Here is a 72,089-nt window from a genome sequence, read left to right on the forward strand (position 1 = left end):
CCCCTGAAATGACGAAAAGTCATGAAATTTCAAGTTTCAGATATGCAGGGAAAATTTTTTACAGGGACTCAAACTTGGCTCCGGGTCACATACGACCCGAACAGAACAGCAGTAAATAAGATAAAATAAATAAACTCTGGCAAGGAAGGCCATAAAATGGGGAAAAACTCATTTAATGACTGTCACTCTTATCAACAGAGGCCTCAATTGTGATTGTAAATCAAGGACTACCTCTACAGTCACCTTATTAAAAGTAATAGTTTTAATAAAGTTTCTGATTATTTATAAAAGTACTAGCATTAAAATGAATATCCAAAGGGAGAGAAAAGACCTATGTATCATAATTTGCCATACCTAAACTCAGTTCATAAAGTTTCATTGTTTAAATGTCTATCACAGTTTGAAAATGATATAATGAAGCATTATTGTTCAACCAGGAGGCCTAGATTTTTCTTAATACATAGTTTGAACTATATATTCAAGCTTATAATATTGATTTTCTGTATTTTTACTACACTATTTGAACTAAAAATATAATGAAAATGCATTTTTCAATGTGTTAGTAATTATGAGATTTAGCCTGAAGATTTGCTGTACCTTTTACTTAAGGAGTATAGCATTTAAGACTACAGTGTTGTATTTGGCCTTGTAGAGATTGGGTGTGATTGAAAAGTACATACCAAAGTTGTCACTAATGGCAAATTTTAATTTGACAAGTGGGAAGAATTATTAGTACATTAGATTAGTACGTTATATTAGAAAATCAACTTTTCTCCTGGATTCTCTGATTTGGGAATAGTTCTCCAGCACCCCACTTAAAGACACAGGTACTGCTCCAGAAAAAAAAAATTGTTAATTCTGACTTCCAGCTATCTTTCCAGAATAAAAAATAAATAAACAGTAGAGTTTTAGAAAGATAAGTTGACAGCCAAATTTCTAGGCATAGAAGCAGTCAGAGAAATAAAAATTAAATATCTGGGATTTGTTGTCATTCAAACACTAAATAATATTGGAATAAGTATTTCATTTTGCATTCCTTTGGGAACGACAAGTAACTCAAAAATATGAGTTTTGCATTCTGAAATGATCTTTATAAAAAATACCAGAAAGGATGAAATGTGCCTTGCAATTCAAGGCACCTGTTCATTATTTTCTTTTATTTTCCAGGCAATTTGTAATCGTGTCTTTTCAGTTTTTCTCTGTGAGGGAGCTCCCTGTTTGCCTTTGATTATTAATTAGATGTTCTGCAGGGTAAAAGATTTCATGGAATATAACAAGTTAAGGTTCCTTAATGTCTGCTGTGATGTTGGCACTCTATGTGCTTTAAAAATATGTAAATCTGAAACCGATTCATTTACACCAGAGGTCTTCAAACTTGGCAACTTTAAGACTTGTGGACTTCAACTCCCAGAATTCTCCAGCCAGCTGGCTGGAGAATTCTGGGAGTTGAAGTCCACAAGTCTTAAAGTTGCCAAGTTTGGGGACCTCTGATTTACACCATGGTTCTACTGAAAAAACTACCAAAGCAGAGGATACTCCTAATATGTTCCCATATGCACATGTAAAATATAAGTTGATACACTTTACATATAGTGAAATATTAAAATTACACAATTAAATTTGGAATTTACCTCAGAGATCTTTTAGGTCAGTCTGTTGTTTGGTAGCTGCAACACAGAAGTAGCTATAATATCCCTAACTGAAGGATATTCTGCTTAAATAACTTACAGATTATAGGTAGTCCTTGACTTATCAACATAACTGAGCCCAGAATTTATGTTGCTGAATGAAATATTTGTTTAGTGAGTTTTGTCCTATTTTATGACTTTTATTGCCATATTTCTTAAGCAAATAACTGCAGTTGTTAAATTAATAACACAGTTGTTAAGTGAATCTGGCTTCTACATTGACTTTGCTTGTCAGGAGGTCACAGAAGATGATCATGTCATTTATTTATTTATTATTTATTTATTAGATTTCTATGATGCCCTTCTCAAGGCGACTCAGGGCGGTGTACAACATTAATATAACACTGCAATTGTTATAAATATGAACCAAGCATCTGTGACCATGGGGATGCTGCAATGGTCATAAGTGTGAAAAATGATCATAAGTCATTTTTTTCCATTGCCGTTGTAACTTTGAACTCACTAAATGATCTGTTGTAAGTAGGTCCCACAGAGTTGGCTTCTCCGGGTCCCATCAACTAAACAATGTCAGCTGGCGGGACCCAGGGGAAGAGCCTTCTCTGTATCGGCCCCGACCCTCTGGAACCAGCTCCCCCCCAGAGATTAGGATTGCCCCCACCATCCTTGCCTTTTGTAAACTTCTTAAAACCCATCTCTGCTGTCAGGACCGGGGGAACTGAGACATCTCTCCTTGTCTATGTAGTTTTATGTATGGTATGTTTGTGTGTATGCTTTTTAAATAATGGGGGTTTTAGGCTTTTAATGTTAAATTGTTATTTAGACTTTTAATATTAGATTTGTTATTGTATATTGTTTCATCATTGTTGTGAGCCACCCTGAGTCTTCGGAGAGGGATGGCATACAAATCTAATTAATAATAATAATAATAATAATAATAATAATAATAATAATAATAATAATAATAATAGTAATAAAAGGCCCCTATCTTTTCATTTGGCATTATTGTTGTTAAACTGTGGCAATATTATCACTTGAAAGGATTTTAGTATTATTTATTTATTTAGTTAGTTATTAGATTTGTATGCCGCCCTTCTCCGAAAACTCTGAATATATGTTATCAAATAATGATCACAAAGTGCCTCTTTCTAAGGATTTAGTAGGGATTCAGTACTCCTACTCAAGCATTAACTGTAAAAATAAGAGTGGATACTAGTTCTCAAACACAGACATGTATCTAAGCATTGTGTATTCAGGCTTTCTCCTTGTTAACAATAAGATCTCCAAAAATTCATCTTGATTACAGCCATGCCAGTGATGGTGGTAAAGGAAGTCGGGAGGCAAGATTTAATGGAAATGTTCCAGGGATAATAATACTTGCCGGTGTCTTCATCCCCGGCGCGTTTTGCAGGGGACACGGCCCTCGGCGCAGCCGCCATCTTGGAAAAGGCTGAGATCTCGCGAGATTTCGCGAGATCTCGGCTAACTTCAGGAGGCTTTGGCCTGCCTGATGACGTGTCCAGAGCGGAGCCTGCCATCCCTATAAAAGGGCTGGGCAGGCTCGAAAACCTCCTTTTCGCCCTGGACTCATCAAGCGAACACCCACCCGCCCTCCCTATCTTTCAGTGTGCCACTGAGGGTCGCCCTAGGGGGCCGAATAGGAATTTTTGGCGGTCGTGGCATTTGCTACGACCGTTTTTTCGCCTATTCCACACTGCGGCAACGGATAGGTGGTTAGGGGGTGCTTCACCCCTGTTTAGGCTAATTGGCTTACCTTTGGTCATTTCGGTAGGCAGGTTAGGGGCGGAAAACTGGGTGGTGGTTTAGCAACTGTGTGTTCTCCGTTGGGCATCTTTGGGGATGATTGACAGGTTCTCTCCAAAGACTTGTGGTTTGAGCGACCTGAGCAATTGGGGGGAACCTGTCTTTGGGTCCCGCCCATTTACTTCCCCTTGTAGGGGTTAGCAGGTGGGACCTCCCACATGCAAGTGCATGGCAGTGACTCAGCATGGAGCTACGCCCATAAGTTGCCCCGGAGGTTTTTCTGAAGTCATTTTCCGCCCTGGAAGCAATTGTTTGGCCCTGCCGGTCCTTGTTAGGGTTATAGTTAATTATGCTAATTTATGCTAATTTATTTAATTAAATTATGCAAATTTAATTAATAAAAATGACCCAGTTTAAATCCAGCTCTTGTGTCTGTGTCGTTACTCCGCCTCTTCTGCAATATCCATACAAGGTTAATGAGTTATCTACACAGCATAAATCGTGAATGAAGGATCCACACTTGTCTGTAGAGGAGAATTATCCTGATTTCAAAAGGTCCCTATTACACTTTGCAAATCCTGGCTCTGATAGTACTTTCTGAAATCTGTTTGGGTACAATTATTCAGGATGGGTATAGCTGTAATACTGAAAAAGATGTACCGTATTTTTCGCTCCATAAGACGCAGTTTTTTTCCTCCCAAAGTAGGATGAAAAATCAGCCACGTCTTATGGAGCGAAGATGCAGGCAGGGAGGGGGGGGAGGCGCTGGAGCAGAGGGGGGGTGCGGCGATATACTCATCTGGAGACCGCCGCCTCTGTCGCCGCCTCTCCTCTTCCCAACCCCGAAGAGAGCCGTGCCTTTCGGCCTCCGGAAGTGCTGGGCCGGGGGACGCCTCCACCGCGCAGGTTTAGGAGGCGGAGCGGCACCGGAGGAGCATTGGCGGTTCCGAGCCTTTGGGAAGGCTACGGGAATCGCTTCAGGAGGCGGGGAGGTCTCGAAGCACCGTTCACCGTGTCTTCGCCTCCGAGCGCCGCCTCCGCCCGGCTGAAAACAAAACGGCTCCAAAAGTCAGCCGGGCTCCCGGGAGGCGGTGCGCGACTGTTTCCTCTTCGCTGCAGAGCCACACGGAGGCAAAGACACGGTGCCCGGCCACGCTCCGCCTCCCGGGAGCCCAGCCGATTTTTGGAGCCGTTTTGTTTTCAGCTGGGCTCCCGGGAGGCGGAGCGTGGCCGGGCACCGTGTCTTCGCCTCCGCGCGCCGCCTCCGCCCAGCCGAAAACAAAACGGCTCCAAAAGTCGGCCGGGCTCCCGGGAGGCGGTGCGCGACTGTTTCCTCTTCGCTGCAGAGCTGCTGGGCAGAGGCGAAGACAACGGCACCCTCCACTCTCTCTCCCTCTCTCTCTCTCTCTTTTTCTCTCTGTTGCCGGCATGGTGAATGAGAGAGAAAGAGAGAGAGAAAGAAAGGAGGGGAGAAAGAATGAGAAAGAAAGCGAGAAAGTAAGCAAGAGAGAAAGACAGGGAAAGAAAGCAAGAGAAAGAGAAAGAGAGGGGGGAAGAAGGGGGAGGGAAAGACATAGAGGGAGGGAAGGAGGGAGAGAGAAAGAACAAAAAAGAGGGAGGAAGGAAGAGAGAAAGGAAGAGGGATGGAGAGAAAGGGAATGAAAGATGAAGGAAGGGAGAGAGAAAGGGGGAGGGAGAGATAGAAAGGAGGGAGAAGGGGGTAGTTAGGGAGAGGGAAAAGGAAGGGCTTGGAGAAAGGCAGGGGGAAAGAAAGATAGAAAGGAAAGAGGGAGGGAGGGAGAGATAGAAAGGAAAAAGGGAGGGAGGAAAGAGGGAGGGAGAGATAGAAAGGAAAGAGGGAGGGAGAGATAGAAAGGAAAGAGGGAGGGAAAGATAGAAAGAAAAGAGGGAGGGAGAGATAGAAAGGAAAGTGGGAGGGAGGAAAGAGGGAGGAAGACATAGAAAGGATAGAATTATGGATGCAAGAACTTGCTCATGTGTGATAGCTACTTTTTGGCTCAAAATATTTTTGTTCTATTTTCCTCCTCTAAAATCTAGGTGCGTCTTATCAGCGGGTGCGTCTTATAGAGCGAAAAATACGCTACTTTACATCTGGGGCAATCTTGTGTAATTGCACCAAAATATTTTTGTTGTTATTGTTATTTGTTATGCTGGTTTGTCATATTTTTTATTCTGCTGTTCTGAAATAATTGAATTCACTCACCTCTTCACTTCCCATTCTGAAAATCATTTTCAACAATGTGTGCAGAATTCAAAATCATTGATAATAATTTTAAAGGAAAAAAAATGACATGTGTTTTTGACAAATGAAAATAACCTGATGGTCACAGCTAAATGCGTGCATTATATCTGACCATGCTTCCCCATAAAAGGACCTTTCTCTACCTTCCCTTGATGAAGGTGAAATTGATATGGAAAAGCAAGAACAGATACAGAAACAGTCAATTCTTGAAAGCACAGAATTTAGAAACAGAGATGAGTCAGTATACTTCGATGTCCATTAATTAATTTAGGAAAAATTAAGGATTTTGAAGAATTTTCTCCATGTGTTGTGTTTGCATCTGCCATATCTTCTACTCAATTTCCTAGAATATCAATACAGGGAACTGTGGAGTTGCAAAATAAGGATGAGTCTTCCAGTAAAGCTGCTACTTGAAGGAAGGAGAAGAGGGGAAGAATATGGAAAGAGACACTCCGGGGACAAAAGAAACACATCTAATTACAGTGAATCTTTTTGCCATACAAATTACTTTAGAGTTTGTCCAATATTCTATTTTCTGCAATATCCTCTCTCCCATCAAGAGTTATGGACCAAAAATACACAGTAAAAGAAAGCCATTAGCCTGTTAATGGAAGGCAATGAAATTGAAGGTTACTAAATTTAACAGATATCTTTTTTTTAGCTCTCCAGCTTTCTTTCTTTTTTCTTACATTAACAATATTGCAGTGAGATCAAAGCAGTCTTTATTCCTTTAATGTTCATATGTTTCAGAAGGAACAGATTAAAACTGAAAACAGAATCAGATTTAAACTGTACAAAGACAGACAATTTTGTTTTGGTACTCGGACAAGAACATTGACAGTGGTTTTGGTTTTCGTTTTTTACAATTTCTTTTGTGGCACATGGATCCATTAATGTTGACTCTTGAATATACTGAAACTAAGTGCAGTAACATTTCTGTCCAAAATGAGAAGAATTGCTTAATGATACACAATTAGCGATTGGCATGCAAGGTTATTTGGGTTATAAGAGCAAATGCATACTTGCTTTTCAATAAAAGGTACTTACACACTACCTAGATGACAACCTGAAATAAATATATTGATGTCAAACGTTTGCAATTGTATTTCATTGGATCAATACGTTTCCTTTCGTTATATTACTTTCATTCTGTAAAAAACCCCTCAAATCCCTTAATTTATGTATACGGTATATACATATCCTCTATAATTTTACTTGAAATATGAACATTCCTTTTTTTTAAAAAAAAAAATAGTTTTCGACTCTTCTGCTACAAAATCTGTTTGCTAAACAATCCCCACCATTTCTTTCAAAGAAAATCTTAATAAATATGAAAAAACATCATGAAAACACTGCTCAGACCAATGCAAATTGAAATTAAATTGGTCCAATCAATAGGGTCATAGATGCTGCAGCCAGATTGTCCTCACATTCTGTTAACATACAATTGAACAAACTACAACTAAACTTATCCCATTCGTGTGAATTTTTAAAATATGGAAATAAACTCATGAATCGTATATATCACAACTTTTTATGGTAAATGTTAAGACTTTGGAAATTTAATCAAGGATAATTATGTATTTTTATTAATTGAATATTTAAATTATTAAATTGATGTTTTCTATTTTTTCCCAATTTTGTTTTTTTCCCATTAAGATAATCAGAAATAGTGCAATGATATTAACAAAATGATTTTTGAATCAGTGGAATTCCTTGTTTGCAATAAAAAAGATAAATAAATAAATAAATAATCCCACTGATTCAAAAATCAATTGCTTTTAATTTCTTTCACTGGTTAGGATTATATTATATTAACCAAAAAAAAAGTATTAAAATGGAAAACCTCATATTCTCCCTGAGATTTGTATATTAATTATTTGAAAATTTGTCCCCAATTTTCTTCAATTGATTATTTGCCACTGAGAGACATTTATTTAAAATGGGCGGTCATTTATTTTTTTTTTCTAAATAAATAAAATATCATGTTCTGAAATCTCACAGAAAAAAATGGAATTGGAAATTCAAATTCTCAAAAATGGTAAATTGAGTGCTATTTCTATGTTCCTAGACAAGAAGAAACAAATAAGGCATAATTCTATAGCATTATAAATATTTTCAGACTTTACACTGCTAGACAATGTGCACTGGAGAACTTTGACATAAAATCTTGGCTGCTGGTTATCTACTCACATGTGACTGTTGAATTATTTAGCTTCAATTACAACATTTTTGCAAATAGAAATATTAAATGTCAAATCAGTCAATATAGTTTACAAATCTTACAATTACACAAAGACTGAACAAAATAAATCTTTTCCACATGTATTAGAATTGAAAGTATAATGAACTTTTTAATAAAAAGCTAATGGGAAACTGTTATACCTGATTTTCGCCATAGAAAAATAAGACCAATCCATTTAGAATGAATGACTAACTACAGGTAAAATTTGGGATTAATGATTAAGATTAGGATTAAATAATCCCATTATGATTATTTTATCACATTATAGAACCTAATTTTATAACTGTATAAAAATATAGTGGCTAAATACAAATTATATGAATTCACAAATTTATAGATAAATTTTGATCATTTTGGAAAAAAATAAATATTATTTATTTATCATATTATATATTATAGCAACACTATATTTCTGGCAGAGGATTACATATCATTAAACCATTAATTATAAGTAATGATAATTAAGTTAAGTAATTTAACCAACTAATATTAAGTTAAATAATAATGAAGCCTGTAATTACCATGGACATAACGTATCTTTATGACCAATTTTTATTGCCCTGCAGGTTAATTCCCATGTTGGAAGGTCATTGACCATGCACATAGCAGCAGGCATCCATTCATTGGTTTGCATGAATGATTTTCTAGATATCAAATTACAAAATCAGTGCTGAGTTATGTATCTTAGAATCAAAATGAGAGTCCAGGGACCTCTGTCTATGAATAATTAAAATAGATATTCTTTGGGTGGAAGGGATTCCTCAAAATTGTTTCTTGATTGTATTTCAGTGTGTGATGAAATAGTTAAAGGTGTAATACATCTAATAATAAAACTACTTCCCTAAAAAAGTCATCGAGGAATAGAATCATAAATAAAATCAATTAAAATCATTACCAATCATTAGATCACCATAACAAACCAGTTATCTTGCATTTTTGCCAAACATACAATACATGTATAACTTCAATTGCAGTTGTTATCAATAAAATGTTATATTTTTCCCTAATATAATATAACCTCAGTCTAAGTCCCAGCATAGCAAGGCTATTTTATTTCAATCTACTTTGTGAAGAAGAATGATGATAACAGGTTCTTATGAGAAAATTAACAACAACATCAACTTCTTACAATTAATTCTGGGGAAAAGGCACTCTGAAAGTATTATAATTGTATGGAATATTTATTGCTTAAAGTAATATTTGATTACCTAATGAAAGATGGAACAAAATAGCTACATTAGTTATTACTTAATAAAGAATTAAGCAATATGCATCCTAGGCAAAAATTCATACCATAACTAAAATCTGTTTTTATTTGTTAAAAATGAAACAAATGATAACATTAAATTGGAGAACCTGTGAAACCCTCATTTTTTGAAATTACAGAGTCTTCGGAGAGGGGCGGCATACAAATCTAATAAATTGAATTGAATTGAATAATTGTTAATTTATTAACATTGAAATGGAAATGTCCAATTATGCTACAATAGTTGATGAAAGATCAGAATAAACAACCCTGAAGATGTTGTTAGATTCTGACTATCAATAATGGTAGAGATCAGAAACCACTACAGTACTTTACAGTGGTCAGTAAAGAATCCTGAAGGCTCTTCTGCATATAAAATGCCATGGAATGAAGCTGATTTATAGATCTGAAGAAAATGATTAAGAGTTTTTTAGATTCTGACATCCATGAGATCCTATCAACAATCCTAAAGATCAGAAAGTTATTGTCCAATTAGAGGGTCTTGCATTCCTCATGCCTTATCACAATATAGATATGCAGTTTATTACAGATGCACAGATAGACACTGTTGTGAGCGTTCCTCATCCACCTCTGGCAATATCAGAGGATGAGCCAAGTCCCTCTGGATAACCTGGGCCTATGGGGTTACCAGCTGATGCAGAGAGTGAGAGTGAGGAAGAAATAGACCTGGATGAACCTGAGGAACCACCACAGGGAGCAGATATGGTCAATGGGGGATTGGTTTTAGTCAGATGATGAAGAAGACATTAGAGTGGATAAGCAAATATTAGATGCTAGATTCAGGAGGTTACAAAGCAGACAACAACATTTGTATGGTAAAAGAAAATAATTTTGTAACCTTAACTCTAGGGGGTTTGCTGACCACTCCCAGCAGGCATAAAAGGAAAGATCTTGGGAAATTCTGGGTAGGGTTTCAATGTTGATTCATGGACGCTGTATTAGAGCTGGGGTGCTCAAAAATGATTTCTGCTTTGCAAAAGTTCTTTATTAGACGCTGCATGCCTGTTAGGAATTAGTGAGCTGAATTTTATCCTCTATGATTCATTCCCTTTCTTATCTCGCTGGAATGCAATTAGGCTGAAGCCTAGCGCCTTTCCAAGAGGCTTATCTGATAACTTCGCAGCAGAGAAAAATATTACCTGAACATTTTAAAAAACTGCTTTCTGCCCATAATGCTGCTTTTTCAAATAAAGAGTGTAATTCAAAGCTAAAATAGTGTGTTTTAGCCATTTGCTTTAATCTGAAAAGCCCGGGATAGAACAGAAACTTGACTCCAATCTAAATATTGTCTGCTTTGATCTTAATTGTACAACAAAAACACTTTACTGTGTGAAAATTATAAGTCTGAAGGAATCCAGTGACTTCACAAAAACCCTGGAGAATCTTGCAGGATTTTACTTTATATTGGTCAGTAAAGAATCCTGAATGTTTTTCAGCATATAGAATTTCATGGCATGAAGATTCATAGATTTGAAAAAAATGGTTCAGCCAATATACAATGGAGAATAAGTTCTTGCTTCCTACCGTGCTATAATGAAAGGAGCAAAAATCAGAAACTCTCTCTCTCTCTCATTGTCTCTCTCTCTCTCTCTCTCTCTGTGTAACGGATACCAAGTAGGCATGTTTGTCATCTCATTTTATTAAACACATATGAAGCAGTATGGAAGATGAATTCATATATTATACTTGGACCTTAGCAGTAAAGATAACTAGCCAAATAAAGATGTTGCTTCTCCTCCTGTTGTAACAATTTAGATTGATATGCCAACAAGAAAGTTACCTTATTTTCTTAAAACTGACAGACATTATCATCAGGGAATCCCTTATCCATCTACAGATGTTCTCAGCATACGATTAAATGATGACAGTAATATACTGCAGCAAACAATCCTATTATAAAACTTTCCCCCATAAATCTCCAGGAATCAAGTAGTAAATGGCATAGAGGTTCAGGATTTATAACATGGAATGAGAGTTAGAAACCAAATTCACGTTACCACTTTCTACACTGAGATCTTTCTACTGAGTAAGAACAATTTTATGGTTGGAACATTAGCACAGGGTTTTCCATTCAGCCATGTCAGATAGACAATTCTATCCTTGAACTGCATTCTGAATGGGGGCATGTTTATTTTCTTTTCAGAAGAATATTATGTTATTATATCTGAGCAAAGGTAATTTTGGAAACAGATAAATTTGCAACAGGTTTGAAGGATCAATGCAAAAATAAAATGATTGAAACCAAATGGTTTTTTTAAATGTAGTGTAGAAACAGCAATACAAATTAACTGAAAATTATTGTGCCGTTCTCTTGTTTAACAGTTTCAAAAGAAAATAATAATGACATGGAAGTATTCTCATAGAAAGGGTAGCTTATGCTGACCTCAAATTAATAAGTAAGTACTTATGAATAAATAAGTACTTTATTAAAAAGTTCAAAATCTATCAGTTAAAATATACTTGACAACTGTACTTGTATGGCATATCAAGTAATTCAATTATAATAATATGTCAACTAAATGGGAGGGAGGGAGGAACAAAGGAAGGAAGGAGTCCTTGTTATAGGATTGTCAGAGAGTGTTGTATTAGATCCATATATAGTTATCTCTAAATCATTACAGAACAATTCAATACCGTTCATTTCTTTTTGTAAATGAAGATATTATTTGATATCAGAAAGATCTATGAGGAAAATATAAATATATTTACATAGAACCTTATGCTTGGCTGTTCATTCCTTACAATTTATTTTCTGAGAAGGGATAAACTTTTTCAATGCTTGAGGTGGATTTAAATAGGGGAAATCAGGGATGCAAGAGTTTTTGAGCAATGACGTTTGCAAAAGATGTAAAATCAGGAAGGCTGAAGTGTTGACTGATGCGTTGAGGACAAAAACATGGCAATTTTAATGAAAGTTAATTCTGGGTGGGTGTGGGTGTCACATTAATATGTAAAAGTATAGTATTCATTTGGGGGGGGTCTGTGTGTGTGTGTGAGAGAGAGAGAGAGAGACAGGGGGAAGAGACAGGGAGAGAGAAAGAGATGCAACCTCAGATAATAAATATCATAATTATGATTCTAAATTATCAGAGTGCATATTTTTTTAATCAAAGGTGATATTTTTTTTATTCACACCACTTTTTTAATTTTAAAAAAAGACCTAGCATAAATCTATCTTCCTCCCTCTCTCCTATTCTATTTATATATCTATTTATATATAAATTATATATATATATTTATATATCTATTTATAGATAAATTATATATATATCAATAAAATTAACTGCCTTGGAAATGACCCTGGGTTGGGCCGAGAGGCAAATAAGGAGCTGTGATGTTCCTTCAACACACCAGGGTGATTCGACACAAAAATATGTAACCCTTCCCTGGTGCAGAGCTGAAGGGATTGGATACTGTAGCCTAGAGGATAATTCTCTGCCTTACAAGGCAAAGGTTGCAGGTTCAAGTCCCAGTGGGTCTGGCTAGCTGATGAGGCCAAAATAAGGCCAAAATAGATCTATCCTAGTCTCCCGTTAATTTTCAAATTCAGCAAAAAAACTGTTATATATATATACATATATACATACATACATACATACATACATACATACACACACACATACACACACACACACACACACACACACACACACACACACACACATATATATATATATATATATATATATATATATATATATACACACACACACACACACAAAGAAAAAAAGAATGGAGAAAACTATTGCCATTACCTATACCTGTTGCCCTGTATACATGTATCCATACTTTCTATTCCCCATTTTTACCTAAGGGACCATATTCTTTTGATTATAATTCTAAGATCCAACTATTTCTTCCTCCCTTCCAAGCCCAATCATAAATGCACGAAAAAACAAAAAAATCAAGATAGAAATTTATGCTTGAACTGCTATATCTTAAAATAAGAATTACATATTTTGGAATATTTGTACAATGGTTGCTAGTTTTAAATAGAGTTATACAGAACAGTGATAAAGGGTCTTTTTTTAGATGTGGCAATTTTATTTCATAAATTTGTGCAAAAAAAAGAAAAAAGAATGAACTTGTCCAGCCTTTTTTAATGTGAATCCATGGGCACAAGCAGCACACTGGGTACATGTGGAATACCAGTAAGTGAAGAGGATTTAGCATCAGTAGAATTCCACTTTTAAGCTCTACCCGACATAACTCACAAAAGAGGAAAGAAAAGAATCAACACAAGTCTGAGTAATATATCCTTTCATTTTACATTGCTCAGTCTGAATGTTTTCTTATTATTATTCTCAAAATGTGTTAATAAATTCCCAATGTTTTTTCTGGTTTAAGCAATCCAGTTACTGGAAAGAACTGTCTACCGTTGTTCCGATTCACTTGATGCTGGTTTCAGACTTAAACACTTTTTTCCATACATTGTTTTTAACATAAATACTTTCATAAACAAATACAATGAGCGCATAGAACAGTCTGTGTGGAACCTGTGCAAACGTTTTGATCCAGTTCTGAGCACTGACAAAGGAGTCCTGTACAACATTTCTGTATACACCTCTTGAAGCTGTCAGTCAGGGCTTCAGGACCGGACAGAACACAATGTTCACAATGACTCTTATTGTGAAGAAGATTACATTCTAGACTGCCCGCAGTCTGTATTTAGCCAGTGTACTGCAGACTCACATTAATGCAAAACACTTTAGGTATTTTTTTTTTACAGTCAGAAAACCATAGCAGTATGGAAACAATTTAGGCGAAATGTGATACATCTTCCTCTCTTGTGGGATGTCATTGTAGCACACAATTGAGAAAGACCAATAGGAAAAGACTAGACCTGTTCTCCAATGGACACATGCAGATTGCAGCATATATTACCTCACACAAGGGGGATCTTCTCAACCACTGAGATGCTGGGCCATGAAAGCTTCTATAGCTTTGACTGAAAATAGTGAAGCAGTGTAGTTAATACTTGAAATCCACATAATATCCCCATTTTGATGTGTGAAAATGCTTTAGTGTGTAAGGGGGATGAGCATCACTTTAAAAATATGAGCAGAGTCCTGGCCCAATAATAGTACCTCCCTTATATTTGCACATAACGAAAACAGTACCTCAAACTATAGAATTTATGGATCAGATACCCTGATTCTCATCCAACAGGTTGATGTGCAATTAAGCCTGACCTCATATGGCCATGCCTTAAGAAGAATAGTTATGTGCATTTAGAATAGATCATGTAGTTTATGTAATCACATTTTAGCAGGTGTCAATATGCTGTCACATATCAAAAGTGTCACTAGGTTGTCCAGTGTTTTTACATTTCAAAGGGATGGTGGATATGTAAGCACCATCCTTTACAATAATCCATGCCAAATCCGTATTTAAATAAAGACAAGCTCATGTCTTTGCGGATATGGTTGGATATATTTCATGAAGCTGAAGGAGATCTTGTAGTAGGCTATATTGTATATCAGAATTAAAAGGCATCCAACTTTTATTTGAAATTAATTACCTAAATTGCTGAACACTTAACAGGCAGGCTTTTCAATATATTGTCAGCTGATGATCCCAGAAATGCCCACCTCTCATTCCTCAGCTTTTGTCCACCAGCATTATGCTACATTTAAAAAAAATAGTTCTTGCCTCTTCATTCGTTCCCTTGCAAAAAATGTCGACTTTGTGATTCACTTGTGAGACCTGATGAATTTATTGAGCCTCTTTTCAGCATCTTATTTATTATGTCTTTCCACGTTTTCTTGTACTGGTGTCGTAACAAAGAATAAACAAAGGGATCTGAAACAGCTTTGCTATAGGCCAGACATTTGGAAATAACTCCCCAATGAGCATTGATGGGAACTATTGATGACAATTCTACTAATCTGCGAAGAAAAAAGAGAGAGAGAAAAAATAGTATCAGATAAACATATCAAGCATTTGAATGATATATATTAAAATATAATTCAATAACTCCATCTCTACCAAATTTATAATCACTGGGAAAAGTATGCATAAGAAAGTAACAAATTATTACTGGACATAGATAAAACTATTGCTTGGTTTATGCATGTTTTCCAGTAAATATCTAAGAAATACCTAAGAAATACACCATATATATTTTTTATCAAAATGAAGTTGCATACCTCATTCTTGAAATTATATTAAATTCATTGGATTTATGCAATTACTGGAGACACTTTCAACTGATCTATAGAGAACTGGATTGATTGCAGACTTTTCCCCCAACTGATATTTTTAATAGGTAGGAAAACCTGGCACCATGACCCCATGGCCTTACTATAAGGTCATGAGGTTGTAAGATCTTACTGACCAGTTGGCACATAACTCTGGAATGGGATTTGAAAGTCTGAGACTTTTTATAGTAAGAAAGGCTTTCCAGCAACAAGAAGATTTTAAATTTTTTTTATTATTTTTCTCCACTATACATCCATATATATCCCTTAATTCATAACAAAATATACATAGTTATACATTTCTTCAATAAAACATAAACCGACATCCTAATTAGCACCTTTTATACTTTTATTACCCATCTGTTTTCCCCTTAATGTCATGACAGGCCTGTCGATGATGAATGAGGCCTGGGGATGAAGGGGTCTATCTCTGGGATGGGAGAGGGCTGGAGCATATCGGTCTCGACTGGGAGAGAGGCAGATACGGCAGGAGCTGGGGGGGGGGAGGGTAGGCCACTTGTGGGGAACTAGGACTTTCTGCCTGAAAGCCCCTTATCCAGCTCATCTGGTGATAAGCAAAATCTAGACTCTGGGCTCAGGCTACTGCTGCTCAATGCCAGGTTGGTTTTGAATAAAGCTCTCCTTATCTGAGATATACTCTCAGATGAGGAGGCTGACCTGGCATGTGTGACTGAGACCTGGTTGGGCTCCAAGGGAGTTGTTCCCCTCTCGGAAATGTGCCCATACAGGAGAGACGTGGCAATTGTAGCCTGGAAGACCTTCAATTTACGTACGAAGGCTCCCTGCTTTAAAGATTTATCTTTAAACGTTTTAGCTATCCTTTCCAGTGAAGAGTTTGTGGAGAGTTAATGATCTGGCCTGCTTCAGGATTAACTCTCCTACCCACAGAACACTGTTTGACTAACAGAGTGAATATAAATTTGTTAAATAATTGTTGAGGGGAGCATGAAGAAAGATATTGATCTCCTAGAGACCTTTTGTTTAAATTTTAGTATGAGCTCCTTCTTTCTCTTTCTCCTCTAGCTGAAATGAAGATACTGGCTGTAGTCTAATCCTAAAAGGAATCCCAATAGAAAAATGCAAGGAGAGAGTGGAAAAAAGTGTTATGGGAATGGTAACTTCAAAGAAAAACTAATTCCTCCCTACTCCATTACAGCATTTGATATGAGTTTCCATTCAGATGGAACGTTATAATTTCCTCTTTTTTGGTTAATGTTGACAAATACTCTTTCTGGTGAAATGTGCACACTAAATTTATGAGTTGGAGAGTCTGGTTTTTGAGACAGGAAAAGTTCTCAAGCTCCCATGTCTCACCCCCACTGCACTCTGTCATCAAAGAATGAGTGATGGTATTAGCAGGAACAGAAATCTGCTGCCCTTATGTGATTCTACTGGCCTCACTCCCGAGATCAACATACTTTTTTCCCATCTCAAGGACCAAAGTCTCGCTATCTCTCTCTCCCACCCCCAACACTCCTTTGAATGTCTATGGGGATTCCCAGTTATCCATCTCACACCAGAGGGGCTTTTTCAAGAGGCAACTGGACTTTCTGGTTTGTCTTTGAAAACGTTCAGCTTTTTATCCAAGCAGCTTTGACTGGATGGTGGGAAATGGAAAGATTTATAGTCCTTGCAGACGGGTAGTAATTTGTATTCTTTTAGAGAGTCATTGAGGTCACCTGGAGGTCTATTTGTATGCCCTTTATCACTCTGCATTTAAAAGACAAATGCCATTCTTTTAAAGACCAATTTTGGACAGAGATGTCCGCTAGTTTGAAAGAGAGTTCAAAGAGGCCATCTATGTCAAAATTGAAAAGCTCTCTCTCAACAGACCATGGGGGGGAGGATATTTATTTTATTTATTTTATTTATTTTGTTTATTTATTTATTTTGTCCAATACATAATACACATTGAAGAGAATAGATACGTAATAATATAAATAAAGAAAAGAATAGAAGAAAAGATATAAAAGTATAGGTGAACATATTTGAAAGGAAGAAAAGATAAATGAGATAAGGAGAGTCAATTGGACAGGGGTCGGAAGGCACACTGGTGCACTTATGCATGCCCCTTATTGACCTCTAAAGAACCTGGAAGGTCAATCATGGATAGTCTAAAAATGTTGGGATTTAGGGGTTGACACTACTGAGTCAGGTAATGAGTTCCACGCTTCGACAACTTGGTTGCTGAAGTCATATTTTTTACAGTCAAGTTTGGAGCGGTTAATATTAAATTTGAATCTGTTGCATGCTCTTGTGTTGTTGCGATTGAAGCTGAAGTAGTCATTGATAGGTAGAACGTTGCAGCATATGATCTTGTGGGCAATACTTAGATCGTGTTTTAGGCGATGTAGTGCTAAGCTTTCTAGACCTAGGATTGATAGTCTGCTTTCGTAGGGTATTCTGTTTCGAGTGGAGGAGTGAAGGGCTCTTCTGGTGAAGTATCTTGGACATTTTCAAGAGTGTTGATTTATTTATTTATTTATTTATTTATTAGTTGGACTTGTATGCCGCCCCTCTCCGGAGACTCGGGACGGCGAGATGTGGTATGGGTTCCAGACAGATGAACTGTATTCAAGGATGGGTCTGGCAAAAGTTTTGTAGGCTCTGGTGAGTAGTGTGAGCTGGTCCTGAAGGAATTTTGAAAGATGATGCTTAGTGGTTCGGCTAAAGCTGAAGAAAGATTTTTTAGGAAGTATGCGCAAAGACCATCTGGTCCGACTGATATCTCCAATCTACAACATAGTCCTTTCAACAGTTCCAAGAAGGCTCCACATCCATTTGCACTACTCTGCAAATGACCCTGATGACACAGATAAATCTCCAAGTGGCCTCAAAACTTTCTAAAAGAAGGTAAATGATCAGCTGTCTGCAAGAAGCATAAATCCTTCCATCCCCTACCATCCAGCCAGAGCTGAAGGAGCTTCTTAGATGAGAAGTGAAAAATCTTCAAAGAAAAACCAAAAAGTTCAGTTGACTCTTGAAAAAGCACCTTTGGGTGTGTGTGTATAGCTCACCATTAAGTCTTTTGGAAATATTCCTTCATAGAGAACTTTACCTTTGCAGTCAAAGAACATGTTCACAATTGAATGTGCCAAGGTAAACTATAATGCACCAATACACCAAGAATATTTACAAGTAGTACAATATAATGCTCGCATTGGAGAGCTGTATATACATACTGTATATTTCCTTCAAGTGAACAATTAGTTCCACTTGTAATTAATTTCTGTCAAACTGTCAGATTCAGGATTTTCTATCACATACAGAAAGTCCCACTCTTATCTGCAAGAGCTCCATTAAAATATTTAAATTTACCATTTTGGATTTTCCAGTATTTGGAGGTTTTTACAGTATTGTTGTCAAAAAGAAGAAAAAACAGAATTTAGAGAAAAAGCTAAAGTGGTTCACTATAGGAAAAATATAATTCATAGACTAATGTCAATTGATTGATCTTTAAGATGTCAATCTCTATGTAGCTTTGAAAAAATAGATATGAACTACTGGGATTTGTTCCATACAGACTGAAATAAACCTTTCAATGCATATTGAAAATAATGAATTATGACCTTTACACAGCTTGGCATTTTTTTTTCTGTTAGGAAACCAAGCAAGCATTTTAGATGCAATTATGACTTGAACTTTAGAAGGCTGGATGTAACTCTCTTCTCCTTTCTTGGGTGGGAGTAATAAAAAAACTATATAAATTACATCAAGAAGACAGCAAAAGATAATTTCAAACCATTATTCTAAGAGATAAACTATAGGCAATAGCTATTATCATAATGTGGTTGTGCATTTCTAAATCTAGATCAGAGTGTCTCAACCTTAGCAATTTTAAGATATGTGGACTTCAACTTTTCAGAGTGCTGGGAGTTGAATCCCAACATTTTAGGAATTCTTAAAAGTTTCCAAGATTGAGACACACTGGTTTAGAATATTTCTTGTTCCAGGCACAGGATTACAAATTTGACTTGTTTTAATACTTTCAAAAAGATCTTTGCATCTGGAATTCATCAGAGCCATAAAAGAGCTTAATTCTGTCACATTCTTTATTTTAAAAGGAGAAAATACTATAGCAAATTTAGAAATTAGTAACCATACATTAGTTATATAGAGAGACAATGTGCTGGCCTCTCTTCCTCCCACCCATCCATTCATCCATCCACCCATCATCTATCTAACCCTAACCCTAACCCTAACCCTAACCCTATCCCTATCCCTATCCCTATCCCTATCCCTATCCCTATCCCTATCCCTATCCCTATCCCTATCCCTATCCCTATCCCTATCCCTATCCCTATCCCTATCCCTATCCCTATCCCTATCCCTATCCCTATCCCTATCCCTATCCCTATCCCTATCCCTATCCCTATCCCTATCCCTCCATCTATCTATCTATCTATCTATCTATCTATCTATCTATCTATCTATCTATCTATCTTCTCCCTTCTTTATTATTTTTATAAATAACTAAAGGCAGAAAAAATACTTAACACTTCTTCCTCTTATTTTCCCCATAACAACAACCCTGTAAGCTGAATTGGGCTGAAGGAGAGTGACCAGCCCAAGGTCACCCAGCTTGTTTTCATGCCTAAAGTGGGGCTAGATCAGTTTCCCAGTTTCTAGCCTGGCGCCTAATCACTAGTCCAAACTGTAACTGTATTAACCATACTCCCATTTATCATATAAATATTAATATATTCATAGAACTGGTACAAAAAAAGTACCGTATATACAACATGAATCTTTAGAATATACAATTTAAATCAATGACAAAATCAAGCTTCATTATATCCTTCTTGTTGAGTTTTTAAAAGAACAAATCAATGTTTACTACTATGACATTAAAAAATACTATAAAATGTTTTTGCAATATTTGATCCAATTATCTTTTCCAGTAGTTTTTCTAATTATTTTTTTGAAGTCATCTGTTCTTTTTTTGCTGAGTGTTTAAACTACTAAGAAATTTTGGATAAATTAGCCATTGATTTCTACACTACAAAAAAAGATGCTCTAATTAACCCTGCCTTTTCCCCTTTTTTCTATATTGTTAAGTACTAGATAGTGGTATGGGGAAGCATTGGAAAAAATATTCTCAGTGATCTTCTATGCGGGTACATGTCTTTTTTTCTTTTTCTTTGTTTGAGCATCTGAAGAGGGCAGCATGGGAGATCTGTTCCTCCTTTGGCCATATTATAGAGTAGCAATAATTAGGAACCATCTCCAGGAAAAGAAAGAGTTGGAGTTAGGCATCTATAGAAGTTCTGCTGCTGAATATCAATAGCTCAAAACTGGAAAAGGGAAGAGGTACCATCAGATAGAGAAATGATTAAAAAAATATTCGATTGCGCCGAGTATGACTCCTTAACACAAAAACTGAAAGACAACAAGGAAACAAAAAATATAACCACATGGGACAAGTTCTATAACTGGATCAATGAAAGGGAGAGAGCTAAGGAAGGGAAGGGAAACAAAATACAATAAAACAAATTATAAAAAGATCAAGAACGGGGGGAGAGAAGGAGAAGAACAAAATATGACGATTTATTTGCTTGCTCGCTGACACCCTTTTTCTTTTCTTTTTTTCTTTTTTTTTCTTCTTTTTTTTTTCTTTTTAGGATAGAAATAAATTAGAACTATAACAATCATAATACTAAACACATTATTTAGAAAAGGAAGCTTTAGACCAACGATTAAGCAAACTTTAAGAAATATGATTCCGCTGACTGAATAGCCGGGAAAATAAAAAATAAATATAGCTGCAGACTGGCAGCGGGGGGGGGGGTGTAAGGGTTGTCTTATGTTCAATGTTATTGTTAAATGTGATTCGTTCGACCCTATTGGAAACAATGATCAGATGCTTATGATATGAACACCTTGTCTTGTCAACACTGTTTTGTATTGTTTCTTTGTATATATTTGTATATAACCAATAAATATTATTTAAAAAAAAAAGAAGAAGTTCTGATGCTATGTAAACTTGAAACATGCTTAATGATGCTATTGACTTTTTCTATGATAATGCTACATTATTTTTATCCTTAAGAAACATGCATTCTAATCCATCTGTTCTACTGTGCATTCAAAAATAAGATCATTCAAGTGTACTTCCTCCTTCTCTTTCCCTTCCTCTTCCTCTTCTTCCTCCTCCTCCTCCTCTTTTTCCCCTTCTCCTTCTTCATTCTTCCTTATTCTACTACTAGTACTATTGGTACTATTCAGTGATGGGCTACCAAAATTTTTACTACCACACTGTGGGAGTGGCTTATACATTTTGTTTTAACATCTTTCAGTGCAAATTGGGTGCTCTAGGGTAGACTCCAAATTTTGCTACCGGAACTGTGTTCCTGACCGTTCCCGTAGGAGCCCGTCACTGGTACTATTAGTACTACCAGTAACATATATCCAGTGGCTTTTGAGCACTAAAAAGGTCTATAGGTTGTTGAAAAAAAAGATTGCTGATTGCTATCTTTCCTCATTCAACATTCTGTTGTTTGCTTTCTAATTCTACATTAGATAGTAATTTCTAGTACTTCTGCATTATATCTAAGTTTTTACAACCAGCATTAGGTATCTTAGTCTCTTTATAGAAAGGAGTGCTTGTACTTACTGTCAGATCAATTGCCATCAATTTGGCCTTCTAAAAAAGCATTTAAACAGTCAGCATATATCTGTTATATTTTCCATCCATTGGATACAACATAAAACAGAAGGCAAAAATAAGACTAGCAAAATATTGCAATATAACAGATACTCAAATGTATGAATACCGTATAAATAAATTTGTTTGTTTATATATTTTCAGAAATTGCAGATCATTCCGGTCAGGGAATTCTGGATGGCATGCAACTTCTCAATACATAATTAGGATTTTTTTAATTTATTTATTTAATTTTATTTGTCAAGTACATAGTGGTAGTGCACTGTTTATATACATGATATTGATGCTAATAAGAGGGAAACATTAGGACAGAGGTGAGGTCAATAGCGGATAGTCTAAGGATAAAGTTTTGGGGGTTTGGTCATGAAACTACAGAGTCCGGTAGTGAGTTCCATGCATTAACTACTGGTTGCTAAAGTTGTATTTTCTACAGTTGAGTTTGGAGCAGTTTACTTTGAGTTTTGTTTGTGCAAGTGTATTGTTTTGGTTGAAGCTGAAGTAGTCATTGATAGGAAGGACGTTGTAGCAGATGATTTGATGGACCATGCTTAGGTCATGTTTAAGGCAATGTAGTTCTAAGCTTTCTAACCCTAGGATTTCAAGTCTGGTTGTGTGGGGTATGTTGCTATGTTGCTACTAAAAATTAACAGTGACATGATAGCATATCAATAATTCATCAATAAGACAAAACTGAGAAATATAGTTAGAAGAATATAAGCAATTCTCCCTCAGGAAAATAGTTGCAGTGAACCATATCCCAGTACCGGTAGCGTAAATGTTATTTAAATTTAATTATATTTGATAAAGTTAAGCACAATTAACATTGACTGATCAGCACTGGTATCAGATAAGTGGGAGATACAAGTATTAGTCTATTACAAGTTACATGCATACAGAAAACCACTAAGCATTAAACAACAAATGTTAGTTACTAATTAAAATAGGCAATTGTCAACCCCTGCAGGACACTATTAGCTAGGGCTGATTTAAAAGAGTTTTGGAACATATTTGTAGCACAAGCAGACCACTGTTTTAAAGCAGCTGCTTTTTAATTCCAGATTCTCATTTGATCCTTAAGTGTTCCTTAACTATAAAAACAGAAAGCTGCCTTATACTTATTCCAGTGGCTATGTAGAAATGGCAAAGATCAAGTATTTTGCATGATTGCAAAACACTAATTAATGAGTGGATTTATATATACAGTATGTATTCACTGGATATATGTATTTATTAAATATTATTTGTCATTTTAAACTGTTCCATTAGAATCTATCTATCTATCTATCTATCTATCTATCTATCTATCTATCTATCTATCTATCATGTATCTATTGTCTGTCTCTGTCTGTCTGTCTGTCTGTTTGTCTCTCAATTATCTTTCCCTCTTTCTCTCTCTCTGCCATCTATCTATACTTTATAAACAAACTTTACAAGGATCAGGCAGAAGATATTTTTGCCTTTCAAAGCAGTTCTTAACCATCTTACTTTGTCATACAAGTCCAACTACATAATGGTATATCCATCCATCAATCCATCTATCCATCCTAATCTAATTTATCAACTCATGGGTTATCTATTTATGTTTAACCTGAGCTCCAAACTAACTGCTTTGGGCATGAATCCAAGCTTTAATGGAATAATATTTTACAATCAATATGTCAACTGACAAATTAGCAAACAAAAAAAATCAAGTGGTACAATGAAAAATAGTCATTCTGCACTATTATGTCTTTTGAGCCAGTCACCATAAAAATGAAAAATCTGATTATATAGCTGCTCTCCAGAAAAGAATCTAAAAGAAGCTATCTCTCATTCCAATACTTTGCAACACTAATCCATTATCTTTCCTCTCCCCAATGTATTACTCTGTCTCAACACATTGTTTTCTCCAAGCATTAATCTAATAATAGGATAAACTAATCTTATATTGATGGAAAAAAGAGACACAGCTGGCTGTTTGTTTGTTTGTTTGTTTGTTTGTTTGTTTGTTTGTTTATTTATTAGATTTGCATGCCGCTCTCCGTAGACTCAGGGCGGCTAACAACAATAATGAACAGCATATAACAAATCTAATGTTAAAATAATTAAAAACCCTTATTTAAAAGCAAACATATACACAAACACACCATGCATAAATTGTATAGGCCTGGGGGGAAGGAATAGTTCAGTTCAACCATGCCTGATGAGAGAGGTGGGTTTTAAGAAGCCTACGAAAGGCAAGGAGGGTGGGGGCAATTCTGATCTCTGGAGGGAGCTGGTTCCAGAGGGTCGGGGCCGTCAGAGAGAAGGCTCTTCCCCTGGGTCCCGCCAGACGACATTGTTTAGTCAACGGGACCCGGAGACGACCAAGTCTAGTAAGTCTTTTAATTTCATGCAAATATGAAATATTTTTAAGGGAAGAGTTGGGCTTCACAGCACAACTGCCAAGATCTAAGCAATTTTACATCCAAAGGTGGGGTGCTGGGATTCAAATGGATTCACAGGGATTCTAGCTAAGATTCTGTGCAGTTCAAGAACCCCCAAATCTCACTCAGGCTGGCCCCACTCACTCTGCCCTTCCCTCCCCAGAGTCCACACATGGCCTGTTTTCGATGCAAGTAAGAGCAGGGCATGCGCAGAGGCCTGGGGAGGGCGAAAAAGGATCTACCAGAAGTTTGTTTCCAGTTTCCACAGGGCTTCTGGAGCTTGGGGAGGCCATTTTCACCTTCCTGGAGTGTCGAATAAAGCCTCCGGAGCCCAGGGAGGGCAAAAACACCCCTCCACCACCATGGTGCAGTAGACCGACTAGGCCACACCCACCCTAATCACACCCGCCCACTAACTGAGAAGAGAACCCCTTGCTAAAATTTTTGAAGCTCATTACTGTTAGTCTCTGGAGCTGACTGCAGAAGTAAGGAGAAATTATTTTAATATAATATTTCAGATAAAACTGGACGATGTAATGCAGGGATCTCCAACATCTGGTCCATGGACTGGCACTTCATTATGACATGCCAGTCACTGGGCCACACCACTCCAAGGAAGTCTGTGATCCCTGGGGAGGGTGAACAACAGGCCTAGTGAGCCTACTGGAAGTCGGGAAACAGAGGAGCAGGAGCTGTTCTGCACAAGGGTGGGGCAGTGGGGGGGGGTCATGCATGCAGTAGTGGTGGGCAAAACATTGAATTATGGGTGTGGGCACTCACACATGTGCGATAGCGCATGGGCGCACACTTTCGGCACCCGAGGAAAAAAAGGTTCGCCATCACTGAACTAGGGCAGAGGAGAAGATGAGAGAAAATGAAAGCAAGTGCTGTAACTGTTTGAGATTCTGCTTCAAGGTCATCTGGCTCAGTAGTGGTGGGCAAGGAGCAGTGAAAACTGTAGACCAGTGTGAAATGCTCCCGGCTTGCTCCACGCAAACAAGCAAAGCCCCATCTGCGGGATGTAGGCAGCATGCAAAACCATGCCCTCTTCAGTCCACAGAAAAATATTTCTCCATGGAAACGGTTCCTGATGCCCAAAAGGTTGGGGGCCTCTGATGTAATGATTATCTTACCAGGGACCAAAGCTGTTTTCAAATCTGGAGTTTGATTTAATATGTATTAATCAGCCTATATGATCTCAGTGCCTCCAAATGTGCCCATAATACAAGACTCAGAATTCTCAACAGGCACAACCGCAGACTAATATATCTGAACATTTTGGACGCTAAAAATATTTGAAATCTACTAATATGGAGATAGCAAGGCTGAAAAAATAATTGATTCTAAGAACAGTTGAAGCTGAATAAGGGCTATTGCATGTATCAGATAAACATTTTGATTTGTGAGTCAAAATATAGAAGCAGAAGATAAGAACTGTATTTGATAAACTCCCACAGTTTGGACATATGTATATGAATTATTAGCACCAGGATACTAACATCAGTATGCACACTGCTTTAAGTTTCATAATGTGTGCCAAGATCTTCTCATTTTTTCATCAACTGTTCTGTTAAAAAAAATCTACACATTCCAAATGTTTATAAAAGCTAACATAATCTTTCAGATTTTCTCCTCCTCTTGTGCTGATTATGAAGTACCCCAATCAACATTTCAAAATTTTAGTTCTACTCGAACAATTTTAAGTGATGTCTTTAAATAGTTTTCCCCTCGGTCTTTATTTCGCAGTAACATTGAACTGTTTTGACAATTGTGGTAGAACTGAGATTTTTGGGATCTTGTGTTAGTTAAACTGTACACTCTTATACATTCATAATTCCATCACCAGTGGTCTTCCCTTACAAATTGCTTGATCTAGTGATTGTTCAAAGTTTCAACACTATAAAAAAAATGCAACCAATCATCACATTTGCAAACACTGAAGTATCCTGAAATCACATGATTGCCGTTTGTGTTGTTTTCAACAAACTTGTGATAAGACTTAATAGAGAATGTAGAAGTAAAATAACAAGTCACATATTGTATATGATTTGCTTAACCATGGTGACTTGCTTAGTGACCAAATGGGAAGTTAGGTCATAAGTCTGTCGCAGTCATGTGATTTTCCATTTAGTGACCATCAAGTTTAGTGACAGAGTTGTCAGTCCCAACTGGAGTCACCAAGCAAGGACTACCTATGCATCTATTTTGGCCATATACTCCTTCTCTTTTATGCTACTATTACTATGGTCATTTTTCTAATCTTCTTTAATATATTTAGCAGTGGTACATGCTGTTTGAGATTCCATGGTAATAAAGCTGGACTATTACTAATCATTACCATGTGGAGGGCACTGGAAATGTTCTTTTACAGTGATATATTCGTAATGTGGCACAGAGGAGAAATGTCACTAGCAACAGCTGAAGATGAGAGCATGTCAGGAAAATATCCAAGGTTACATGTCCAAAATGCTGGGTTTTATTAGATAAGAACATCATAAAATACAGGTGTATAATCATTATGGAAATATATATGACATCTTCAAGTTGTTTGCTATGGCTTGAAATATCTGCACACAAATACATGTGTACTTATATTTATGCATTTCAGAGCATAAAAGAGCTGCTGCATTTTATGGTTAACTCTCTAAAACAATTCTGATCTTCTGATTCCTGGTTTCAGACTTCACAGCGTTTATTGGAATATTTATAATGCAAGAAACAAAATGAAAGCAATATACAGCAACAATTGTTAGTGCAGTTGAAAAATAAAAATCCTGAGCAGAATGTTGCCAAGTAAATATTGGATATATCTTTGTTTGGCATAAAACTTACCTTGTGATTACATATGGTGCAAAACAAAGTATAAAAGTGCCAATAAATGTACTGATCTTCTTGGTTGCTCGTTGTCTCCGTCTCTTTTGCTCTTCTAGACATCGCTCTCTTACACTGTGCAGCAATTGACATAAACAGAAAAGTCAATTAGATTAGATTAGATTTAGATTTATTGGATTTATATGCCGCCCCTCTCCGCAAACTCGGATTATAAACTAGGGTTGCATTTCCACATTTTCTTTTCTTTAGCCATTTCAATACTAATTTCTTTCCCAAGAGGCATTCCAATTACATAGAATTATTTTTCTGGATCATAATATTTCTTAACAAAAGGATATGTAAATAAAACCTTTCCTTTGCCAGAAATCATATTATAATTACATTATAGTATTGCAGATCTTAATAAGTACACATAAGTTAATTTATCACATGTTGTTTATATTCATGTTGGAAACATTATATGTGTGTATATATGTGTGTTTATGCATTTACTATAAATCTATATATGGCTGCACACATTTAAATTTCAGGACCTTGTAGATTTACAGAAAATAATTGGCAATAACAATCTGCAAAATATATGAAGGCTACAAGTCAACATATACTTGTGTTCTTAAGTCTGGGATGAAATGAGAAAGAGGTATATCAAGTTGAGAATTAGAAATGAAAGAACTAATAAAGCATTCAGAAGAGACTATAACAAGTATTGGAAGGGACCTTGGAAGTCTTCAAACAGGAGACCCTATACAATTCTGGACAAATGGCGTCCAATGTCTTCTTGAAGGCTCCACTTATGGAGCACTCACATTTTCTGTAGATAAGCTGTTCCATTGATAAATTGTTCTTGCTCTCTGGAAAGTTCTCCTTAATACTAGGTTGTATTTCTCTTTAATGATATTCCACCATTACTTATTTTCTTGTCGTCAGGTGCACCCCCTCACATACTGGAAGACTGTTAATTATATCACCCTAGTCCTTCTCTTTGTTAGACTAGCCATGCCTAGTTCCATCTATTGTTTGTTGTTCATCTTATCGTCTTTGTTACATTCTTTCTAGAGACTCAGTATATTTTAATATCAGGGTGACCAGAATTGAATGCAGTATTTCAAGTGTGGTCTCTTAAATCAATGAATAATAATTCAAGACATGTAACTATGGCATCGGACCAGAATATCTCTGCCGCACGAATCCCAGTGACCGGTTAGGTCCCATAGAGTTGGCCTTCTCTGGGTTCTGTCGACTAAACAATGTCGTTTGGCGGGACCCAGGGGAAGAGCCTTCTCTGTGGCGGCCCCGACCCTCTGGAACCAGCTCCCCCCGGAGATTAGAACTGCCCCCACCCTCCTTGCCTTTCGTAAACTTCTTAAACCCCACCTTTGCCATCAGGCATGGGGGAATTGAGACATCTCCCCTGGGCCTATGCAGTTTATACATGGTATGTTTGTGCGCATGTTTGCTCTTAATAATGGGGTTTTTAGTGTTTTTTAAATTATTAAATTTGTTTTACATTGTCTTTATTATTGCTGTGAGCCACTCCGAGTCTACGGAGAGGGGCGGCATACAAATCTAGTAAATAATAATAATAATAATAATAATAATAATAATAATAATAATAATATATGTATTGACCAACTAAGCTGTTTCTTCCTGTAAACCAATTCAAGAAAACCCATTCAGATTAAGAAACTTCCAGCTCCCAGAGGATTCCAATTCACCAAAGATCATTATGTCACCCCATTGGATAATTCCTCTGCAGTGTGTCCTCTTACCTTTTCTCCAGGAAAACAATTGTCTAGATTTTACTTCAAGTCGATGAGTCTTCCTGGACATATTTTTTATAAGTCTAACAGTCTATCTGCCTCTCCCTCTATGTTAAGTTTGTATATTTATATATACAGATGAAAGCATCAACAGAAATGAAATCAGCTAGATGTCCAAACAGACACAACCCTCACTAATAAATAAACATTTATTTCCAGTCATCCTGTTGCTCTTAAACAGTTTCAATTCCACCCATTTTTGGTATTGCTAAAGTAACATAATGATTATAATCTTTGCCTCAGATACAGAAATTTACCAATTCAGACTTTTACTATGAATATTAAATTACTTAAATTACATTTTTTTAAATTTTTCTAAGTCAACAAGTTTGTCCTTTAAAAAAATACTTAAGAAACAATGAAATGCTGCAACCCTAGACTTTTAAGGAGAGGGTGACAAGAAAATCTAACTAGGTCAAGAAAAGTAAAATAGTGATTTCAAAAAAAATCTGCGGACTTTTTGAAATATGGAATCAGTTCATCAAGCTGTTCAGAATCAGCACTGCACTATTTCAATCTCCACAGGTAAAAGAAAATTCTAGAAAATCATTTAAAATCAGAGTAACTATTTACTCATTCAAGCACATATTTCTTTCTCTTAGAGTTAGCCTGAAAGGTGCTAAAACACCATAGTTAAAACAGAATGAATTGTTCATAACAACATAAAGGGAAAATGGTTTTTTAAAAGCTTGGCAAGAAAATACACCTGAAAATCATTTTTATGATAAGTAGAATGCAGGGTGATATTTTCCATTTCTACCTTCCAGTAATTGTTGCTTGTGTATTCTGGCAGCAAGGCAACAATCAGTGTGAATAAGCGCACAGCATGTGCAGGGAAATAAAAAGTGTTAGAATCTACTCCAGTATTTCAAATCCCAATGGGTTAAACTGCTTCAGAAGTACAGTGGTACCTCTACTTAAGAACTTTTCTAGATAAGAACCGGGTGTTCAATTTTTTTTTGTCTCTACTTAAGAATCACTTTCTACTTAAGAATTCGAGTCTGAAAAAATTTCCCAGGAAATTTGGGAGCAGCACAAAGGCCCGACCAGTTTCCTGCCATTCCCCCTTTAACCTTGGTCATCTTGGGCTTTTCTGGGCTGCCAGAGGAGCCTTTCGGTGGCACTTAAGGAGGCTTTGGCAGTCCAGAGCGAACAGAGAGAGGCGTGTGCTCCTCCTTGCCGTCTCAGAGTCCCTCTTTTTTTTTTAAGCCTTAAAGTTTTGTATTTTTTTTATTTCCCTCACCTCACCTTCTTCCTTCGGCAGGGACTGTCCTCCTCCTCTTCTTCCTCCTCCTCCTCCTCCCACCCAAATTCTGAGCTTTTATTTCTTTCCTAATGGGTTTGCATGCATTATGTGCTTTTTACATTGATTCCTATGGGAAAAATTGCTTCTACTTACAAACTTTTCTACTTCAGAACCTGGTCATGGAACAAATTAAGTTCTTAAGTAGAGATACCACTGTATTACACAAAGCCTGTTAAAAGCATAGCCTTTCTTCAGAAAATGACGGCGCTGGACTTACCCGGCAGGCAGGCTTTGCTGGAGGGACCGGGAGACACGGGACCCTCATGGCAGCCGCCATTTTGGATCCCGAGTGAAGTCTCGCGAGGCGAGATTTTGCTCGGGATTTCGGGCCCGGCTGCTGATTGGTCCGGGCGGGGCCTGCTTGCCCTATATAAGGGCGAGCAGGCCCGAGGCTCAGCCTTCCTGCCCGGACAGCAGCCTCGAGCAGACACCCGCCCACCCTCCCTATTTTGCAGTGTGCTTAGGGGTCGCCCTTAGAGGGCCGAATGGGAATTTTTTGCAGTTCTGCCTCTTAGCCGGGCTGTTTTTTCGCCCATTCCACACTGAGGAGATGGATGTGCGGTTAGGGGGTGCCTGTATTTTTATTAGATTAATTGGCTTACCTTTGGTCATTTGGGTAGGCAGGTTAGGGGCGGAAAAATTGGGGGGTGGTTTAGCAACCGCGCGTTCTCCCTTGGGCATCTTTGGGGATGATTGACAGGTTCTCTGCAAGCTCATGGAGGGAGCGACTGCCTGAGCGGCTGGGGGGAACCTGTCTTTGGGTCCTGCACCTTTAAATTCCCGGATTCGGGTTAGCCGGTGGGAGCCCCCTCATGCAAAGCATGGCAGGGTCGCAGGTGATGGAGTGGTCCCTCACCTGGACTTGCATCGAGATACGCCCATGAGTTGCCCAGGAAGTTTTGCCCTAACGTCATTTCCGCCCCGGAAGTGTTTGTTTGACCCTGCAGGTCCATTTCCCGGTCATAGTTGATTATGCTAATATATGCAAATTTAATGAATAAATTATGCAAATTTATGTTAATAAAAATGACCCAGTTTAAATCCAGCTCTTGTGTCCGTGTCGTTACTCCGTCTCTCCAGCAACGAACAATACTGCAGGATTCTACACAGATGATATGCAGAAATCAAAACGTGGATATGGTAAAATAAATATTTAATCTACTTCAAATTATAAAATTTTCCTGGCAATATCTGTAACTTATCTTTAATTTATCTGTAACTTCACTCAACCATCAAGGCAGTCGATGGGTTCCTTCAAAGACCCTGAAATGTCAGTTTCTTGATGGAAGCATCTAACTGTTTATATTTATATCTTGTGGTATTTTATTGGGGTGATAGAAAACAAGGGATGTTTTCAGAGTATAGCACAGTGGATGGGTGGATGGATGGATGGACGGATGGATGGATGGATAAATGGATTGATGGATGGAGGATAGAGGAAGGAAGATGATGATAGAGGAAGAAAGGGAGGGAGGAAGAAAGGGAGGAAGGAAGGAAGGAAGGAAGGAAGGAAGGAAGGAAGGAAGGAAGGAAATTTAATTGGAATAAGAAAAGATCTCTCTGTCTCTCTATTTCAGTTCGAAGCACAAGATCCAAGTGATCTTCCTAGGGAGCCTTCATTTCTATAAGTTTCTTCCCTTTGGTTTGACATTTTAAACAATATTTAGAGCTATGATTATAACAAAAAGCAATCTGACAATGATCTGTAAAGCTGAAATAAACGTATGATCATATATTGAGCATTTATTGAATTCAGACCAATGACAAAACTATAATTAAAAAAATGTAATGATTTTTAATTCTAATATTCAAGTAAAATTGCAGACTAGGGGAGCACAATGTTTAGAAAGAGGGATTCCACCAGGAGATGGCTCTTTAAAAATGACTTCACTTTATGGAAAAGACAGCTTTTCTTAAATGTGGTTCTAGGGACAGCTCTGTGAATCTTCTTTTTGAGCTAACACCAGTTTCTGGCCAGTAAACTTTAGATGAACCATGATTCTGCAATCCAATATGGATCTTCCCTATTTCACTACTACTTCTGAAAGCAGAAATCTTCACATGAAATGCAAATGAACTTTTAGCATCAATCCTTCAGCCAAAAACTGTGTCTGATAAGAACATAGCTAGTTATTCTTGTTGTCCTGTCATCTGACAAAAGCTGAAATACTATCCTGGTCTGGGAGTCAAGATAAGCTGCAAACATTTATAAAGTTTATCAAGTTATCTTGCAATATTATAAATGACTTGTAAGCTGAGATCCAGCTGGTGGATTATAAATTGCTCAGGCTCGATATAATTATAACTGATTCTGCCATGAGAACAACATATTTTGAATTCTCTCATACACTCATGATATGCATATGTTAATACATGCAGATATTTTAAAATTTTCTTTTGTTAAATATATACAATAATAATTGTTAATCAAAGCAATAAGTACAGATAGTCTTCAACTTACAATAGTTCATTTAGTGACAGTTCAAACTGTTTTTCACAGTTACAATCTTTTACGCATCCCCATGATCATATGATCAAAATTCAGATGCTTGGTAACTGACATATATTTAGGACCATTGCAACATCCCAAGGTCATGTAATAATTGAGACCCTCTTCCCCCTAGGCCTTTACAATTCTATGCATGGTATATATGTATGTATGTTTGGTTTTTTATATTAATGGGTTTTTAATTGTTTCTAACATCAGACTACTATTGAACACTGCTTTATCGTTGTTGTTAGCCGCCCCGAGTCTCCGGAAAGGGGCGGCATACAAATCAAATAGATAGATAGATAGATAGATAGATAGATAGATAGATAGATAGATAGATGATAGATAGATAGATAGATAGATAGATAGATAGATAGATAGATAGATAGATAGATAAATAAATAAATAAATAAATAACCTTTTGCAACCTTCTGGCAAGCAGTCAATGGGGAAGCCAGATTCACTTAACCAGGTTAACTAACTTATGAACTACAGTAATAAATGTCTCACTTAACCACAAAAAGTTTGGCCTCAATTGTGATCGTAAGTTGAGGACTACCTATATATGGTTTCTTTTCTTCCTATCCTTCCTATTCTTATTTGGAGATTAATAGAATAATTAGACACGAAATCAGTTTTTTTTACTGAACAGCATCACTCTGCTAAACAAACAATTTCCTCACCACTGTCAAACTATTCACTATGTCTGCATTACTATTACTATTAAACTTCTTATCAGTCCTATCACCCATCTCCTCCCAGTTATAACTGTGTGACTGTCACTTGTTACTTGTATCATTATAATTTATATTAATTGTTTCCTGATTGCTTATTTGTACCTCATGACAATCCTTAAGTGTTGTACCTCCTGATTCTTGACAAATGTAACTTTTCCTTTATGTACATTGAGAGCATATGCACCAATGACAAATTCCATGTGTGTCCAATCACACTTGGCCAATAAAGAAATCTATTCTTATAAGAGCCAGTTTAGTGTAGTGATTAAGGCATCAGGTGTAGAAACTGAGAGGCCATGTATTCTAATGCAATCTTAGTTGACTGTGTAATCTTGTGCTAGTCACTCTCTCTCAATCCCTATGAAGCAGTCAATGGCAAACCACCTCTGAAATCTTGCCAAAAAAACTGCAGAGTCTTCTTTGGGGAGTCAATACTTTAGGGAATCAATACTGACTTAAAGGCATTCAAATAGAGAGAGGGATAAAAGCAACAGGGCTTGTAAGCTGTGTGACAATCTCAGGGTTCAGGTTATTGGGCCTGGGGATGAGATGGGCCCTCCTAAGATGCACTTGGACCACAATGACTGACAAATTGAATCAATTTGGATTTTTTTTCATCCATGTGAAAAGCCATCAGATTCCTAAAATAACCCTGAGAGCCTGATAAAACAGTTTATTTTTGCATACAGTCTAGAAAAGTAACCATGAGAATCAAGGTTTTTTTTAAAAAAAAATAGGTTGCTTTTGACATTTACATCGGATTAAACCTGTACTGTCACTGGTGTCAGCCATCCTTCTTGGGTGACATTATAGCAGCTGCTCCTTTCAGAACCAGGAAGAATTAAATTCAGAGCCAGCTTATTAATTTTACATTATACAGTACTAATGCAAACTAGTTCGCTCATAGTGCTCAAAAAGTGCACAATAATAAGAACTAAAAATGAAATAATCATTTGACAAAGATCAAGACAGGGGAGATAAAAGAAGCATAACCTAAAACTTTAAAAACTGCATTTACCTCTTGCACTGAGAAGATAATGTATACGTATCTGGGAATGTACTCAAGAAAAAGCACTTGTCCAGGTTACTACAGTTAAGTGTCATTTCCAAGTTGCCATCATCTGCATTGATTGATTGATTTGTCATACAAGTATAGAATTATAGTTTGTGTTAACATAACAAAGTATAAAGAGGTGATAAAAAGGATAATAATATCAAATATTTGGACCAGGTATTCCATAAATGACCATAATATAGGAATGTGTTAGTTATAAATAAATTGCGAGAGAGCATTTCTGTTTGTAAATTTTTTATGTTCAACTGACGTTAAGCCAAGTCACTGGATTGTCATATGACAATTTGTGGAACTTTTTAGCCATAGGAGATAGGGTGGGTTTGTTTGTTTGTTTGTTTGTTTGTTTGTTTGTGTGTTTGTTTGTTTGTTTGTTTGTTTGTTTGTTTGTTTGTTTGTTTGTTTGTTTGTTTGTTCGTTCGTTCGTTCGTTCGTTCGTTCGTTCGTTCGTTCGTTCGTTCGTTCGTTCGTTCGTTCGTTCAGTCAGTCAGTCAGTCAGTCAGTCTGTTGGTCTGTTGGATTTCTATGCTGCCATTCTCCACAGATTCAGGACAGCTTGCAAAAGTGAAAATACAGCACAGTACAATTTGACTAGAGAAATCCAACCTAAAACTAATATTACCCCTCCCCCGTTATATAAAAAACAGACATTCACTTTCATTCAACTGCACTCACGCAATCACATCTTCGACCAATTGCGAGATGTAAAGCTCAATGGCACCAGGCCTGCCGGCAAAGGTAAGTTAACTCACCATGTAGCCAAATCAATATGTTCTGACAAAGTATATAAGTGAAATGGCACAATAGAGTCTATTTCCTTCTCCCATAAACTCTCTGGGTCTATATACTGTATCCTATTTATATTTCCAATCCTGGCTTAGCAGCTTTATAGAAAAACAATATAATTAATAATGTTTTATAATATCTTTATAAAATGTGTTAACATTATAACTGCTAATGCTTTAGATTAGAAAACCAGTTTATTAGAAACCAGGAGATTTTGAGTTTTAGTCTCATCTTAGTCATAAAAGTTGAATGAGTGGCTTTGGGTCAGTCACTTTATCTCATCACCTAACATCAGGCAGGGGTGACAAGCCAGTTGATTCCTTTTGTAATAGTCTGTTTATTTAAAATACCAGTCCCTGTACTTGTAAGAAAAATGCTAAGGAGATAGATAGATAGATAGATAGATAGATAGATAGATAGATAGATAGATGGATGGATGGATGGATGGATGGATGGATGGATGGATGGATGGAGGGAGAGATGGAGGGATGGAGAGATGGAGAGATAGAGAGATAGAGAGATAGAGAGATAGAGAGATAGAGAGATAGAGAGATAGAGATGAGACAGAGATAGATAGCTTTGTAGGAGTTATTGTATAAACTGTATCCATTTTATATAATGTGTATTGTAAAATTATATACAACTGTTCCAGTTTTGATATACTGTGGAAGCTACTAATATATTAGGGTTAAACCATCAGTCTAGCAAGTGTTTACCACAAGTCACCATAAACCGATGCATATGTAAATTTAAAATAGGTAGGGGTTACCCTAGAAAGTTAATTTCTCAAGAGAGTTGGAGTCAAGTTTTATTTTTTTTTTGCAATAGGAACCAAATATATCTAATCACTTCCAATGCTGAAAAAAATAAATCACTAATGTAGTTAGTCAAACTACAGATAGATATAATGTAGTCAATCAAACTTTACAGAACTTTAAAGGTACAATTAAATCACTGTAATCAATGCCCTTTTTATTCTAACACATTGTATATGACGAGAAGCAGAAGCAATAATATTCTTTTAAAACAGGAAAATAAAGCATGCATATATTTTTAAATAAACAAACATGTTAGGAAGCTTGTGATCCACTTACAAGTGTGTTCAGGTCCCTGTAGCTTATTTAGTGTAGTTAGAAGAATGTCTAGTAAGATTCTGTTGAATGCTGAACTAAAGTCTACTAAGAGGACCCTAGCGTGGGTTTTTGGAAATTCAAGATGTTATAGGATATAGTGCAGAGCCATATTAACAGCATCATCTGTCAATCTATTTGCTTGGTATGCAAATTGCAGGAGCACTAACAGTAGATCCGTGATGGTTTTCAAGTGGTACATCACTAGCCTTACAAAGATTAACTATTGATATTAGAGCAACTGGTCTGCGGTCATTCAGTTCCTTGATGGAGGGCTTCTTCGGCACTGGGATGATAGTAGAACATTTGAAGCAGGGAGGAACATAGCACATCTCTAGTGATTTGTGGAATATTTGGGTGAAGATGGGGGACAAATGGTCAGCACAGACTTTTAAGCATGAAGCTTTTAAGCATTAAGCATATTGTCTGGGCCTGGTGCTTTTCCAGGATCTTGTCTGTGAAATAGATCTTGCACTTCCTTTTCTATGATCACAAGGGGTTGTAAACCCAGTGGAGTCAATTCAGTTGTAGGAGGTTTGGCTGTTGTTGGTGTGTCTGGGATGGAGGTTGTGGAGATAGATTGCTGTGGTTTCCTTTGAAACCTGCAGTAGAACACATTCCGGTCATCTGCCAGTTGCTGATATCCTTCAGCTTGGAAAGGTGATTTGCTATAACCCGTGATGTTTTTGAGAGTTTTCCCATATGTTTGCTGGTTCATTTGTTGAGAACTGATTCTTTAGCTTTTCAGAGTAGTTTCTTTTTGCTGCTCTGATATCCCTTGTTAATACATTTCTCGCCTGATTGTACAGCATTCTATCACTCTTTCTGTAGGCATTTTCTTTGGAATGACATAGCTGCTTAAGTTTAGCTGAGAACCAAGGTTTATTGTTACTGTATATTCACAAGTTCCTGGTCGGTACACATATGTCTTCCCAGAAGCTGACATATGATGTTACAGTATCTGTGAGTATATTACCTGAAAATCGTTATTCTTTGAGAAGAAATCAACAAACTTGTGAATGTTGGGTGATAAAAGAACAGGGAACTTAGATTGGGAAAGAAAACAAAAAGAAGGATAAGAGAGGGAGGGAGGAAAGGAGGGAAAGAAGGAAGGAAGGAAGGAAGGAAAAGGTACATTAGAGGTATCCAAAGTATTTCAAATTCAAAATATTTGAATCTTTGAAAGATTTTGCCCATTCGAGAAATGTTTGAGCTATGTATGTTATGTAAGTTATGTACTAAGTTGAAAACATTTGTACACACGTAAGCTATTCAAATACTGAAAGAAAAGAACAAAGATATTGGAGAGCCTCAATGGAATCCATTTTGATTATAAGGTATCGTTGATTTATTTTAAGACCCATTTGAATAATTAATCTATAGAGCCTCAATTCAATAGCTATTTTCAAACGGAGCCTTTATGTATTTTTAAGTCCTTTGAATAGTGTACTGTAAATTTTGTTGCACCAATGGGAAGAATTAATGTAATGGCTTAAAGTAGATTAAAATAAGGATTCTGAATGTTGGAGTTTCAGCACACTAAAAATTCACACATGAGAAAAATAAACAAGACATTTTATCACAAAGATAGCTGCATGTGGATGCTATGTTTTTAGTTAGTGTTCATATGAAACATAATTCTCTTCTAATCTCAGGATGCCTTGGCATTCAGCCATCCGGGAGACCAAATACGTACACTACCCTGATATAAAGGGCCTTTGGGAATTTTTTTGAAAGGGAAAATTCTCCCAGTCTTAAATTTGTAATATAAAATCAGTACAATACTGTAAAAATATGAGCACCAAATTCAAAAGGCTAGTGTAACCAATGCTAATTTTACAGTATGTATCAATCTTACCAGAATGGTAAATTATATCAGAGGTTATTATATTTCTAAACATTTTTTGTCAGACTATGATACAAAAAATTTCAGAAGAATAGTAGTTATAGCTAGAGTGGTGTTGGCAAACCTTTTCAGCACCAAGTGCCTACATGGGAGTGTGTGCGCATGGGAGAGCACCAGAAACCAGAAGAGCAGTTTCTTGATGTGCATGTGCGCACCAGGAAGATGAGCTTCCAGTTTCTGGCATGTGCATGCACACCAGTTACCTGGTCTTCTAGTTTCTGACGAGCATGTGTGTGCGAAGATCAGTTGGCCAGTGCATATGTGTACGATGAAAAGAGCAATGGGCGACGAGAGATGGCTTCGCATGCCACTTCTAGCATTCATGCCATAGGTTTGCCATCATGGAACTAAGCTATTTAATTCTTTTCAACCAAGGACTGAACTAGCCTTTAAATAATGAATCAACCAAAGGGAGCGATGACAAAAAGAGGGAGAAAGCAAAGATGGTCATTAAATGGGTTCTTTTTAAATATAATATCTTGAGTTCAAACACAACAAATACATTTTTTCTGCATCTTAATCTCTTTTTGTCTCACTAAAAAGTTATAATTTGATGGTACGTTTTGTAGCAGCTTTTGAGTCACATACTGCCATTTTGAGCATCCAAGGGTTTGTTGTATAATGAAATGTATATATCCCATATTTATGTTTGAATCAACAATCAAGGCAAGTTACAATATTTTAAGAATGTCAAATATAAGTAGGAAATCAAAATCAAAAATTATTATCAAGGTTCAATAAAATACAATAAAATAATTAACATAAAGAGCTTGGTCACAGATACATATTGGCAATCATTCTAAATATTTAAGAGAGAAAAAGATTCATATCCTTGGAAGGACAGCCTCTCATACAGAGTAAAAGGCTAAAAACTGAGTTTCTGACAGTGGAGGCATTCTCTATCAGAAGCTCAGATTTTAGCCTTTTACTTTGTGGGAAAGGATGTTCTTCCAAAGAGATAGATCTTTTTCTCGTGGTCCTCTAAGGCAATGGTCTCCAACTTTGGCAACTTTACAACTTGTGGACTTCAAGTCCCATAATTCCTCAACCAGCACATGCACTGGCTGAGGAATTCTGGGAGTTGAAGTCCACAAGTTGTAAAGTTGCCAAGGTTGGAGACCATTGCTCTAAGGTACCAGGCAAGTTCATTCCAGGAAAGGCAATTTCTTAATACACGTAGTCTTTGACTTACAACCACTCATTAAATGACTGAAGTTTCAATGACACTGAAAAAACTGACTTAGGACCATTTTTCACCCTTAGACTGTTGCAGCATCTCCATGGTCATGTGATCAAAATTTGGATGCTTGGCAATTGCTCATGTTTATGACAGCTATAGTGTTCTGAGGTTATATAATTGCATTTTGCGACTTTCTGACAAGCAAAGTCAATGGGAAAGCCAGATTCACTTAACAGCCATGTCACTAACTTAACAACCACAGTAATTTACTTAACAACTGTGGCAACAAAGGTGGTAAAATGTAGCAAAATTCACTTAGCAATTGTCTTGCTTAGTAACCGCAATTCAGGCTCAATTGGACTACCTGTAGTCAAGTTGAAAGGGGGTTATTACTTAAAATTGTGTTCAGCAGAGTAGGAGGTGGGAGCATTGATTATATACTGTATGTGTTGCTTTGAGTTCCTAAAAAATAAAGGAAGGATAAATGAAGTAAATGTCATAAAATATATATATTATACCATTATAAATCCAATGACAACTAGGTATTTAGGAGCACTCCCACAATGGATATTCTATTTTTATTCTAATGATGTTTTTTTTACTGTTCATGGCCCAGAGTCCATTAGTAGTGGGGAAGGGTAGAAATGTCATTTTAAAAAGTAAATAAAGGACAGAAAGCACAAGGGAACATCACAGCTCTGAGATTAGATAGGGTTAGATTGTAGAATATTCCGTATCTAAGCTGTCTCAAATATAAACAAAACCTGTTTACGGAAAGGAAAATCATTGATTTTGAAGAATTAAAGTGGAAGTTGGCAGATTGAAGGATAAAGTGAAAGGATTTTAAGAAATGTACTTATATTTTTGAAGGGATAAAAGATAGTAAGAAATATAGAGCAGGAGTCTCCAACCTTGTCAACTTTATGTCTGGTGGACTTCAGCTCTAAGAATTCGCCAACCAGCTTTGCTGGTTGGCTTAAGGTTGACATGGTTGGAGACCTCTTATATAGAGAACTCAAAATTCTAAAATTCTAAAATACAATAATAACAAAATAGGCTATTTGGGTGATCGAAGAATTAGAGTATTTATGTACAGATAATGGTATTAAAGATGAAGAAAAAATAGTTCCTCATTGATAAAAAGAATTCAGGTGATTTCAAGGACACTTTTGTGCAATTTCCTTAGCAACCATAGGGAAGAAATTTGTCACAGTCTTCTCGTGTGCAGAATTAAATAAAACATTGAACTTTGCTTTGCCAAAGCTCAACTATCTCCATTTTAAAAGACTTTCTTCTTTTATTTGGTTACAGTATTATTCAAATACTTTGCTCTGAAGAAACAAATACTGGTTACCAAAATGAGATGGTTGGCATTTTAGCTCAAGCTTATCAAACATCACAGTATTAATACTTAGAGCTTTCACTGGTTATATAGCTCAGTTAATGGATTTACACAGCAGTTTTCTACATTTAGTAGAATTTATTCCCAGGATATATTACTCAGAATGTTTATAAAACTCCAAGATTAATGCATTTTGTTATATAAATAAAGTAGCACTCCTATTATTAGATCAAAGAGACAGAATATGAAATGCCGTGCTACATCATTTATATATTTGTTCTGCTAGTTACATTATATATATACATAGGCCTCTTTATGTATGAATTCTGGTAATACACAATTCTCCTATTTACAGTAATTTTGAATATCCTCTCTTGTTTATCTAAGTAATGATTCAAATTTTTTTGACACATCTATTTTTATCATCTGCTTTCTGCTTTATCAGTTTCCCCACTAAATAGTGTTTGTTATCACATTTCTTGCAATTGGGAATTTAAATGTGCTTAAGAAATATAGACATTCCATGGAAAATGAAATCTATGCCAGCATATAGCTAGCGGAAATAATCTTGGTGCTTAGCTTTCCCAGTCAGCTAGGAGTGTGGGAAAGCCAGGAACTTGCTGCTCAGGCCAACTTGCAATTTGTTAGTTAGCACTATAAAACAAAATAATGCTAATAGCAGATCAGTCTTTCAAAATTAACTCATATAATTCCATGTAAAATTGAGCTTTTGCTTTGAATCTTGATATCCCTATAATTTAGGAATGCAATTACTGTATACATACAGAAAACAAATCAATTATTTGTCTGACATCCTTAACATAAAGTTCAGAATAAAAGCTGCGATGGAGGAAGTTAATCCAAACCACAATGCCTTAAGCCAGAGGCATCTAAGGTTACAAGATTGTGTTCATGTAGAGGTGGACAATAATTAATTAAAATCATGTTCAATACTGAATAGTTACACTTAGAAATAAATGAGATAAAGAAAATGAAGGCTGAGCCAAAAGAGCAAATGAATAGGATTAAAGAATCCCAAGTGTAATTTTTCATTTATAATTATTAAAATTATCAATTTACATGCTTAAGCTTCATAAATGAAATATACAGATCATAACTATTCTTATTGTAACCACAGCCAATGAAGAATCCTCAAGAGACCTAAAATGCCATCTGATACTGCAAACTCATGTAAACCTCATTCAGTATTGTGTTTTCTTTAAAATTCTATCTAGAAGGCCAAGATGTCATCAAAGTTAAGCTTTGTTCTCAACAATAATTGCAATGGTATCATTTTCCAACTTTGGTATTTATTTTCTATTTCAATATCTTCATCCAAGTAGTCATCAGGGCAGACCCTGCTTGGATTATGAAATTAACTAATATCAGCTAAGTGCTGTCAGCTGTTGAGGCAAATTAAAATTTAACTGTTTAAAATTAGCTCTATGTGAAGACAACACTGGGTGTCATCATGTGATGTATCCAGACTTTTTTCCCTTCACTAAACTGGATGTGGACGTGGCCAGTGTATGATACGTCCATCCCATGAGCTGGAAATTTGGCAGCCCTGCTTTAGAGGGTTTCAATTTCTATGCAAGCCCTTCAACAAGAATTAACCAATTAGAAGTTTTAAAGCATCCTTAAAAGATTCATGGGCTTTTCACATTTTTTTTTACAACTAGTAGCAAATCTTCTTTGATCATTCAATGTGAAAGAGATTCTGCCTTTCTACTTAAAATAGTACAACTGCCATTCTGATCTCTTTTAGTTTCTAATAGAAGACCTGTAAGTGATTTTATAATGTGCTGTATAGCAAATCCCAAAGTATTGATATGGTTACATAGCACCATTCCTTCAAATGCCCAAATAATTCTGTAAATAAGCATCACATTCAGGAGGAAGCTTTATCTCATGAATTTTAGAAAAGGAAGGAAAAAAATAAATACAAAGGAATACAATTGATAATAATCATTGGAATTAGCTCTGGTTCCTGGAAAAGCCTGATTGGGCTTATTATCAGGGGATGTTTTATTTTGGGAGAAACATGGTATATATAACTTTGAGATCAATTGACTGACACTGACATTTAAATATATGTATTTTCTAACATGTAGTTCTTTTTCCTCTGAATGACTCACTTATATTTAAATGCTGATTAATCACAAACAACCCAGACATGTTTCCAAATAGAATCAAATGTTACATATTGCATACTAAATTCTCTCCCATCTTAATTAAGAGCAAAATATTCTTTAAGGGCACATTAAATAAAATTAATTAATTAATTAAATTAAATTTCCATTAATTTAATGGGAAAATCTGTTTTCCCTTTTGCTGACAATGGTTGATAGATGGAGTATTTGGAACTTTGTTTTTTTTCTCTAAGAGTTGAATTATGGGACAAGAGAGATTGTGAAGAAAATAATCGTGATGGGTTATCCTTACTGGACTTTTGCTATAAACATTGATTGACATACTATTTTGATTTTGTTTTCCTTACCTAAGAAATATGCTATGGGGAGAAGAGATATCAATTTTTATTGAGAGATGTTTATCAGCTGTTAAAATTGCTTTTACCAATTGGCATGAAATAGAATACTACTTTCTTTGTCTTTGATTTTTTTATCCTTGTTTTCTTTTTTTATCTTTCCTTTTTCTTTCTTTTTAAAATTCCCTTCTTTGTATTTTTTTAGTTTGCATTGGCTTTTATCACTGACATGCATCATTCTTATTTGAAAACATCAGAAATCTGGTTTCCAATCTGATTTAATACATTAAGATTAATATAAGGTGAACTTCAATATCAGATTTCAACTGAAAAAGAAAAATCCCTGGAAAGAAAATGAAAACCAAACATTACATCATTCTTAGTTGTTACTTCTGAGTAATTGTAGCACTTAACGAATAAGAGAACTCCAGCTGGTGTTTAATGCTGTATGTGCTCAGTACGTCGGTAAAAATAAATCCTACTAAGGCAGTGATGGCGAACTTATGTCACGGGTGCCACAGGTGGCACATGGAACCATATCTGAGGGCACACAAGATGTTGCCCTATGACATCCACTGCATGCCAGCTGATTTTCAGCCTTCCTTTCAACTGTTTTTGCTCTGCCCAGGCTTCAGGAAAGCCTCCTGAACTCTGGGGATGGTGAAAACAGCCAAAACGGAAGTTCATTTGTATGGTCATCCCCAGCCACCTTTTCTTTGACAGAGGTTTTCAGGAACTTCTTTGGCTTCAGACAGTTGCAGCCAGACCTCACACACCTTGGCCCATTTCTTCTCCAGCAAGGATTTCCAGCAAGGCCTCTGCAGCTGATAACAGAGCTCCAGATCGATCCAGAGCTCTGTTATCAGCTACAGAGGCCTTCAGGAAAGCTTTGCTAGCTGCAGAAGAAATGGGCCGTGGGAGACCTGGTTGCAACTATCTGAAGGTAAGTAGCAGGGCAGTTTCCAAACTTCCGATTGGCCCATTGGGCCATTTTTCACTGTCCTCAGGCTTCAGGAGGCATTCCTGAATCCCGGAGAGAACAAAAAACAGCCCAATGGGCCTACTGGAAGTCCAGAGGCTTCAGTGAGGCTTGTGTGCATGCACAGGGGGCAGTTGGGCTTGTGCGCATGCACAGGGAATGTTTGCATGTGGTGGGAGTGTGCGCCTGTATGCTATTGGGCAGGGCCATACCCTTTTTGCACCGAAACCAAAAAAGGTCTCCATCACTGTAATAAGGGATTAAATCAGGGTGATGATTTTCATAGTCAAGGCTTCCCTCTTACCGTTTCATCCTCTAGCAATATTAGAAGTTTGAAAGATTTCTGTTTCATTATAGCTTAAGTTACTGAAATATAACATCATACTTGCATTGCCTATGAACAATTAAAACAAACTAAATGCAGGCTATTGCTTTTGAACTGGTTTGCTTCAACTCTGTGATCATCTACCACAGGGAGGGACTTACAACAATTCATTTTGTGACTGAAGTTACAACGGCATTGACTTACGACCTTTTTTTGCACTTAGGACCATTGCATCATCTCATGGTCACGTGATCAAAATTCAGATGCTTGACAACTAACTCATATTTATGACCATTGCAGTGCCCTTGGGACAAGCAAAGTCAATAGGAAATCCAGATTCACTTAACAACTGTCTTACTAACTTTAATATCTGCAGTGGCAAGAAAGATCATCAAATGGAACAAAATTCATAAATGTCTTACATAAATTTTGGGCTCAATTGTGGTTGCAAGTGGAGGACTACCTATATTCAGGCTTTGGATGCAACTTTCAGCAGCATGTCAGGAAGGAATGGAAAAAGATGTATGAATCAAAGATTTATGTACATTATTTGTTATTTCTGAATGAAATCAAAATGGTATTTTCATATTCTGACCCAATATTTTTTCCGTTTTAACTATAACAATGAAAAGGATCTTTGGTATTTGTGTAATTGGTTTCAAATCTTGTTTTATATTGGATTCATGATATTCCACTTTAGAATTTGTCCAAACTACATTATCATTTTGGAAATGAAAAAAAAAATACCCCCACTTTCAGATTAATAGTGTCAGATGATGAGACTGCATCTATTAAAGAGTCTGTCCCATAATACTTTGGTCTCATCGAAACACATGTTCCTTTTATACAATCTTTTGTACCTGAATGGAATTTTTAGCATTACTTGTGTTTCAAATGTCTATTCTGTGTTTCACATTGTGTTAGAATTCTTCTACAATATAAATTCCTTGTTCCCAATTCACATAATCTTCATTCCATTTTAATGGAAATTCCACTTTTTCCTGAAAACACATCCAAAATAATCTACCTTAAAATGGTTCAACTTTGAACTTGTTGTGATATATGACACTTCTTAAAGTGATCTTAGGAATCTACATTAGAATAGAAGTGATATGGAAAGAAGGAAATTTCAATGCGTTCCAGCTAGACCATTTTTCTAATTCAAATTGTGCCACAGTGGATACTGAATTATAGTGATTTATAGATTGCTGCCATTGGAATAGCTTCACTTCCATTAATCCTGCAACTGTCTGCAAAAATAATACAGGGCTGTCTAAATTACAGCCCTGTGCTTTCTTTAAATATAAAAGTGTATATTGGGACACTTAATCATAACTTTCTAGTAGCTTGTGTACCTTGATCTGTGGCTTTCAGATATCAAGCAATGGATCAAGGATATTAGACTGAACCTCATTTCTCACCAAGTCCCATAGTAATGTCATATTCTTACACCCTGTCTTATGCTAGCCTATGGGCAGGGACTTTTTTGGGGGGGGGGGGAGGTGATTTATTTATTTATGCGTTTGTTTGTTTGATTGTTTGTTTATTTACTTACTTGCTTGTTTAATATACTACACATGTCTCCTATAAGACAATTTACATTGGCAACCCTCCATGTTTCTAGTTCCATACATTTTTCAATTTTGGGGGGGTAACTTTACTTTTAAAAAATGGGATTCTAGACTAATAATAAAGTAAAGAACTTTGACATAGTTTTCTTTACCTATGGGCCACATTGAATTTATCTTAGACAATAAGAAAAAATAGCAATCGTGACTCTACGCTCTAAATATTCCCAACTGCCCAACAAAAGGGCAAGGCCTATAAGAACATTGTAAGAAAGGGGAGTAGGATTATTGATAGTCTAATAAATTAGTGTTGTCTGATTGGCTATTTATTTCTATTATTTTATTTATTATCTCCATAGGGCTGCCTACTTCACCAATGGTAACTCAGGGTAGTATATAACAGTGCAATAAGATAATGCCTCTACAACAAACATAATATAACCATATACTGTAAAGTTTGGAATTAAACATTAATACTATTAAAACTAAGAATGAAAAATACAAATACCATCAATGACAACCATTTTGTGAGTAGGAAAGTACCCAAGGAGCCATTTTGTGAAAACACCCACAGCATGGTCTTAGAATTCAAAATCTGCTTACCGTTATCCTAAAAGTAGAGACCATTGTAAAAATATGTATTACTCATTAACTTGTTTTGCGTTCCATATTATTAATATCAATATAGTTTCAATAATCCTAAATTATTTATTTTTCTTGTTACACATGACAAGCTACTAGAGTACATGGCTTCTACTTCATTTATTCATGTATGATAAATGCAAATTAGGACATTATATTCACTTTATTTATTTCTTCCAGTGATATGTTTACAGTCAATTTTTATATTATCCATCACAATGTTTCTTGTTTTCTGATATCTCTCCCCTCCACACACACAAACACATCCTCACATAATACATAAATACTTTGAAGTTTCAGTAACCCCTTGAAATGTTTCTTCATCTCCCTTGAACAAAACTTAGTCTAGCTAAGATAGCTAGATCTGTTTTCCCGTTGAATCCTTTAACTTTTCCTTTCTATTTTACAGATCTTTTAATTATATTTCCTCATTCTCGATCCTTCTCTTTCTATCTTCCTACTATTTATGCTTTCTTATCACAGTGATCCTTCTTTCACCTCTAGCTTGAGATTCATCTTCACATTAGAAAATGTGGGTTGATTTAAGGACTCTTGAGTACACTTAACTCAACTTTTTTTACTTGTCACTATGAATTTGAATCTTAATGCTATTTTTGACATATTTGTACTAGTTCGTTGCTTGTGCTTATTTTGGGAATAAATATTTCTCTGGGCATCTTTCCTTCAAGGAAAGTTATTGACTTTACAGTGACATTCCAAAATGCATAAAAAAACAGAATGACATTTAGTATGCTATTTCCCCACTGGTATATCTTAAGAGATATCATAAATTTCAGTTTGGTTTTATTCATGCAGCATTTGTGAATAACACTGATCAATATTAATGAACAGACATGGGTCTATTCACTCACTAGCAAAATTGTCAAAATGCATTACTCTAAAAAAATATGTCCACGTGTAAACTTTTAGTCTCTAGTACAGCCTTCAAAACACAATCCTAGATTACTTTTCCTTGCCTGCCACAAGCCCCTAATAGTTTTGAAATATTATTAGAAATACATTTTATAGATTTTGGGGGAATAGGAGCATGCAGAAGACAAGCAAGGAAGAGCTACATTTTAAAATAATTAGATAGAGATAGATGATAGTTTTGTCTAACAGGAATCCTTAGTAGTGTGTGATCTTCTAAGTAAAGGATGAAGGCATATCCTTACCTTGGATGGATGTCCACAAGGAGCACAAGGGTCTGCATAGTAATCACATCAATCCTTTTACAGTGAAAGCGTGCCACCTTCAGCACTTTCAGATATGTGAAACACAAAACTATGAAAGAGAGGAGAAAGCTAAAGGAATGAAAGATTCCTGTGAAAATCATAAACTGGGTCCTGTCCTCCAGTTTCTTATTGTACAAGGTGCAAGAGGCATAAAGGTGGTGGAATCCTACCCAAGAAAGAGAAGTCGCCACAATTGGGAAAGATACTGAGTGTAACCACGTGTAACTCAGGATGAGGGCAGCATCTTTGTAACGCATCTTGGAATGGTAGTTTAGAGGAAATACCACCGCTATCCACCGGTCAATGCTGAGAGCTGCCATGCTCAGCATGGAGTTGGTAGTCAAGAAAGTCTCTAAAAACCCCACTATGTGGCAAAGCTGTTCTCCTCCAGGTGGTTTCTTGTAAATGATCCCTGCCAGAGTGAGAGGCATGTTCAAAGCAGTCATCAACAAGTTGCAGAAGGTCAGGTTGAGGATAAACAATCCCGGGACTTGCTTGCGGATGTCTGCACTATATAGAAAACAGATCAGCACCAACACATTGGACAGCAACGATACAAGGATGAGCACCACAATCAAGAAAGCCAGGATCACTTCCCAAATGTTCATGGTGCCTCCATTCATAGGAGGAACATTTCCAAAACTGCGCCCAGCTGGCATCCAGAAAACATGGTGTGAGGCACTCTCACACCCTCCTCCTCCTCCCCAGCCTGCTCGCACTCCTGCATGCCCTCCGTATTTTTAGAAGAGCTGCAGTCCCTCCACCCCCCTGCTGCTGCTTCTTTCCACGTCAATGCTTTTTAGAGAGAGAAAGAGAGGCACAAAAAGCAATGGGAATGCCCATTAAACTACAAAGGGGGTGTTTTTTTAAAAAAAACAACTAACCGTGTGGATCATCCGGAATCAAGGCACAACTCTTCTAAAGAAAGCAAAATACTCTGAGCGGCAGGTCTTCTGAGATCTCTCATTATCGGTCCTAATGCTTCTCAGTTCAGCTGGTATATTTATTTTCTTTTACTCCCTGCTTCCGTCTCTCTCTTTCTCTCACTCTCTCTCCCCCGCCCACCATAAGCTTTCAGGCTGACTCTAACCTGCTTTTATGATCACAGATATATCTCCCATTAATGGAGTAAAGTGTGCACACTGCTGGTGATTTGCTGGCATGATTGATTCTCCATCATTTTATTTTTATTTCCCCCCAGTGCATGTTTTCTATATCAGTTTCATCCCTTAGAGATTTTGAAATGATCAATCCCAAAGTTCCACACACACCCCTTTTCATCCACTTCTGCTGTTTCGTGCAACCTGAAATTAATTTACTCTTCTTTTATTTTTGTCGGGTAACTTGATTCCAACAATGCTAAAGACACGTATGCATTCCCCCCCCCCCCCACTGTTCCAGCTATTTTCACAAAAATATATAATCAGGAGTAAATCTCAAAGAGCTTTAATGTAAAAGAAAATCCTTTCATCACTGAAGGAGGGAAGGGAGTGAAAAACCATTCAGACTGTGCCAGAGTTCTTGTTTAAGAAAAAGACTTTCAGTTTCTTAACTCATGCAGAGGAAGATGTATTTACACCTATAAGTATTCCCAAAGAAACAGGAATCCTTTGTATGGGCATGGTTGTAGACAGAACAAAAGATTGATGATACATGACAGAAATAAGGAGCAAAAGAGACACAAAATAGAAGAAAAAGTGAGAGTGGGGGTGAGGGTGAGAGGAAGGCAGGAAGGAAGGAAGAAAAAAGGAAGGAAGGAAGGAAGGAAGGGAGAAAGGAAGGAAGGAAGGAAGGAAGGAAGGAAGGAAGGAAGGGGAGGTCTCCTGTTGATTCAGACTCTAAGTGGTGATTGATTGACCCTATAATTTTCTACAATGATGAGGAACTGGTGGCACGATTTTAAATTTTGGAAACTCACATTTTCAAAGACTAAACATGCTAAGTAAAGGCACTCCATCATTTAGAATTCCAAAGGCATAGGTCTACTCCTAATTTCTAGGCTGCTCCTCTCCCACAATTTTCAGCATTGACTTTGAAAGTTTTAAGCTCCTTCCATGAGAGAGAGGTTTGGAAGTTATCTGTTCTCTTATCATGCTAATGCACCATTTTGAAGAGAGAGGGGGAAAAAAATCTTTCAAGAAAGTAACCAAATCCATCTGAATCTATTTCCATTTTTACAATTACTGATAAATGCCATGGCCAGGAAGATCAAGGAGATTTTTTTTTAACAAAAAGTGATTATGGAGGAGAAAGAAGTATAGCAAATGTTGATATGGGTAAATTAGACTTGCATCTAGGTGATAGACTGATTTGCCAGAAAAGAGAGTTTATTATTATAACAAGGGAGACTGTTAATGAATCTTACATTGGGGAGTATAGGAAGCATATTTCTCAAGCTTCTCTCTCTCTCTCTCTCTCTCTCTCCCTCCCTCCCACCCTCTCTTCCTCCCTCCCACACTCCCACACTTCCATCTTCGCTCCCTCCTTCTCACTCTCTGTGTCCATGCAAGTATATTTGTATGTGTGTCAGAGAGAGAGACAGAGAGACAAATAGAAAGAGACAGAGAGACAGACTGACTATAATGAGAAAGCTATATGCACCAAGCCTCGGTATATATAGAAGCAAAGAATAGGTGAGGCTGTGATCCAGAAAAAAGCAGGCAAAGGGAAAATGACTGATCTGAGAATGGAAGGCAAAGAACTTTCTTATGATTGGCAAGAGAGTTAGGAAACTCTCCTATCATTCAGCATCAGTCTGCCATTGAACCCTTGGGGGGAGGGTAAAATGGAGAAGGAATGCTTGGGGGTAAAGCGAAAGTAATAGACATAAATGTGTCCCTTAGGGACAGTGCTTCAAGGTCAATTCCCTGGGAGAAGAATGCATCCACAAGACAACCTACACTCAGTACTGGTTTCTTTAAAATTGATTGGACAATAGAGGGGGAGACCAGCTATGGAATATGCCTTACCGGGGGTGGGTGGGGTGATTAGATCTAGAGGTTTGGCATGCTAAATTCAGTTCTGGCTTTGCTTTACTGCAATCCACCTGATCATTAGTAAACTATACCTTTGTCAACAAATGGAATCAAGGATGCTTGCTTAAAGGTTCAAGTTGAGGCAGGATTCACAAAAAGGTATGGGGCACCCTACAAATGTTTTTTTATGATGAAAAAGAACTAGACCCCTATGGGTTTCCATTGCGAACCATGAAAATTGCTCTCTTCCAACATTTTTTCTAACCTACATTATTTGAAGATTAAGCCATCTTAGAAGTGTTAGTTAAAATGCAGGCCAGAGTGCCTTCTCCAGTCACAACAACAACAACAACAATATTGTAATGCTTTCCTTGAAACTTCAGTTCTTATCTTGAAAGCAGAAACAATAACGGCTCACCTCAACCAAGAGCCTACAATATTAAATGATCTGTTTGCTGGGCTACAAGGTTTTCAGAGCACCGAATCAGTGCTGTACATTTTCTACACTTTATCTTTTGTCCTTGTGAATTACTAATAACGGCTTATCATTTAAGTTTTGGGTGGCTTTTTTTTTAATGCTAACAATGGCTGAAGATGTTTTGCCCTTTGTTTGTTTTTTGTCCTTGACTGACAGCTTTTATGAAAGACTTGAAAATCAAATTAATCCAACAACAGCAGCTGCCCACACAAACCTTTGACAAGGAAATGTTCTATGGATGGATCTGTGGGGGTGGAAAGCAGAGCTGTTTCCTGTGGACAGTTTCTGAGCATTGTTGGAGCTTTATTCCATATAATTAATGAGGTATTGAAAGGTGTTCATTTCCAGTTGCGCGATTTATGAACTTAGACGTTCTAAATATAGTCATTGAATATACATAGACATAAAACTGAGCTCTATCAACCCGGTAGAGGCATCGGGTTTTCTCTTAAGGGACTGGTATTTAAATGATAAATTATCTTCTTCATTGTCAAACAGAAGAACATGTACATGTACAGTTTTATTGCAAAAGGAAAATTGATACTTCCTATGAGTATTTTTTTTCTTTCTTCTGAATACCAGTTGTTCAGTTTCATACTGTTGTTGTTGAAGAAGAGGAGGGGGAGGAGGATAGAAACTGCCTTAAAGAGCCTTCAGAAAAGCAACGTTCCAAAGGGTGCCATCTACAGGTTTGTTACTGAAGTGCAGTAAAGTAGATCACATGACTAATTTACCTCAATGCACTTCCTGATTGAAGGATAGGGCAGGGTTCTCCAATCTTGGCAACTTTAAGACTTGTGGACTTCAACTCCCAGAATTCAGAACTCTGGGAGTTGAAGTCCACAAATCTTAAAGTTGCCAAGGTTGGAGAACCCTGATTTAGGGCACAAAGGTGTCAGGCTGTAAGATTTGGCAAAAAAAAAAAAAACACCATTCGACTGACCAAATGATAAGAAGACAACATGCCATCTGGAAGAGGAGAGGATCTGGGGCAGGGCAAAAACAGAGGCTCAAATGGTGGCAGAGGTTAGTAGAAGGTTTAGAGGACATGCATTTGTTTTTATTTGGGGCATATTTTCAGAAAATTGAGCAACCTTTTATTCCATGCATCCTTACAACAGATTTGATATGAGGCTTGAATACTCTCTTTAATTTAAATATTAATTTACTTTTTAAATTCAGTTCTTAAAATTTAGTTTTAGCAACAATAATGCCAGGCTCTTTGAAAACAGAGGATTCTTTCTCAGCATTATATGGAAAGTCCTTTTGATCATATAATAGTAAAAATGTAAAGAGGGGTAGTAGTAGTTTACACAATTTGGGCTTCCTTCTAAAAGCATGATAACCAAATATGTTTTTTTTTTCTTCAGTACCTACAAACTTGAGATACTGGATGCCTCCAGTATCTCAAAAGATGTGAAGAAAATTCACAAGATGTGAAGTATGTGCTTTTCTGGCCACTTTGGCTATGATAAAGTGCTTCCCCTCAATTAGGAAGTGTATTGGAGGTGAATTGTGCTGGGGAATAGAATAGAATAGAATAATTCTTTATTGGCCAAGTGTTATTGGACACACAAGGAATTTGTCTTTGGTACATGTTATGTCCGAAAAGAAAATAAGCTGTAAAATCATTGATTGGTTAAGACGCAGCTTGAATAGAAAGACCGCCAAAATTAAACGGCTGTCTTAAGAAAGTTCCCACCTAAACAAAACGTATAAATAGGGCAACGGAATAGCCATTGCCCTTGTTGGTAATTGTTTGTTATAGTGAGAGGTTCTTCTGTTATGCCTCATGAAATAAACCTGTTGCATTGAATCAGCCTCCTAGTACTGATTTAACAGTGGCGACGAGGAGGTCGAACTCCCACCGAAACGACCATGAGCTCCGTCATGGCCCAAGCACCGGCATTCTACAACCCAGACTCGGAACCATGGACCTCCTACATGGCGAAATTCCACATCTTCTTACAAGCAAGTAATCTTAATGATGCCGAAGATGACAGAAAGCGAGCAATCTTTCTAAATTATTGCGGCATGACGATTTACAGCCTAGCCTCTACGCTAGTTGACCCAGACACTGTGGAAAATGTTTCCTGGGCCACCCTTCAAGAAAAGCTCACCGCTCATTTCCAACCAACCACACCAATTCGGGTCTACCGTCACCAATTCGCACTCATGCAACAAAATGAGGGCGAATCGATGAATGATTTTGCCACCCGCCTACGTATGCTCTCAGTGTACATAAAAGTAAAGATACATTTCTCAAGAATCATGAGGTTCAACATGATTGTCATAGGATAAAAAATAAGCAATCAGGAAACAATAAATAAACAACAATCAACAATCAAACAAGCAGCAAGCAACAATCATAGCCTACCTTTACTGGACCTCAGCAACAATTTGTAGATGGCAGCCTTCAGGAAATTGCTTTGTAAGGCTTTCTAGGAGAGTTGGCATGCCAAACATCTGTCTAACAACTCCCCTCCCTTCCCATTTTCCATGCACACAGAGAGAAAACTCTGCCTGAGTAATCTGAAGAGCTGTTTTGATATATGGCCTGAACCGTGAAGCTCTCAGTGCTTCGTGCCTCTGTATCTTTTTGTCTTTTCTTCCTCTTGAAGCCAATTTTCCTCTTGAATCCTTTGTTCCAGCCAAAAATACCCCTCCTCTTCTCTCTCCCACTATATTTCACATCTGGATGCATTTGATGCTTTCCATATTTTATGTCTTCAACTCACATATGCTTGCTCTTCAACACACACACACATTCACACCCTGTACCCAAACATCAAATAGCAGAATACCTTGATTGATATCTCCTGGCCATCTCATATTCCAAAATAGAAAGAAAAAGGCCAGGTGTTCAGTCTCAATTGCAATCAAAGCCAAAACAGGCATGAGTGAGCAATACCCAGCCGTTTCCTAGAATGGGGCATTTCCATCACAGACTTGCTGGGACAATTGGAGTTGAACAGATTGCTGAACCCGACTGTGTCATCCATGGCTTTCTCACCAGGGTGCCCTTGCATGTCTGCAGGGAACTTTTAGTTCAGAAGAAGGAGGAAAGTGGTGTACAATAAGGACTATAAAGAATCAGTTATTGAATGAATAGGATACAAAGTTTCTGATTCTGTTTTGACATCAAAATGCTTGACGGATCATCTCTGCAAATAAAGTGTCACGCTGTGGGTTGACAGCCTTCAAAAGACATCTAGAAACATCCAGTAGTTAAATAGTTAACTCTTGTTTGTTAATGTAGCTCCTCCCTTTTTATGATGTAACACTGCTTTCCTCACTTCCTTTTCTGTACAGGAAGAGAAGGCAGACACCATCTTTCTATTCTAGTCTTTACAATGTGAAGACATGCCTTTTGCCTGCTCCAGGCATTATAATCATTTTTTACTTTTCTAATAAAAATAACTTTGTTTAGAAGGTCTCCTCATAGCTCATTTCCATCGCCTCCGTGGTTAGTCTCATTTCAGCTCACGCAGGCTGATCCCACATGAGTCTTTTGCTGGAGAGACGGAGTAACGACACGGACACAAGAGCTGGATTTAAACTGGGTCATTTTTATTAACATAAATTTGCATAATTTATTCATTAAATTTGAATAAATTAGCATAATCAACTATGACCCGGAAATGGACCTGCAGGGTCAAACAAATACTTCCGGGGCGGAAATGACGTTATGACAAAAAACTTCCTGGGCAACTCATGGGCGTATCTCGATGCAAGTCCAGGTGAGGGACCAGTCCATCACCTGCGACCCTGCCATGCTTTGCATGAGGGGGGTCCCACCGGCTACCCCGAATCCGGGAATTAAAGGTGCAGGACCCAAAGACAGGTTCCCCCCAGCTGCTCAGGCAGGCACTCCCTCCATGAGCTTGCGGAGAACCTGTCAATCATCCCCAAAGATGCCCAAGGGAGAACGCGCGGTTGCTAAACCACCCCAGTTTTCCGCCCCTAACCTGCCTACCCAAATGACCAAAGGTAAGCCAATTAACCTAATAAATGCAAGCACCCCCTAACCGCACATCCATCTCCTCAGTGTGGAATGGGCGAAAAAACAGCCCGGCTAAAAGGCAGAACTGCAAAAAATTCCCATTCGGCCCCCTAATGGCGACCCCTAAGCACACTGCAAAATAGGGAGGGCGGGCGGGTGTCTGCTCGTGGCTTGCTGTCCGGGCGAAAAGGAAGAGCCCCGGGCCTGCTCGCCCTTATATAGGGCAAGCAGGCCCCGCCCGGACCAATCAGCAGCCGGGCCAGACAGGCCCGAACTCCCGAGCGAAGTCTCATCTCACGAGACTTCGCTCGGGATTCAAGATGGCTGCTGCCATGAGAGTCCAGTGTCTCCCGGTCCCTCCAGCAAAGCCTGCTGCCGGGTAAGTCCGGTGCTGCAATTGCTGGAGAGACAGAGTAACGACACGGACACAAGAGCTGGATTTAAACTGGGTCATTTTTATTAACATAAATTTGCATAATTTATTCATTAAATTTGCATAAATTAGCATAATCAACTATGACCCGGAAATGGACCTGCAGGGTCAAACAAATACTTCCGGGGCGGAAATGACGTTATGACAAAAAACTTCCTGGGCAACTCATGGGCGTATCTCGATGCAAGTCCAGGTGAGGGACCAGTCCATCACCTGCGACCCTGCCATGCTTTGCATGAGGGGGGTCCCACCGGCTACCCCGAATCCGGGAATTAAAGGTGCAGGACCCAAAGACAGGTTCCCCCCAGCTGCTCAGGCAGGCACTCCCTCCATGAGCTTGCGGAGAACCTGTCAATCATCCCCAAAGATGCCCAAGGGAGAACGCGCGGTTGCTAAACCACCCCAGTTTTCCGCCCCTAACCTGCCACAGAGCGGGGGTCAGATCTCTATCTTGGCCCCCCGACTCCCCCCTCTAGCTGCGCCAGCTCATGCAGAGACCGCTGCAGGTCCTGTAAGAAAATGGTGTTCCCCTGTTCTGACAGGTGAATGCCGTCAGCCCGGTAAAGCCATGGCCGGTCTATTGTGATAAGGGGGTGGGCCACTACAACCCCACCTAGTTCCCTAACTGTTGTACCCAGAGCCCTATTCACCCTACGTCTCGCCCGGTGAATGGCCCTAAGGGAAGAGGCGTCCCTCCACACGATCCTAGGTAGGATCTCTGACCACACCACTTGCGTGGTGGGCCACACCTCACGAAGCCTTTGCAGGTCTTCGCGTGCCTGGATGATCAGCGCCAGGCCTCCCAGCATGCACAGGTCATTGCCTCCTAAGTGCAATACCAGCCACCTGGGTGTGGCCACAGGACGCTGCCCACCCAAACCCACCTGGGGACGAAGCCTTTGCAGGTCTTCGCGTGCCTGGATGATCAGCGCCAGGCCTCCCAGCATGCACAGGTCATTGCCTCCTAAGTGCAATACCAGCCACCTGGGTGCGGCCACAGGACGCTGCCCACCCAAACCCACCTGGGCACGACCCCGAGGAGCCGCCCCAGCCATACTGCCGGGCGCAGCCACAGAATGCTGACCGCCCAGCAACGCCGGTAGGAGACCCTCCCACCGCATACCTCTCCGGCCCATCCAGGCAACCTTGACCCACTGCCCCAGGGACAGCTGGGTCCCGATGGCACTCCTGGCTGCTGAGCAGCCGGCCCAACATATCATGCTGTGGCCACACAGCAGCGCCGTCGATTTCATGTTAGCCTGGGGACCTGCAAGAGGACACACACAGAGAGGTTACCCAGCCTAAGCCCTGCCTAGGATCCTCAGTGAGCCTAACATAACCCAAATATGCCGCTGACCGCCAGCGGCCGATCTCCCGAATCCGATGGGCCGGGAAACCAGAAAGTGCCACGCTAGTGGCGGCGCCGATGCGGAACGAATGCGTTCCATAACCGGCGGGATCCATGCCTACCCGGGCCATTGCCCTGGACACTAGCACCCAAAATTGGTAACAGGTCAGAGGGGTACCGTCCCAATGCCTAAACAGGTACCCTTGCCCTGACCCCCGCAGACCACAATAAAGCTGTAGGGCGGCCACCGGACACACCGACTGGTCGGCGGCCGCACTAAGCTGGATAACCCCTCTGTGTAGCTGATCCGTCTTAGACTGCCTTACTACAAGGGATACCCCCCCTTGTCTAAAGGCCAGATCAGCGTACTGGAAGGCCCGGAGCAGAATGTCAGCCTGAGACGACGCATGGCCTCGCTGACCCTGAGGGCCCCAAAAAACATGACACAAGTCGCTGCCCTAAAAAGACGGGCCTCGTACAATGAGGCACACAGACTGTCAAAAACCCCGTTAATTAAATACAGCTGCTCCACCGTCCGAGCCCGACGAGTGTCACCAGGGGCCCCCGCTTGCTCCCTCAGCCAGCCTTCCAGCATCTTCCGGATGCGAAAGTCACCCGAAAAATCTGCAAACCCCCCCGCCTTGGACAGAAAGGCGAGGCCGGCTAACCCGGACCGGATCATCCTAACTGACAGGCCACGCTGCCTAAGCTGGACGCAAAACTCGGCCAGGTGCTCTACAGGGACAGGCCAACTAAGTTGGTAACCCCTGCCCTGCCTGAAATCCCCAAACTCCTACCTGCACGCTGGTATGCCCTGAGGGTGCCGGGCGCTACAGACAAGGAGATTGCCCTGGATGCCTCGTCTCTCCACCACTCTGGATCCCCCCCAGACTCCAGAGGTGGCCGGGGAACGCTTCTGGGAACTCTCGGGCCCACGGGGCCAGGGTCCGAAACCTGGACAACTGACCACGGGACAAGGCATCAGCGACCCCGTTATCCAACCCGGGGACATGCCTAGCCAAAAACAATGCGTTTAGGGACAAGGACCTGTGCACAAAATGGCGGACAAGCCGCATGACCCTGTCGCTCTTAGAGGACAGGGCATTCACCACATGGACAACCGCTAGGTTGTCACACCAAAAGTGCACGGTCTTGTCCCTAAACTGCTCCCCCCAAAGCTCTAAGGCCACTATTAAGGGGAAGAGCTCCAAGAACGTCAGGTCCTTAACCAACGGAGGCCATGCCGACCAGCACCACTGGTCACCTAACACTACCCCGAAACCACAAGTCCCCGCGGCATCAGAGCAGAGCTGCAACTCAGCTTCCAAAAGAAGCCCGTGCCTCCAGAAAGACAAACCATTAAACCTGACCAAGAAATCCCGCCACACGCCGAGGTCAGCCCTGACCCCAGCGCAGAGGCGGGTACGATGATGGGGCAAACGGAGCCCCTTCATCGCGTCGTATAACCTCCTGGAAAAAGCCCTACCAGGAACAACTACCCGACAGGCAAATTAAGAATGCCCGCCAATTCCTGAAGCTGCCGTAGGGTAACCTTCCGGCAGTCCAGCACCTCATCAAGCTTCCTTCGGATTTTGAGCAACTTCTCCAGGGGCAATCTGGAAGATTGCTCTTCTGACTCCAATTCAATACCCAGAAAAGTAATCCTGGTGGCGGGGCCTTCGGTCTTCTCAGAGGCTAAAGGCACCCCTAAGTGAGCACAAAGGGCTTCGAAGTCCCGCATTAGAGCAAAGCATTGCTCCGAATGCGCAGGCCCCGCCAACAAGAAATCACCAAGGTAGTGAACGACAGTACCCAGACCACTTTGCCTCCTGAGCGCCCATTCCAAAAAGGTGCTAAAACCCTCGAACAGAGAGCACGAGACAGAGCAACCCATAGGTAAAGCCCTGTCCACAGAATAACCACCCTCGAAATGGAAGCCCAACAGCTCAAAGTCGTCGGGGTGTATGGGAAGGAGCCGAAATGCCGACTTAATGTCGCATTTACCCATAAGGGCTCCTGTCCCACACTTCCTAACCATAGTCACGGCCGCATCAAAGGATGCATACCGGACCGAACAAAGCTCGTCAGGAATGAAGTCATTCACTGACTCCCCTTTTGGAAAAGACAAATGGTGAATCAACCTAAATTCACCACTCGCCTTTTTGGGGACCACACCTAAGGGAGACACACGAAGATTCGGGAAGGGCGGTTCCGGGAAGGGCCCGAGGACCCTGCCCTCGGCCACCTCCTTCTGAATCTTCTCCCTAACAATGTCTTCATGACCAACAACCGACCTAAGGTTGTCAGACATGAAGGCCCTCCTAACACCCATGTAAGGGATCCTAAATCCCTCCGAAAATCCTAGCAAGAGAGCGGCGCTCTCGAGCGAGGGTGGTAGTCGCCCAACCAACCCTCAAGCACTTGCAAATTGATTGGACTGGGCCCCTTTACCCCCAACAGGTGGGGGAGGCTTTGGGGGACCCCCGCCCTTCCTTTCTGCCCCCTTCTTGGGGCGGGGACACACGGCTGCGGAATGGTTCCCCCACAAGTCCCGCATGCGTGACGAAACCTGCAAAAGGGACGAAAACACGCCCCTTTTGCGGCGAACTCGTGGCACACCAGAGAGGCCCCTTTTCCCACTCCACCCGTCACGGCCTTGGCCGGCGCGGGCGTCACGGGCTCCTCTTCCATAAAGTGACCGCTGTCGGTCCTATCACATCCCACCTTCCCGGACATATGCGTGGCCTGGAACCAAAGGTCCGGGACCACCATATCCCAGGGCAAGTAGGGGTCATGGGCGATATGCATCCTAAACCCCTTATCGTAGTGCCCCCAGATCGTACCTGCGTACTCAAAGTGGGCTCTCGCTGTTAGGTCTATGTATTTCAGCTCATCGAGCCTCTCCAGGACCCTGGCCCAAGAGAGAGAAGGAGAAACCTCGGTTTGAGGGACCGTGGGCATGAATCCCACCCCCCCCTGCCGCCGGGACCACCCCGGGGGCCCTTCCGCACTGGCACGAGCCCGAGCAGAAGGCCTCGCCGCCCTCCTAGGCCGAACCACAGGTTGGGCCGGAAGGGCCTGGGCTTGCCTCTTTTTAGGGGCCATGGGCCTGCCTCAAACTATTTTTATGTTAAACAGAATAAAGAAGGGGGTGGGAGAGAACTACCCCCAAGGAGGCTGCACCCACGAGGCAAGGCCTGCTTATGCTGCAGGCCTCCCAATGCACCCCCTGGAGGGGAAAACCTCCACCCTCCCCAGCGGTTGCAGCAAGGCCTCGCTGCACCGCTTTATAGGGGCCTTTATTCCAAAGGCCTCACCCCCCCAGGGACCCTGTACACCCCAGGAGGCCACCGGAGGAGAGCACCCCGACACCCCAAACCCAGGAAACTGGGGGGCAAACCAGGGCGGAGCACAGCTGCTGCTGGCTCCGCAATGAATCCTCTTCGCCTGAAGGCAAAAGGAGGCCTTCTCGCCCACCACAGGCTGCACAAAATGGTGGCTGCTGCATGAGGCTCCTCCAAAATGGCTGCCGCAAGCAGAACTGACAAGTGTCTGCTCGTGGCTTGCTGTCCGGGCGAAAAGGAAGAGCCCCGGGCCTGCTCGCCCTTATATAGGGCAAGCAGGCCCCGCCCGGACCAATCAGCAGCCGGGCCAGACAGGCCCGAACTCCCGAGCGAAGTCTCATCTCACGAGACTTCGCTCGGGATTCAAGATGGCTGCTGCCATGAGAGTCCAGTGTCTCCCGGTCCCTCCAGCAAAGCCTGCTGCCGGGTAAGTCCGGTGCTGCAATTCCACGACATAAAGACCTATAAAAAAAGAAGACAATTCAAGGAAAACCTGCTGCATGTTGTTTGATTGTCAAGGTATCATAATAGGGTCAATCCATGGGAGATCATTTTAAAATTCTTCTATGTGGGCAGAGGCCTTGTTTTGTGTCCCACTGTTTCCTGAAACTACTTTTCCCATTCCCTTTCTCTGACCCTTTCCTATTGAGCCAAACTAGCAAGCGGTTCCTGATGGTTATTTGTGAAAGACTTTAGCAAAATTCATGCGGTCCCAGTGAAAAGGATAAAAAGGAAGATGGGCACCAGCCTTCTGAGAAAGAAATCCTGAAACAGAGTAGTTTGGAGAAGAAAGGAGAAGGACAGGATACCTGCTTGGGGGAAACTGCAGAAAGTGTGACCAAAAGGCATTCCTTCTGAGGAAAAGGAATTGGACTGAACCACTGAATTGGAAAACAAGTGATGTTCTGATTTTGGAGGCAACATTTTATAAAATGCGAGGGTTGCTTCTAGAAAGCCTCTGCCGGATTCACTTAACAACTGCAGTGATTCATTTAACAACTGTGGCTAGAAAGGTCATAAAATGGGGCAAAATTCATAAAGATGTCACTTAACAATCTTAACAAATGTGTCACCTAAAAAATATTTATAACCCAAATTAAGGGAGACTAGGATAGCACTATTTCGGCCTTGTTATGGCCTCATCAGCTAACCATACCCTTACTGGGATTTGATCCTGGGGCTTCTGCCTTGTAAGGCAGAGAATTAACCTCTAGGCCACCAGATCTGATCCCTTCAGCTTTGTACTAGGGAGGGACTATATAGGGTTTTTTTTCTGTTGGATCACCCTGGTATATTGAAGGAATGTCACAGCTCCTTTTTGCCTCTAGGTACAACCCAGGGCCATTTCAAGGCAGTTAATTTATTCATAGCTGTTGTACATACTCTTGATCAGTTGGAGGATCAGTTGGAGGATGATGAAGATATTGAGGACCCAGATTCAGATAGTGTTTATGAAGTAGTGGGGGCGGGGTTACAGGTAGTAGAACAGGTGAGAGGCCAGCCACAGGATGGGGCTATGAGTTCAGGATCTAGCAAGGGAGAATCAGATGCACGCTGGGTTAATCCTAAATTCAGAAGAATTCAGAAACGTAGAGAGCAAAGGTCTGGAAGAAGGTATTAAGGAGAGGAATGGGTTAAATATTGTAGTGAGGTAATTGGCACGTCAGGGGGCTAGTGGAGAAGAAGGGGGGAGTTTCAACGTTGCCGAACAGAAACATGGAGGGGGGTTTCACCATGCTAAAGAAAGCCAATGTATTTTGTATTGTATTTAGTCAGAGTGGCTGTTTTTTATAGCTATGTAGTTAGGAAATAAATCTTGTCTACGTTAAGCAGGAAAAAGAATGTGAAGAATGCGGCTAGAAGAGAGATAATGGACCGATTGATGTCGGAAATGTGTTGAACTCCAAGAGAGCAGAGAAATAAATGGAATTGCTTTATTCATGAAATGATGCATTTAATGAGTTATTTGTAATTACTAAACTTCTACCAGAAACCAGAACAATAGCCAATAAACTATGTTCTGTATTTATCACAGTTTTTTGCTGAAGCCCCAGGATCAAATCCCAGTAAGGGTATGGCTAACTGATAAGGCCAGAACAAGGCCAAAATAGTACTATCCTAGTCTCCCATAATTTTTTTAAAAAAATTGAGCAAAAACCTGTGATGGCTCTGGGTTGGGCCTAGAGGCAAAAAGGAGCTGTGATGTTCCTTCAATATACCAGGGTGATCCAACAGAAAAAAGACACACACACACATACACACACATATACATACATACATACATACATACATACATACATACATACATACATACATACATACGAGCATGTGCAGAAGTTTAGTTTCCGGCCACTCACATGGACATTATCACAGATGAATTTTCATGCACAGAAAGTTCTGTGCATGTGCAGAAGCTTCGCACATACACAAAGTATGTGCACAGAAATGAACATTTACAGCTCTGAAGCAGTAGTGAAGGTAAATGAAATAAATGAAACCCATGCCTGATGCACACCGACTCTTCAACAAATGTGCTTTATTTGCTGTTGAAAACAGAGATTCAGCCAGTACTTGAGTGAAGCAGTTTCACTTATTTCTGATTCATATACCTGAATAGGAACTTGGAATTGTCGCATAAGGTTCCTATAACCCAAAGTTTTTTGCATGGATTAATCGGTGTAAGTTTAAGAACCGTAAATAAATATAAATGAGAAGAATTAGCAAATAAAAAAGAACCAAAAATGCAATCATGCCTGAACATCTGGAATGTAACTTCAGTTCCAAGTCCCTTTTTATTAAGACCAAATAACAAGTGCTAAACAAAACAAAATAAAACAGAAAGGAATCTGTGCTTTCTACTTCAAAGTATTATAAAGAAAGACCAAGGACAAATGCCAGCTGGATGAATAGTTCAGCTTTAGAGCACTTCAAAGAGCTACAATTGCAGCAGAAATGTGGAATTTTGATATCCCAAAAAAGGCATTTGGGAAAGCTGTTTTTCTAAAAGCTTGAATAGCAATTTATAAATATCTATAAATACACATATCAAGAAACGTACATGAAAATAAAGCCTTGTAAATTGGCCTGACCCAATGAAAACTGTGGCAAGGACTATAGTTAAATTTTTCTTTTTTTCTAAACAAACAGACTTTCTTAAAATAGCCATAATGGGAGAAAATGACTAATCTGTGTTTTTGCTCTTTCTTTTTCTTCATGCTGCTATATTTATCCTTTGCATGACATGGTTACTTCCTTTGTGATGAACAGAGAAAGATGGAATGAGTGGGGGAGAGAAATGTAGCAGTAAAAATAAATGGCACCTCTTTTTTCACATTCGGATGAAATGTTTATCTAGACCATTTTAATTCATTTTAAACAATTCAGCTTGAAACAGCACATGACATATGACATTTTGTTTAGATAGATAGGCCAAGTGTGATTGGACACACAAGGAATTTGTCTTTGGTGCATATGCTCTCAGTATGCATAAAAGAAAATATACTTTGTCAAGAATCATGTGGTACAACACCTAATGGTTGTAGGGGTCAAATAAGCAATGAAAAAACAATATTAATAAAATCTTAAGGATACAAGCAACAATTACAGTCATACAGTCATAGGTGGGAGGGAACGGGTGATAGGAATGATGAGAAAAAACTAGTAGTAATAGTAGTGCAGACTTAGTGTTGAGGGAAGTATTTGTTTAGCAGAGTGATGGTGTTCGGGGAAAAACCTGTTCTTGTGGCTAGTTGTCTTGGTGTGCAGTGCTCTCTAGCGATGTTTTGAGGGTAGCCCTCTTTTTGACTCATGCAGTATACACGTCCTCAGTGGAAGGCAGGTTGGCAGCATATGGTTTTCTGCAGGATGCAACAAAATGGATAATACAAAACTGGTATCGGTATATAGTGGATAATATTCAATTTGAGATTATGGATAAGAGGATGAATTTGGCCAATGAAACTGATCTGCGGGAACTGATGGGATGATGGGACAAGGTAAGAGGATATATTGGTCAATAAAATTCGAGACCCAAGCTATAAGGAATAAATTGGAATCACTTTATAATATGTAAATAGATATATTGTTCTTGAGTTAAAATGCCCCCATTTTGGTGGAGGGGTGCGGATGTTGTCTGGTGCGGGCACTAATCACTGAGCACATGTTATATTTTTTTTGTGTGTTTTATATTATAAAATCAATAAAAATATTTATTAAGAATATGGTTTTTTCTGCAGTTCTGATTATCCTCTGAAGTAACCATTTAAGTTAAAATTTAGTAACCATTCAAAGTTACAACGGCATTAAAAAAAGCTGACAGGACCATTTTTCACACTTATGACCATTGCAGCATCCCCAAGTTGCTATGATTCACTTTCAGATGCATAACAACAGGTTCATATTTATGACAGTTGCAGGGTCCAGAGTCATCTGATCATATTTTGCTGCCTTCTGACAGGCAAAGTCCATTGGAGAAGCGAGATTCATTTAACAACCATCTGACTAATTTAATAATGGCAGTAGTTGACTTGACAAATGTGGCCAGAAAAGTCATAAAATGAGCCAAAACTCACTTAACAAATTTCTCATTTAGCAACATAAATTCTGGGCTCAGTTGTGGTGGCATGCTGAGGACAACCTATATTAACTGAAACTGATGGATACAAATTGTTGGAACTTTTTTTTTTGTTATTCTGCTTTCTCCAGAAAATTGTTTTCTGCAAATTCAAAATAAGATAGGTTATATTTATCCCATAAATATATTATACTGTCCCTTGGCCTTTTATTTGACATCAACTTCAGCTTCAACCACAACAATACACGAGCACACAACAGATACAAACCTAAACTCCAAACTCAACTGCAGGAAATACGACTTTAGTACCGAGTAGTTGATGCATGGAACCCACTACCTGACTCTGTAGTATCATCACCTAACCCCCCAAATCTTTACCCTCAGACTATCCACTGTAGACCTCACCTGATTCCTAAGAGGTCAGTAAGGGGCGTGCATAAGTGCACCAGAGTGCCTACCATACCCTATCCTAATATTTCTCTCTTACCAGTATAATGTATATATTTGTATATTACCAATATGTACTTGACAAAACAAACAAACAAACAAATAGTTATTCTATTACATTTTGGTGTAAGGACTTAGCATGTGATGTTAGTTATAGGAGTCTTTTAATCTTATATTTGAATATAAAAATCACTATTGTTCAGAAGCAAACTTGAATGAGGTAACCTGGCATCACCTTTTTGTAAAACAAGTTAGCATCCATCACACCCATGTTTATGCTCTTAAAGCTTCCAATCACACAGTTTACCTTCAATTATTTTTATTTCTACAAGTCTTCCCACACTGAGACAGCCTGCTGTTCAGTTCTCTCTCTAGCTGACCAATTCAAATGACAGGACTCACTGCTTCAGTTATTACAACTTCTGAAAATAAAAATAAAAGTTTCCCCAGTCTAAGAAAGCAAATAGTTAACATACATCAGGTGTGTCAAACTGGTGCCTGAGGCTGGATGTGTCACATACAGCTTACACCCACCCCAACTCAGCAAGAGGGAAAACGTCATAAAATATCACGTGAAGTCAATTGCTACCTCTACATTTCAACTCCATGTCTGAATTCATTACCAACTGCTGTGATTCAGCCTGAGGCTCCTCAGGGACCGGCTGGATCTCTGCCGGATCCATGCCCAGAGGAGGAGGACAGTGAACAGGAGGGGGAGGACCAGGCAGGCGAGGGACAGGAACGTCAGGAAGAGGAGGAGGGAGAGCAGCCTGAGAGCCCCAGAGGGGGGGCTCTCCCCAGCTAGTAGCCTGGATTCATTGGATGAAGACGCACAGGCTATAATAGACATGAGGCAGCGACGAGCAGCTCAAAGATGGGGCCAATTAGAAAGGTATTTCCATCCCTGAATTGGGAACAGCTGGGTTTGGGTGTGGTTCTCCTCAGCAGGGTTGAAAAGGCAAGGTCCACCCTTACAGTCTTGTGGAGAGTTATCAATTGGGAGTCCTGTGACCTTGCTTCGATCCTCGGCGTCTCTGATCTTGGCTTGTGGCCTAGAAGTCTGGAAGACTTGGGGGAGGCGTGGGTTTTATTATCTCCAGCATTGTTTTTGCCAGCAAGAATCCTGTTTTATTGCCTGGCCTTTGTGAAACCTCTGTGAAGCTTCATAGTGTTCCTGTCTGTAAGAACAGTTTTTGTTACCTGTGTTTGCTTTGAATTATATAAACTGCCTTTGCTTTTTACCAGTGTGTCTATCTACTCTTTTTGGATCGTGTTGGCATCTGGGGGACCCAGACAGAACACCAACCATCCTGCTTCTTTAAATAAAACCCCTGACCCGGTGCTGCCGCTGCCGCCATAGGAGATGCCAGCAGTGAGCACAGCAAAGCCCCCAGCTTGCTGCCCCGTTGCATCCTGCGGGTTCTGGGGGTAAGTAAAACCAGAAATGGAGGAGGGAGGGGAAGGAAGCAAGGAAGGGAGCGTCTCTACTTCACGGAAATTTGACTTTCGCAGGCGGTCTTGGAACGTATCCCCTGCGAAAGTCAAGGGACCACTGTACTTGGCATATTGATAACCCATATCAAATTGCTTAAAAGCTGTTGTCAAGAAACTAGCTATAGGTATTGTGAAGTTTCATTTAAAAATCATTTAAATTAATACTCTTAGATAGACAGCATGAAAGTTCCCTATTTATTTTTTTATCCATTTTTCCAAGTCTTCCTTCCTTCCTTTCTTCCTCCCACCCTCCCTCCCCTTCCCTTCCTCCCTGCCTTCTACCGACTTATGACAAATCCATTGGAAATGTCTATTTTGCTTTCCAAATTCATAGAACCTAACCCAAATCCAATGATTTGGATGAAGGCGTAGATGGGGAGCTCATCAATTTTGCAGAAGATACCAAGCTATCAGGAATAACTAACACTCCAGAAGATAGGCTGGAGGATCCTGACAGACTTGAACATTGAACATTGGGCACTATCTTCTGCCGCACGAATCCCAGCGATCGATAAGGTCCCACAGAGTTGGCTTTCTCTGGGTCCCATCGACTAAGCAATGTCATCTGGCAGGCCCCAAGGGAAGAGCCTTCTCTGTGGAAGCCCTGGCCCTCTGGAATCAACTCTGTCCAGAGATTCACACTGTCCCCACCCTCCTTGCCTTTCGTAAGTTGTTAAAGACCCACCTATGTCGCCAGGCATGGGGGAATTGAGATAACCCAGGCTTATATAGTTTACACATGGTATGATTGTGTTCTATGGTTTTAATGATGGGTTTTAGATATTTTTAATATTAGATTTGTTACACTGTTATTATTTTGTTGTGAGCCACTCCGAGTCTACGGACAGGGGCGGCATACATATCTAATAAATTGTTATTATTATTAATTATCTAACAAAATGAAATTCAATGGTGAAAAAAGTAAAGTTCTACGTTTAGGCAAGAAAAACCAAATGCACAGGTACAATACAGGTGGTACCTTACTCAATAGTAGTAACTGTGAGAGAGATCTTGGAGTCCTAGTGAACACTCCACTATGAGCCAGCAGTGTGTTATATATCTGCCAAAAAAGCCAACACAGTTCTAGGCTGCACTAACAGAGGGACAGAATTATGTGAAGTATTAATACCACTTTATAATGCCTTGGTAAGGCCCACTTGGAATACTGCATTCAGTTTGGGTCATCTAAAAAAGATGCTGAGGTTTTAGAAAGAGTGTAGAGAAGAACAACAAAGATGATTAGGGGACTGGAGCAGTGGTGGGTACCTACTGGTGCAGTCCAAAGCGCCACACCTGCAGGAACCCACTGATGATGCAATTTTCAGCTGTTTTTTCCCCCAGGGTCTCCTGAGAAGAAGCTTCTCAACTCTGCTTCGGACGAAGAATAAAGGTCGGCATTAAGACGAGGGTGGGTGGAGGGTGAGTGGGAGGGCTTCTTCCGACATGGAGACACCAGTAAAAAAAGTCGCCAAAAATTGTGTCATCAGTGGGCTCCTACCACTGGACTGGATGCCATATAAAGAACTATTCCTGGGCATGTCTATATTGGATATATCTGGTTTAAAGAAGGACTATGGGTGACATGACAGCAGTGTTCCAATATCATAGAGGTTGCCACAAGAAGGAGTTAAGCTATTCTTCAAAGCACCTAAGGATGGGACAAGAAGCAATGGATGGAAACTAGTCAAGAAGAGAAACAACCTAGAACTAAGAAGAAAATTACTGACAGAGCAATTAACCAATGGAACAACTTGCCTGAAAAAGTTGTGAATTCGGCAACACTGGAAGTATTTATGAAAAATTGGACAATCATTTGTCTGACAATCATTTGACTTCCTGCGTAAGTGTAGGATTGGACAAGAATACCTCCAAGGTATACCTCCAACTCTGTTATTCTGTTCTGTCCCTAACCCTTGCTGGATTCTTAGCCTTCTTAGTTTGGAATGCCAATTACTGGCAGTGGAGCTGATGTTCTGACAAAAACCTGTTCCTGCTGAACACTGAAAGGAATTATCTACTGTCATTTCCAAACTTTTATTACATACTTATGCGATATGGTATCATAGACTTTGAGAAAGGAAGCCGACATAATTTTAAAATACAAACATTTAATAGTTATTGGCTATAGACAAAAACCCCATATATGTGTGTTGTGAATCTTTTAGTTTAGCAATAAAACTTTGCTTTTGGGAATGAAACTACTTGGTCTAGCCACAAAAATGGGGAATTGAAGCAAAGGATAGCAGAAGGTAAACATCTGTTTACTTCTTCTTACAAATGCTTCTGATTATGAAGCCATGATCAAAGAAGACAGAAAGTTTAGAATATTCTTTCCATTAAGTGATCTTGGACTTAGGCTATTTAACTAAAATTATTCTGCAGAATCTTAGAGAAAATGTAATTCTAGAAATAGCCTTCTTCCATTAGTGGTAAGGAGATCCAAGATAAACATTTTTCAGAATTCTGGCTGGGTTTACATTTTTCCACTGGGTTTTGAAGTAACCTAAATCAGTATTTTGACTTGAGTGACATTTTACAATGCACAATGCTTCATATACATGAAAGGGGGAAAATCTGTGTATCATGTTGACGCAAAGAAAAAAATGTTAAAACTAGATAAATATCATTCAAAAGTGATGTTTATTCTGTCTGATGAATAATAAATCATTTTTCTTCTGTCTACCATAGAGTTACAGGAAAGAAGATAATTGAAATGAAGGTTTGACTTTAGAGTAAATTACCTTATGGTGTACAAATCTGTACAGATAGGATACAAAAGAATACATACTATTCCACAAAGGTATTACAATCCAACAGGTTCCAAATTAAATTCCCTGACTTTGGAGCTTATCTTTAATGCCAGCTTATTAAAAGAAGAGAGAGAAAGGGGGGATATGCAAATGTAGAAAATGAATGCAGGATTTTTCAAACAAACTAGCTTTTACATAGCTTGATTTGCTGTTTGTGTTTTGAGCTGCATCAGATGTTTTCTGAAATGCAGAGTTCCTTTTTTGAGACAAACCAATACATGGCTTCTGTGTCCACCTATGGAAGAAAAAAAAATGAACTTGTTTGCAAGTTCATCAGCAGTAAACTAGAGGGGATTAGTTTTAGTCTTAATCATCCCCAAGGCTTCTTTCACTATGATGTCCAAACAGGGATGAGAAAGAAATATCAGGAAGGGTCAACCTTTCAAACACTTTAGGTTGACCCCATAAAGAGGTCTCTTTCAGATAGTAAAATTGTCATACAGGAACTTAAAATAATGTGAAGTTTCTCAGTGAGAATTAAATCCATGTGATTCATCTCCACGGCCTGAGGGATCATGTCAAGGTAAGGTACTTCTATCTTTTAGAAGCCTAGTAATTTCTACAGACAAAAACCTTGGGAACAATGATTTTCATGCCAACTTGTTCTTCCTACAAAATAAATACATTTTCTTTATTAGTGATAAAGAAAACTGGCAACCCTGGCAAACTCTACATGGGGCTACCTTTGAAAAGTGTTCGGAAACTTCAGATCGTGCAGAATGCAGCTGCGAGAGCAATCATGGGCTTCCCTAGATATGCCCATGTTACACCAACACTCCGCAGTCTGCATTGGATGCCAATCAGTTTCCGGTCACAATTCAAATTTTGGTTATGACCTATAAAGCCCTCCATGGCATCGGACCAGAATATCTCCAGGACTGCCTTCTGCCTCACGGGATCCCAGTGACCGGTTAGGTCCCACAGAGTTGGCCTTCTCCGGGTCCAGTCGACTAAACAATGTCGTTTGGTGGGACCCAGGGGAAGAGCCCTGTCTGTGGCGGCCTCGACCCTCTGGAACTAGCTCCCCCCGGAGATTAGAACTGCCCCCACCTTCCTTGCCTTTCGTAAACTCCTTAAAACCCACCTCTGCCGTCAGGCATGGGGGAATTGAGACATCTCCCCCGGGCCTATACAGTTTACGCATGGTATATTTGTGTGTATGTTTGCTTTTAATAAGGGTTTTTTAGTGTTTTTAATTTATTAGACTTGTTGTACATTGTTTTATTGTTGCTGTGAGCCGCCCTGAGTCTGCGGAGAGGGGCGGCATACAAATCTAAATAATAATAATAATAATAATAATAATAATGATGATGATGATGATGATGATGATGATGATGATAACCCACCACCACCACCACCATAACTCAGTGAATGTCTTGCATACAAAAGACTTAGATTTAATTCAGTATTGTAAATGATAAACTGTATGATAGTATTAGCTAACTTTTTGTGAGTTATTTGTTGTCAGATTTCCCCATGGCTAATATGGTATCAGGGAAAAAAATGGCATCCAAATACGTATTCCTGTTCTGTTTTCCTCCTTATGTTGCTTAAAATGCCCAACACTGCTGCTTCAATTGGTAGAAACATAGAAACATAGAAGATTGACGGCAGAAAAAGACCTCATGGTCCATCTAGTCTGCCCTTATACTATTTCCTGTATTTTATCTTAGGATGGATATATGTTTATCCCAGGCATGTTTAAATTCAGTTACTGTGGATTTACCAACCATGTCTGCTGGAAGTTTGTTCCAAGCATCTACTACTCCTTCAGTAAAAGAATATTTTCTCACTTGCTTCTGATCTTTCCCCCAGCTAACCTCAGATTGTGCCCCCTTGTTCTTGTGTTCACTTTCCTGTTAAAAACACT

The 72,089-nt window shown here is 39.1% G+C and overlaps 1 protein-coding gene across 1 annotated transcript; it reads right to left on the minus strand.

Moving 5' to 3' along the window:
* Positions 1–14,618: 14,618 nt before the first annotated feature.
* Positions 14,619–48,937, minus strand: GPR26 (G protein-coupled receptor 26). The gene is made up of 3 exons (XM_070753996.1): positions 48,255–48,937; positions 27,308–27,421; positions 14,619–15,073 (listed from the first exon to the last, which is right to left on the minus strand). Exons 1-3 carry the CDS (start codon positions 48,935–48,937, stop codon positions 14,842–14,844), a joined length of 1,029 nt encoding a protein of 342 aa, XP_070610097.1. The 3' UTR covers positions 14,619–14,841.
* Positions 48,938–72,089: the final 23,152 nt, after the last annotated feature.

Source organism: Erythrolamprus reginae, chromosome 5 (assembly GCF_031021105.1).
Source record: "Erythrolamprus reginae isolate rEryReg1 chromosome 5, rEryReg1.hap1, whole genome shotgun sequence".
Lineage (NCBI taxonomy): Eukaryota > Metazoa > Chordata > Lepidosauria > Squamata > Dipsadidae > Erythrolamprus > Erythrolamprus reginae.

Bases quoted from the DNA above. Each gene is read 5' to 3' on its own strand.
- GPR26 (XM_070753996.1), bottom strand. From the start codon at position 48,937: ATGAATGGAGGCACCATGAACATTTGGGAAGTGATCCTGGCTTTCTTG. The intron at 27,422-48,254 runs GTAAGGATATGC...ATTGCTGCACAG, and splicing joins CTTGTGGACATCCATCCAAG to TGTAAGAGAGCGATGTCTAG. The intron at 15,074-27,307 runs GTAAGTTTTATG...TTTTCTTCGCAG, and splicing joins GCACCATATGTAATCACAAG to ATTAGTAGAATTGTCATCAA.